General features: G+C 47.3%; 3 protein-coding genes across 4 annotated transcripts in view; all 3 read right to left on the bottom strand.

Moving 5' to 3' along the window:
* The window catches only part of LOC149995637 (uncharacterized), a 17,144-nt gene extending 11,154 nt beyond the window's left edge, over nt 1-5,990 (bottom strand). Inside the window, exons 1-2 of the mRNA XM_090260709.1 lie at nt 5,836-5,990; nt 3,642-3,710 (exon numbers count right to left, since the gene is read on the bottom strand). Coding sequence (XP_090116835.1) covers nt 3,642-3,710; nt 5,836-5,850 — 84 coding nt within the window. The 5' untranslated portion in view covers nt 5,851-5,990. The remainder of the gene's footprint in view (nt 1-3,641; nt 3,711-5,835) is intronic.
* Nucleotides 5,991-15,770: 9,780 nt separating this feature from the next.
* On the bottom strand, nt 15,771-23,869 carry LOC149995636 (uncharacterized). Its single transcript, XM_090260712.1, has 2 exons — nt 23,749-23,869; nt 15,771-18,271 (listed from the first exon to the last, which is right to left on the bottom strand). Exons 1-2 carry the CDS (start codon nt 23,849-23,851, stop codon nt 16,629-16,631), a joined length of 1,746 nt encoding a protein of 581 aa, XP_090116838.1. The 5' UTR covers nt 23,852-23,869; the 3' UTR covers nt 15,771-16,628.
* A 9,989-nt stretch (nt 23,870-33,858) lies between these two features.
* LOC149995635 (uncharacterized) lies at nt 33,859-54,997 on the bottom strand. 2 transcript variants are annotated; one of them, XM_090260707.1, is made up of 4 exons: nt 54,850-54,997; nt 51,022-51,094; nt 42,276-42,402; nt 33,859-37,255 (listed from the first exon to the last, which is right to left on the bottom strand). In XM_090260707.1, exons 2-4 carry the CDS (start codon nt 51,067-51,069, stop codon nt 35,037-35,039), a joined length of 2,394 nt encoding a protein of 797 aa, XP_090116833.1. In that variant the 5' UTR covers nt 51,070-51,094; nt 54,850-54,997; the 3' UTR covers nt 33,859-35,036. The 2 variants fall into 2 exon arrangements, with proteins under 2 accessions (XP_090116833.1, XP_090116834.1); XM_090260708.1 differs by having other exon boundaries at nt 51,022-51,074.
* Nucleotides 54,998-71,688: the final 16,691 nt, after the last annotated feature.

The following is a 71,688-nucleotide window of genomic DNA, read 5'->3' as shown; positions in this document are numbered from 1 at the left end:
GCCACATTAGCATGCATTTTATAAAAAACTTATCAAACTTGGTGAATTTTTGTGCCCCCATTTTAGTAATGAGGATGGAAGAAAATATGCAACATTTCCAGTGTATTATGCTTTATTACTTCAAGAGAGGTAAAAACACAAGAGAAACGCAAAAGGAGATTCTGCTGTGTATACAGAAGGTGCTGTGGCTGATCAAACGTGTCAAAATCGTTTGGGAAGTTTCTTGGTACTATTGACATTTTGGCCAAACAATTCTTTACTGTGGGGCTGTCTTATGCATTGAAAGATGTTTAGCAGCACCCCTGGCCCCTACCCGCTAGGAGCCAATAGCGGGAGAGAGCCGACATAATATGTCCAAATCAATAAAGATACTGGTGAAAATAAAAAATGGGTCTTTTCCTTTATCACCTCCCCAAGTTTCCTCCTGCCCCCTTTATTGTTGTGCTTATTTCATTTTAATTTTTTAAATATAACTGTTGCAGAAATCTTTTCCTAAGTCTGCCCACCTGAATGAACTCACTTAATGAAATTTTAATTAACAGGCTCCATGTATTGAGCCTGGGCTGGAACGGGCTGATTCCCCCAGACATGGGGCTTTTCACCAAGTGCGCTGAAACCCTCTGAGTGCTCAGCATGCACATGTCTGAGGCCACTCAATCCAGGGCTTGATCTGTTTGGGATTCTTGGAAAATGTCACAAACCACTTCACTCCAGGAAAAATCTCACCTAGTTCCAAGAGTGAAATCAGGCTCTATTTTCTTTTTATTCCTCACTGTAGGATATATGTATTGGTTTTAGAGGGAGAAAACACAGGGTCAGAGAGAGAGAGAGAGAGAGAGAGAGAGAGAGAGAGAGAGAGAGAGAGAGAGAGAGAGACGCTTTGATCTCTTTGCCTCATGCATGTCCCCAGACTGGGGATTGAACCCACAACCTTTTGGTTTACGGAACGATGCTATAATCGACTGAGCATTTAGCCAAATCATACTCTATGGTTAAAAAAATCAGAATGCAATTACGCTAAAAGATATTAAGAAAAAAAATTAAACCCCTAAACCCAACCATAGAAAAATGACAACCATTGGGAAATCCTAAACAATGCTGGTAAGAAGGAAACCAAGGCAGCCATCACAGAGAAGGTCAAAGTGGAGACATCATGGTGGAGTCACATAGGAAAACAGTCGGATTGTTCCTTAAATGGTTCAATATACTGTCATCAAAGGACCCATTAATTTCTGCTCCTACACCCATGGCAAATGAGAAGCTCAAACAAAAAACTGTACATGAATATTCACAGCAGTATTCCCAATAACCACCACAAAGTGGAAACAACCCAAATGTACACCACCTGAGAAAGGCATAAACACAGGGTCTACCTGTACAATAGAATAGTACACAGCCATGAGAAAAAGTAAGCAGCTAGATACAAAAGACCATATGTTGTGTGATTCCATTGGTAAGAAATATCACTGAAGCTTCTGGCCAAGATGGAGTCATAGGTGGATGAGTTGTGCTTCCTCACACAACCATAAGAAGGATTACATCTACCTAAAACCAAACCAAACATCGAAAACAGCCAGAAAACCGAACTGCATGGAAGTTCGACAACCAAGTATTAAGGAAGAAATATTTATCCAGACGACTAGGAGGGGCTGACCTGGGTAGCCTGGGCTGAGAGAATGTGGCGTGGTTGGGCAAGGTAGAGGTGGCAAGGCAACGGCTGCATCTGGCAGAACCAGTGGTTCCACATTCGCAGTCTGCATTCACATGTGGCAGACAAAAACTGGGAGGGACACTGGGGAGCTAACCCAGCACCTGGCTAGACCTCACACCTCAAGAGTGCCAGTGCCAGGAAAATAAAGCCTCATAGCTTCTGGCTGTGAGAATCAGGGGGGTTAGCATGACCGAAGAAACAGCCTGCCTCTCAGGACTCAGTTAGAGGGCTCCCACAGTTATAGAATATAATGAAAACCCACCCACTCTAGGAACCATCACCAGGGCAATGACTAGAGAGGCACCAATTGCATACCCAAAATAGGTGAAGTGACTAGAAAAGAGGCGTGTGTCCAGCAAGCAACATTGTTCCCTCTCTGACCCTTCCCCCACATACAGTGCCACAAGATGGTAAAATGGGTCACCCAGCACTGATGAATCCCTAAGACTGTGCCCCATACAATGTAACAGGTATGGCAGCTCTACTTAATACACAGAAACAAATTAGGGAGGCTGCCAAATTGAAGAGACAAAGAAATATGGCCCAAATGACAGAACATATCAAAACTCCAAAAAAAGAACCAAGTGAAAAGGAGATAGTCAATCTATCAGATGCAGAGTTCAAAATACTGGTGATACAGATGCTTAGAGAAATGGGTGATGTGGCCACAAAATAAAGGAAGAGTGAAGATTATATACAGTGAAATAAAGAAAAACATACAGGGAACGAGTCTTGATGGGAAGGAAGCCAAGATTCAGATCAATGATTCTGAACAAAAGGAAAAAACATTTGCCCAGAACAGAAAAAATAAACAAGAATTGAAAAAAATGAGCAGTGAATTAGGAAACTCTGGGACAACTTTAATCATATCAACACCTGAATCACAGGGGTATCGGAGAAGAGGAAGAGCAAGAAATTGAAAATTTATTTGAAAAAATAATGAAAGAAAACTTCTCTAATTTGGTGAAGGATATAGACATACAAGTCCAGGTAACACAGAGAGTCCTAAACAAGCTAGATCCAAAGAGGACCACACCAAGACACATCATAATTAAAACACCGAAGGTTCAAGATAAGCAGAGAATCTTAAAAGCAGCAAGAGAAAAGAGTTACCTACAAAGGGGTCCCTATAAGACTGTCAGCTGACTTCTCAAAATGAACTTTGCAGGCAAGAAGGGACTGGCAAGAAGTATTCAATGTGATGAAAAGCAAGGACCTACAACCAAGACTACTCTATCCTGCAAAACTAACATTTAGAATAGAAGGGTAGTTAAAGTGCTTCCCAGACAAGGTAAAGCTAAAGGAATTCATCACCACCAAGCTATTATTACATAAAATGTTAAACGGATTTATTTAAGAAAAGGAAGATGACCAAAACTATGAACAGTGCCCTGGCTGGTGTGGCTCAGTGGATTGAGTGCCAGCCTGCAAACTGAAGGGTCGCTGGTTGGGGGTGTGCAAGAGGCAACCACACAGTGATGTTTCTCTCCCCCTCTATCTCCCTCCCTTCCCCTCTCTCTATTTTTAAACTATTAACAGTAAAATGAAAACAAACTCACAACTATCAACAACTGAATCTAAAAGACAAAAACAAAAACAAACTAAGCAAACAACCAAAACAGGAACAGAATCAGAGGTATGGGGGTCATCTGGAGGGTTATCAGCTGGGAGTGGGAAGGAGGAGAATGGGGAGAAAGATACAGGGGTTAAGAAGCATAATTAGAGAACTGTAATTAAAAAAACAAAAAATTAAAAAAATTAAAAAAAGTAGCATAATTGGCTGGTACAAAATAGACAGGCGAATATCAAGAATAGTAAATGAAATGGAGAAGCCAAAGAACTTATATGCACAACTCATGGACATGAACTAAAGGGAGGGATTGCTGGCCTGACCCTAATGAAGGAGGTACGAGACGGTGACACAACTCACCAGGGTCTTCTGGGTCATCGGCTGGGTGTCCATCCTTCCAGTGCCCATGGTGACCAGGGCACAGGCAGGCTGTGCAAAGGGGGAGAAAAAGAAGGGCACAGTGAGAGACCATGTAAAACCCTGAGCCAAATGTAAACAGTACAGACAGACACCCCCACTAGGTGGGAGCTATTTCCACTCACCCCATTTCACAGATGAGGAAACTGAGGCCCCCAAAGAGAAACCATATGCCTGAGAACACCAGGCTGAGATTAGAATTGGGCTGAGTATGGCAGGGTCCATGTGCCTGGTGGACACACCACTCCCACACACTGACACTCCCCCACACACACATGTGCACACAGCCAGTCCCAAAGTTTGGAGGAACAGGACTCTGCCCCTGCCCTGGGACTGACTGCTGGCCTCAGCACCAAGAGACACCCCAGCACCACCCCACCCTCTAGTTCACCCCTAGATCTCCTGAGGTTACTGTGAAGCTCAATGATCAAATACATGTAGGGAGCCATGTGACCCCATTGGTTGGAGTTGGCAATGAACAAACTGTCAGGTTCAATCCCTGGTCATGGCCCAAGGCTAGAATGTGGGTTTCACCCATAATCCCAGGTCTGAATGCATGTGGAAGACAACTGATCAATGTTTCTCTCTCTCTTCCTCTCTAAAATCAATAAACATATATATATATATATGCATATAACAATGTTTCCTATAGTAAGGTTCCTAGAGAAAAACACCAACCAACCAAAGAGCCAACTGACCCTGGATTAATGGATAGGTGAATGGGCATCCAGTCTGAAATTCAAGGTCACTTCTCGGAGCAAGTTATTTTATGTTCCTGAGTACAGTGACTATATGAGTTTTTAAACAGAATTTAATTTTTACAAATGTCATCTTTCTCAACTTGTGTTGTCTGAGCCCTATCCCTGCATCAAGAGGTCAACAACACAGGCTCCTTTTGCTGGATGAGGAGCCACCAGAGCCGACATACCCAGGAGGCACAGTAGGTGCAGGGCCCCTAACACCTGTAGGCACCCTTGAAAATATCATTATTTCTTTTAATATTTTTTAAAATTTATTTTTATTGTTTTTCTATTACACTTGTCCCACTTTTTTCCCCCATTTCTTTTAATATTATAAGAGAAAATGTGAATCTAATCCAGCCTGGCCTACATTTGTCCTTACAGCAATGCAACCAGAAGTCTAATTTTTACTTATTTAAAAGGAAGCCATGAAGGCACAGTGGGCCTGGAACTGGTATGTGCACGGGGCTGGTGACGGCTGACCAGCGTGGCCTCAGAGCTGTGGCTGCAGTGCCTGGGGTGGTGGTGGCGGCTCATGCTCCTCCTCCTCTGACCAAAATTCCTGACATTTCTTTCCATCCTTTGTTTCTAAGGAGAAACAAGGATTTGCCATCCATCGGGTGGTTAATGCAAGAACTCAGGAACTCGAATGACTGGGTGTGGAGTTGACTGATTCACTTTAAGTCTCGGCGTCTCAGTTTCCCCATCTGCAAAATGGGAATAGTGACGGTCCATACCTGAGTTACTGAAAAGCCTATAAAATGCCCAGAACCAAAACCTGAGTACCCAACACACAATCCCTGAACAACCCACCCCGTCAGCATGGGGCGGGGTCTCTGACCTCTTCCTCAGCCCCGCCCCTTGCGACCACCCACGCCCCGCCCCCCCGCCCCCCCACGGCCAGGTGAGGCTCTGAGGGCAGGAAGCAGGTGGGCTCGGGCCGGCAGGCGGGCAGCTCCGCCAGGCCCCCTGTGCAGGAGGGCAGCCTTCCCCACGCTCTCGGGAGGGCCCCCCACACGCACCGCACACACGGCAGCCACCCCCGCAGACAGAGGCGCGGGGCACACGCGGGGGGAGCCTCGGACAGGACAGACGCACCCGCACGCGCAGACACACTCACCCCCAGACGCGCAGACAGGCGCCGAGGAGACCAGACACGGCGGACGCCTGGATGGGGCCTCAGGCTCAGTCCCCGCGGACGGACACGACGGCGGACGCGCTCAAAGACGCGGGCACAGAGGGACCGGGGACACCAGACAGGAGCGGACACACACACGAGCAAAGGGAGACCAAGGAGGCCCCGGGACACGCGCGGGGACAAACGCGGAGACACACAGCGACGGCCCGGGGTCTCAGCCCCGCGCGCGCGCACACACACACACATACACGGGCATCACCTTGACCCCCACCATCCAGCCTCAATCCGCACCCCTTCCCTACTCCACACGTCCCTTCTCCGGCCCGCTCCCCTTTTTCTCACGTCCAGCCCGACCACAGCCGGACTCATCACGCGGCTACCTCAGAAAAGTGAACGACGTCCAGTATGACCCTCGCTCGCACTGCGCCTGCGCATACCGGCCGACTACACTTCCCAGAATACCGCGCGCCGCCGTCACCTCCGCTCAACTTCCCTCAGATGGAGCGCTGCTAACCTGACATGATCCTGAGAGGCGGGAGTGCGGCTCCATGTCCCAGAAGCCCCAGCGGCACCAGGGTCAAGAAGGAGACGTTCGTTCAGGATCAAGAGGCCCAAGAGAGCGGGGAACTGGAGGAAGACGACGGAACAGGACTGGGGCCACAGAGAAGAGGCGTGGGTGATGGAAAGGGGGCGGCGGAGGGGAGAACAGGGAGAGCGGTGCAGAGAGAAGCGGCGGGGGCCGCCGAGCAGAGCGAGGGGGAGGGGAATCCCAGTGGAGGCGGGGCCTCGGTGGAGGCGGGAAAAGAGGCGGCAGCCCCTCAGCAGACGTCTTGCGTCGCAGTCGGGGCCCAGGTGGTCGTGCTGCCTTGCAGGGAGTTTGTAAAGCCTGAGAGACGCTAGAAAACCGATGATCATGACCTTAAAAGAATCAGTCCTTCCCGTTAGGTGCCAGCTCTTGCTCCGAGCGCGTTATCGTTACAGAACTAAAGTCGGGGATCCGCTGCCCACCGTCCCCAACAAGGAAGCTCTAGAGGAAGAGGCCGGTGGGAAAGAAAAGAGGGTTTTCATTCCGACGCTGAGGCTCGGGGACAACGGCAGGCTCTTGTCGGAAAGCCCACCCGCTCCGGAAAACCAGGGAAAAACCCAGCCGGACCGCAGCAGGAGGCAGTTTCCTGAGCTGCTGCTCCCCTTCAAAGCACCGTGATTTGGAGGCGCAGGTGCCGCTGAGAGTCCCCCAGGGCAGCTCAGCTCGCTCCCCGCGCTGTCCGGGTTCAGGCTCCCTCCCGGAACCCGCCTGGCGCGCCGACATCCGCGAGGCCGCTCACAGAGCCACAAGGTCCCACTTACTCACGGGGTAGTACGTTTGACAGGTGTGCCAGAGAATGGCCTTTCCTTAACCTGGGTTCATATTAGTCTCACGTGGGGGACGGTCTGAATGCCCTATTTCCGCGTGCTGAGGGAGGGGCGGTGTACCCACGACCAATCGCTTCTTTTCCAAGGATAGACTGACAGGCTCATCTTCGGTCCAGCACCTCCCCCCCGCCAGGATTTTGACCTCTGGTGCAAGTGAGATCCTTCCTCTGGTCTCAGAGGATACCCTACCAGGTATCAGAAAGGGGTAGGAGGGCTTTTCCCTTCTCCATTCACCTTGTTCGCACTACGTCCACTCAGTGCAGTGCTTCCTCTTGCAGCCCTCTTGTCTGGCGAAGACTATTTGCCGCCAGGAAGGATGCTCCATGTTCAAAGCAAGATCTCAGTCACCAAGGCAATTCTGCCCCACCCACCACTTCGCCATTGCTCAGGGCACATCGAGATCTGCTCAGGTGGTCTCTCCTGATCCTGCCCTTTCCTTCTCCCAGTGGCCCAGACTGGCTACCTGTACATTAAGGTGTACAGATTTAGTCCTGGCAACCGAGCTACTTTCCAGATGAGCACAGTGATACAGATAAGGGCTGTTGCAGGAGAAAAAAGTGGGGGATTTGAGGTGGGAAAGGTCTCTAATCTCGCGGGCCCTTTTACACCAAAAACTAGAAAGCATTCTCTGAATGTCTCAGTGACCACAAAAAATATCATTGCAGCTGCCTTAGGTGGTGATTAATGACTTCTTTTTCTTTCTTTTTTAATCCTCACCAGAATATATGCTCATTGATTTTAGAAAAAGAGGAAGGGAGAGAGAGAAATCAATATGAGAGAGAAATATCAATTTGTTTCAACATGCAACCTTTTGGTGCACAGGACATTGCTGCATCTAAGCCCAGCCAGGGCGGAACGCCCTTTCAGATAGACCTGTTCAAGCTGTTGAGTCAGGCCTGGTGAGCTGGCCCTCTTACTGAACCCTTTTCCCCACAGACCAGACCATCTTGCTGAATGTCATTAGGACACCTGTCCCCAGTGCTGAGTCAGACCAGTGGAGCTGTCCCTGACTAAACCTCTAGGCAGAATGCACAGCTCTCTCTACCTCCTCTACAAATAATGGATCAGGCTGAGAATGAGCCCTGCTGTTGTCTGGAAACAAAGCTCTCTGGACCATGGGGAGCATGGGATGAAAGCAGATGATGGCAAAAACGGCACAGTCTTTTTAAAAAAGATTTCATTTATTTATCTATTTTTAGAGAGTGGAAGGGAGGGAGAAAGAGAGAGAAACATCAATGTGTGGCTGCCTCTCACACACCCCCAACTGGGGACCTGTCCTGCAACCCAGACAGGTGTCCTGACCAGGAACCAAACCAGTGACCCTTTGGTTCGCAGGCTGGCACTCAATCCACTGAGCCACACCAGACAGGGAAAGAAATATTTTTACTATAATTTCAAATTTCTTTTAGAGTTTGGAATATCAAAACCCACTGGGCCAACAACTCCTTTAGAAAAGTAGGGAACATGCAGAGTTCAGTGGGTCTAACTGATCAAAAGCTCAAATTAGTGACTGTAAGCTTCCTGTTCCTTAGACAGGTGTTGAAATTACCCTCTTAGAGGAAGTGGACACACCTCAAGTGTATCTTATAAATTTCAGCACCTAGTGGATGTTTTATGATGTCTGCGTCTTGAGAGATGGGGGCAGCTGTGGCTTCTCTGGTGAACAAATCTTTGGGAAGAACAAACATATCCATCTGTTCAGTCATCAGTTCTAGAGTGGCTGGAATTTTATGCTATGGGCTCATTTTGAAGGCTCTCCACCATTCAAGGCTATGGGAAGCCGGGGTGCTGGGTGGTGGCAAATGTAGCTCAGCCCCAGAGTGGAAAACCACTGGGAGTGTGGCAGCACACAGGACCCACTCCACACACCAGTTTTCCCGTGGGGAACCAGGCCTGCATTTATATAACAGTTAAAAAGCTTGCTTTCTGCTAAAGGACTCCCGCACCCGTGGCTGAGAACAACAGATGTTCAGCATGTAACCTTGAACCAGTCTCTTAGGGCCTATTCTGGGCCAATTTCTAAGAACAGGATGTGGCTAGACAAGGTATCCTTATGACCCATGCATGTGTAACATTCTTTTCTCTAATATGTAAAAGTAGTAATCATGTAAGGCGATGATTGGCACTACAATTCACAATTTTCTTGGATGTAATCCACCTAAGAAACCAATAAAAGCCTGTTAAGGCAGGGGCAAACTGCACTCTCCTCTAGAAAGTGGCCAGTTCTGTCCCCTCTTCTCCACAGGATTCTTGCAGTCGCTGTGCATTTATTCCCTCATCCACAATGCCGTGAACTCCGCTAGTCAGAGGTCTGCGACACAAGGCCAACCCTAATGAGATGATAGGCATGTCTCTTCACCCACTAAAGTGATACCAAAATAACAAAAACGGTGTACAATGTACACAACTGATCATATTAGAAAGTAAGAGTTTTTGAGAAAATTTAAATTGCAAGGCTTTTCATCATTCCAAAAAAATGAGGGATTCTGGCCAAGATGGAGGCCTAGACTGATACGTTCCGTCTCCCTCCACAACTAAGGACTACAACTACCGCAAAACCAGAAATAACCAGAAGTTCTAGAAAATAAAGCTACGTGGAAGTCCAACGTATGAAGTTATAAACAAGTGGTGCTCTTCTGGACGGGTAGGAGGGGCAAAACCGGGGCGGAGAGATCGAGCTGTGCAGGGTAGCACCCCTGGCTGCAGTCCAGACTCGTAAGTTTGCGATTCCAATGCTGGGGAAGGCAGACCCCCATTGCTTCAGACTGTGAGGCCCAGAGAGCATGGGGACAGAGAAGGAGGCTCCCTGTCTCTCAGCGGAGAGTGACTGGCAGGAATCCACCTTGGACTACCGCCCCCATACAAAGTGCCACAGTGTGGTGAGAAGGGTCGCCTGTTAGTGACGAGTGCATGGGGCTCTGCCCCCTATAGCGTAGAAGATGTGACAGCCCCACCCAGGAAGCAAAGGTAAACAAACCTGTCAGGATGGCAGGGATAATGATAGAGATACCAATCACTCAGCTGACCAAAAAGCAAATACACGAATTAAGGACGAACAGATAGATAATCTTTCTGACGCTCAGTTCAGAGCTATAGTTATAAGACAGCTTACAGGACTTCCGGCCAAGATGGAGGCATAGACCAACACGCTCTGTCTCCCTCCACAACTAAAAAGAACTATAACTACCACAAAACCAAAAATAACCAGAAGTTCCAGAAAATAAAGCTACATGGAAGGCCAACGTATGAAGTCACAAACAAGTGCTCATCCAGATGGGTAGGAAGGGTGAAACCTCGGCTGAAAGATCGAACTGTGCTGGAGGCAGCAGCTGCAGCAGCGAACAGCGGGACCCAGTAAGCAGACACCCATATTTGGGGGGAGGAGAGAAGCGCCTGGGAGCCGGTCCTGGCTGCAGACCAGACCCGTAGGCTCGCGATTCCAATGCCAGGGAAGGCAGACCCCGTTGTCTCGGACTGTAAGGAAGGCCTGGAGGACATGGGGATGGAGGAGGCTCCCAGTTCCTCAGTGGAGAGTAACAGCAGGAACCCATCTTGGACCCCCACCCCCATGCAAAGCGCCACAGTGTGGTGAGAAAGGTCTCCAGGTTGTGACGAGCACACGGGGCTCCGCCCAATATAGCATAGGTGGTGTGCCAGCACCCTGCCCAAGAAGGAATGATAAACAAAACGGTCAGAATGGCAGAATTAATGATTGAAATACCAATCACACAGCTAACATAAAAACAAAGGCCTTGACCGATGAACAAATAGCGAATCTTTCTGAGGCTCAGTTCAGAGTTATAGTCATAAGGTAGCTTACAGACCTAACAGTGGGGCTGAATCAAGACAGGGAAGGAATGAAGGCTAGTCCTGCTGAAATGAACAAAAATATACACAAGACAAATGGTCAGGAAGGGAAAGCCAGGGATCAAATCAACAAATCGGAACACAGGGAGGCAGCAAACAGTCAACCAGTGCAGAAAGGGGAAGCAAAAAGTGAGGAATATGAGGAGAGGCTCAGAAACCTCTGGGACAGAGCGAACGAACATTCAAATTATAGGATTGCCAGAGGGTGAAGAAGAAGAACTAGAAATTGAAACATTATGTGAAAAAATAATGAAGCAGAACTTCCCTAACTTGGGGAAGGAAATGAACTTACAGGTCCAGGAAGCACAGAGAGTTCTGGATAGGCTGGACCCAGGGAGGACCACACCAAGACACATTATAATCAAAATGTCAAAAATTAAATATAAAGAGAGAATCTTAAAAGCAGCAAGAGAGAAGAAGAGAATTATGTACAAAGGGGTCCCAATAAGACTGTGAGCTTATTTCTCAAAGGAGACTGCAGGCAAGAAGGGACTGGCAAGAAATATTCAAAGTAATGAAAATCAAAAACCTACAGCCACGATTACTCTATCCAGTGAAACTGTCATTCAGAAGAGAAGGGCAGAGAAAGTGCTTCCAGGACAAAGTAAAACTGAAGGAGTTCATTAGATCCAAACCACTGTTACATGAAATGTTAAAGGGACTTGTTTAGAAGGAGGATCAAAACTAAGAACATTAAAATGAAAACTGTACTACAACAACCAACAACAGAAGCTAGGGAATTGAAACAAAGGTAAACTAAGTAGGCAACAAGAGTGGGAAAAGAATTATAGGTATGGGGAACATTTTGGGGGGCGGTCAGCGGGGAGGGGGAAAGGGGGAAGGGAGGGAGATGGTATAGGACTTAAGAAGCATAGTAGGAGGGAGTGGAGTAGACAGGAAAATGTTGAGAAGAACTATGTGCACAACCAATGGGCATGGACTAAGGGGGGATAGACAACAGGAGGGAGGGGCGTCACTGGGTGGAGGGGAACAAAGGGAAAAGAAATTGGGACAACGGTAACAGCATCATCAATAAAGAATTTTTTTTAAAAAAAAAAGACAAACAAGAAAAAAAATTGCAAATGACATTTGTCCCTTCAGTTTTCACTTAGTTGTGTAATTGTTTTAATTCACTTTGCCTTTGCCGAAATTTAGGTATCATCTCTGTAGTGCTGAGTCTCATCTGGAAAATTTATGTAAACTACATTCTCCTCACTTATTATATGGGTAGAATGGGGTAAAGGCAAGAAAAATTATAGTCTATGCATATTTCTGTTATGCTTTCTGTTTCCGTAGTTGGTTGTGAGGTGATTATGCCTTATTCTGTTCGGAAAATGGCCTTTTAGTTGTACAGCCAAAGACATTTAGTATCTTCTGGTTCCTTAAGGTGTTGTACCATTTTATAAGAAGAATTTTTTTTTTAATTGTTTGTTAAGAATTTTGACAGGTTGCCTTCTAAAGTAGCCACAACTCAGATAATGTCAAACCTAAGGTGATTACAAAAGTAAGATGTGAATTTGTCATGCTATTAAATTGAAATTGGTAACAAAATGTATCCCTTCCAATTTACCTCTTTGAGTTTTAGAGAATTGAAAAATTTATTTTATTTTAAAATAATTTCTACATGTGAGCAGCGAGACTAATTCCAGTTTTAAAATTTTTATGGACAGACTTGATAAACTGGAGACCCTGCAGCGGGATCCCTCAGGTTGTAGTGTCAGGATGTTAGCTGTACTGGAGGTCTTTATGTGCTACACATAATTTGTATAAAGTTTTATATGTGTAAATTGGGTACAGAAACAGTTCTCCGTTTTTCTAAGGGAATGAAGTAAATGTAGCATCGTGAATAAATATAATTTGTATTAAAAAAATGACATTCAAATATCGTGATCTCGAGTTTATAATTCAAGTGAACATAAAATATAGCCATGCTGTATTCTTGTAAATACACAACACTATCCTTTTTTGACTCCACCTTGCAACGCAAAAACTAGAACCTTGCCAATAACTCACATGTAACTATATAGCACTCCCCCAATTTCCCAAACCATGTTAACTGTCATTCTGAATACTTACACATCTGTCTTGTTTTTTATTTTTTGGGATACACAGTTTTTGCCACAGAAACATTTTAATTATGATGTGTCTTGGTGTGGCCCTCTTTGAGTCTAGCTTGGTTGAGATTCTTTGTGCTTCCTGGACTTATATATTTATTTTCTTCGCCAGATTTGGGAAGTTTTCCTTCATTATTTTTTCAGATACGTTTTCGATTTCTTGCTCTTCCTTTTCTTCCGGCACCCCTATAATCAGATGTTGGCATGTTTGAAGTTGTCCCAGAAGTTCCTAAGCCTCTCCTTGTTTTCTTCATGTTTCTTCATTCTGTACTGGTTTACTGATTATTTCTTCCTTATGTTCCAAATAATTGATTTGAACCCCGCTTCCTTCCCATCACCATTGGTTTTGTGTGGATTTTCTTTCATTTCCCTTAGCTTAGCCTCAATTTCTTCCCTTATGTGTTTGCCATACTCAACCATGTCTGACACGTATGTGAGCAACTCATTCCACCACGTTGAGGCCCTGTATGTGGGGGAGGGGCCTGAGAGAGAACAATGCCCCTTGGTCAGCACTAATCCAGTTTCCAGGCACTTATCCCTCTTCCCATATGGGACTCATGCGCCTCTAGCTGTTGCCCTGGTTGTGGTTCCAAGAATGGGTGGGTTTGCACTTTCTAGGAGCGTGGGGGCTCTAAACAAGGCTTGCTGAGACCAGCAGTTTCTTCTACTGCTCCAAACCCCACTGGTTTCCAGTCAGAAGTAATGAGGCTTTGTTTTCCCTGGCACTGGAACCCTGTGCTATACAGCTAGTCGGGGGCTGGGATCGCTCCCCAGGTGTCCCTCCCGAATTTTATGTGTGACTGCGCTGTCCGCCAGCTGGCCACATCCATGGCCTAGATGCTGCCACTACCACCAGCACCCACTACCACAGCAGCCAGACCACATCCTCTCCACCCCCCCCTACTTGTCAGGATGAGTATTGCTTCTTTATAACTTTGTTTGCTGGCCTTCCATGCAGTTCATTTTTCTCACAGATATGGCTGTTTTTAGTTTTGAGGTAGTTGTATTTCTTCTTATTGTGTTGGATGGTGAAGCGTGCCTACCTACACCTCCATCTTGGCCAGAAGTCCCTTGAACTTTATTTTTATAATAAACCACTGGATCTCCACCTCTTACAAGTATTCTTGGCACATAACAGATATTATGTTTTTAAACATTTTATTTATTTTAGTCAGAGGGTAAGAGAGAAAGAGGAGAGAAACAATGACATGTGAGAGACAGATTAATTGGCTGCCCTTTGCACACCTCCAACTGTGGAACCAGGCCCACAACCCAAGTATGCGTCCTGACCAGGAATCAAACCAGCAACCTTTCATTTTTGAGAATGTTGCTCAATCCAATGAGCCACACCACCCAGGGAATCCAGATACTGATTGTTTTCCTGAAGTTAAATGAATAAAATGTGATGTTTGTAAAATATTTCAATGACTTCAGTTGGACTTTTTTTTTTTAATATGCTTTATTGGTTATGCTGTTACAGTTGTCCCAATTTCTTTTCCCTTTGTTCCCCTCCACCCAGTGACACCCCCTCCTCCAGTTGGACAGCTTATTAAATTTAAAATAAAACGTGAACTGAATCAAGTCCATCTGCTCTCTGGGTGGCACCAAGTGAACACTCCTAAGCAAGGGTCACCTCCAAAGGAGACCTGCTTCACTTTTTAAGTTATTTATTTACTTGAGAGGGAGACTTCGATTATTTTATTCCACCCATTGAGGATTCATTGGTTTTCTCCTATGTGCCTTGTTCAGGGATTGAACCCAAAACCTTGGCATATCCTGGCAGTGCTTCACAACTGAGCCACCAGCAGGGTTCCAGGCTCAGGTCAGGTGGTAAGTACACTGTGATCCGCCTGTCCCACTGGAGCACATCAGGAAATCAGCAACTGTACAGAAGTGGGAGCCAGTAGAGTATTAATCACCATGAGTTTGCTAGCATTTCGGTGATATGCAAGGCGGGCCAAGGCAACAGGGCCCAAGACCGGGGCTTCAGGGGCCTCAGTCAGCAGCCATTTACTGACATTCTCAAAAGCATATCAAAAAACTAATAACTGCCATGGCTGGTGTGGCTCACTGGATTGACTACTGGCCAGTGAATTAAAGGGTCATCGGATCAATTCCCAGTCAGGGCACAAGACTGGGTTGCGAGCCAGGTCCCAGGATGGGGTCCTACTAGGGGCAACCACATATTCATCTTTCTCTCCCTCTTTCTCCTTCCCTTCCCCTTTCTAAAATAAATAAAATCTTGAGAAAAATAAACAACTTGTACGAAGTAGTAACTAATTACCCATTTATTAATAAATGCTTTATGCGTTATTTTATTAATAGAGCAACCTTCTTATATTGTCGGCCATTTATTATGGTAATAGATCGCTATCGTGAACAATAATAAAATATTAAGTAAAACATGACTAAAGCTGTGGGTGAGGCATAGAATGGATAATGCACCCACCTGACGGAGGCAATGTACTTTCACAAGAATTCCAGACCCCACAGGCTGGGGGTGGGGCCAGGCTGTGAAGTGAGAAGAGCATTTTTCTCCTATAACTGAAACAGCCCTGCTGGGAAGGGGTCCTTCCCTGATCTCTGCTGCTGAAGGTCTAGGCCCAGCCTTCTGGTCTGACCATTCCCAAGTCGGGAATGCTTGGATGGGAGGGGCGAGTGGCCTCATAGCTTGGGCAGACTTTTTGGGTGCCTGTGGGGTATTTGTACCCTCCACCTGCCAAGCATTGACACTCATTTTGACATGACAACATGTATATGTACCTTTGGCACCTGATCTGTCTTTAAAAGGACATCAGTCTTCCTTAATTACAACTTTTATTTAAAAACAATATTTAACAGGCCACTATGAGAAACTATGACATCAGATACAATTACTGTTACTACCTAATGCTGAAGATTTCTTCCCATCATGAACCACTCCACAAATTCTGCCGTTGCACAGAACATGAGGCCAGGGTGTGGGGAAAACATGGACATGCACAGATGGTGACCACCTGGTATCTGGACTATATCCAAGTAGTGTGACAATGTGACAATGTCCCCATGGGGCCAACCTGCCCCGCTTACGTTCACCTCCCCCTCATCCACTTTACTATCACAGAGATGGAGACCCATAGATACTAAATGTGGTGTCCAAGCTCATGAGACAGTTTACTGGTCTGCATCCACGGTCCCACTGGACACGCTCCCAGATACTAGACCTACAGGGGGTCTTGCTTTCCACAGGGCCCTGCAGATGCAGCAGAAGCAAATGCTGAACACTACATGGCCTGTCCCCTGCACCCACATTCCTAAGACCCATGTGGGCAGGACTTAAGTAGCGTCCTACTGGTGGGCTTCCACGTCAAGTCTGGCACTGGTGTGTGGGCTCACGAATCACTAGTCAGGTGTGGATTCTGAGAATCATACCCCTCTGCCAAGTGTGGATCCTCCCCTGGTGTCACATAAGGTTGAAGATCCTGCTGAAGGTTTCCAGGACTTGCCACACTCATAGGGCTCATCTCCCATGTGGATCCTCCGGTAGGACAGGGAGGAAGTTCCTGATGAACGCTTTACCACACTGGACACAGTTACAGGGCTTCTCCGTGGTATGGTCAGCCAGGTGCTCCTACAGTGATGAGCGTGCCATGAAGCTCCTCTGGAAGATGGAGTACTTCTAGGGCTGCTCCCCACTGTGCAAGCAACGGTGCTTCCTGAGTGAGGAGTTTTGCCTGAAGACCTTGCCACACTGGCCACATGTGTACAGCTTCTCCCCCATGTGAGTCCTCTCGTGACGTTTCAGCTTCCCTTTCTGACTGAAGGCCTTGCCACAGTCACCGCACACATAAGGCTTCTCCCCCGTGTGTGTCCTCTGATGCACAATGAGGCTCCCCTTGTGGCTGAAGGCCTTGCCACAGTCCCGGCATGAGTATGGCTTCTCCCCGGTGTGCGTCCTCTGGTGCTTGATGAGGTGCACTTTCTGGCTGAATGCCTTTCCGCAATCACTGCACACATATGGCTTCTCCCCAGTGTGTGTTCTCTGATGCACAATGAGGTTCATGTTCTCACTGAAGGCCTTGCCGCACTCCCTGCACACGTACGGCTTCTCCCCACTGTGTGTCCTCTGATGCACTATGAGGCACCTGTTCTCACGGAAGGCCCTGCCACAGTCCTGGCAGGCGTAGGGCTTCTCCCCAGAGTGTGTCCTTTGATGCACTATGAGGCACCTGTTCTTACTGAAGGCCTTGCCACAGTCCTGGCATGCATAGGGCTTCTCCCCAGTGTGCGTCCTCTGGTGCTGGATAAGGTGGGATTTCTGGGTGTAGTCCTTGCCACACTCCCGGCATGCAAACGGCCTGTCCCCAGTGTGCGTCCTCTGATGTGTAATGAGAATCCTGTTCTGGCTGAAGGCCTTGCTGCAGTCCCCGCACACATATGGCTTTTCCCCAGTGTGTGTTCTCTGGTGCAGGATGAGGTTCCTGTTTTGGGTGAAGGCCTTGCCGCAGTCCCCACACACATACGGCTTCTCCCCAGTGTGCGTTCTCTGGTGTACGTTCAGGTTCTTCTTCTGGCTGAAGGCTTTCCCGCAGTACCGGCACGCATACGGCTTTTCCCCGGTGTGAGTCCTCTGATGCACTATGAGGCTCGAGTTCTCGATGAAGGCCTTGCCGCACTCCCCGCATGCATATGGCTTATCCCCGGTGTGCGTCCTCTGGTGTGCACTCAGATATTTGTTCCGGCTGAAGGCCTTGCCGCACTCCTGGCACACGTACGGCTTCTCACCAGTGTGCACATACTGGTCGGTGGCGATGTAAGTCTGCCATCTGAACTGCTGCCCACATGTGACGCACAAGAATGGCTTCTCCCCGGTGTGAATTTGATATTCCTGCTTAGGGGATGAGTTATAGCTGAAAGGTGTGCCACAGTCCCTGCACTTGTAGGGCTTCTCTGCAACAGACTGGGAGGGGGTACCCAGGCCTGAAGCACCTGAGTTCTTCCCACACATGGTGAACGGGTGTATCCCTGCTCCTCTCTGCCCTTCCACTCTGGTTGGGTCTGACATGGGGCTTTGCTGGACAAATGCCTTAAATTCATGACATTCAGGGGCTAATGCTTGGGACATGTCCGAACGCCACAGACAGGTCCCTGGACTCCCCAGTCGCCATCTCACTGGGTCATTCTGTGTCCCCGCTCCTTCACAGGCACAACCCCAGGCACCATCTGTTGTAGCTCCTTCTGCCACCACTGCAATGGAAGGTATGTCTGCCCAAACGTCTTCCCATGGGTTCAATTCTTTCAGGTCAGGTCTAGTCTCCAAGTCTGAGAGGAGGGGAAAGAAAAGACAACACACATGTAGTTAACAATGCGGGGAGGGAGGACCTTCCCAGGACACAGGGCACAGCCTGAGAGCAGGGCACAGCCAGTCGTGGGGACATAGGTACAAGGGAAGCAGTGAGCTGAGACAGTGAGGTTGAGAGAGGTGAGCAGAGAGCGAGAAAGGTCCCCTAGGGAGTGGGTGCAAAGTGGCTGGGGGGAGTTCAGAGCTGGGGGAAGACCACTGGATAGAAAGAAGGGGAAGGCAGATCCATGGCTCCCACAAACTGAGTGACGGTTCAGGGCACCTGGCTACTCGCTTCCAGGCCTCGTAGTGCACACCCCCAGCCCACTGTGGTTCTCAAAGGATTGACTATAGTTAGAAATGATAAAGTGAAGCCGACTCATGTGTGGCTGTGCTGGTTGTTCCATCTCCCCACCGCCCAGCCAAGCTCCCGCCTTCCTACGCTGCTCAGGAGTGGCCTGGCCCTGGCTGCTGGGTCCTCACCCTCCTCTTGCACACTCGTCCCTCCCAGCCGCTCCAGCCCCTGCCTGTGTGTGTCCCGTGGGTTCCTCAACACCATCTGAGTTTGAGACCCCACCCGAGTCCTGAGAGCCCAAATTTCAGTCTCCTATCTACACTGACACCTTCTAAACAGATGCCCCCGCCCAGACTCACTCTCTGAGCTCTGCTGAGAAATAACCCAAGGTCTACTGGCTGCCCCTCTCCAGTATTGCAGTTGAACGCAGTGGATGTGAAATTTGTGTTCAGAACCTCTAGTCTCAAATGACATTAAAAAAAAAAAAAAGACCCATCAAACAGACTTAGGAAACTAAGTCACACACACAATAACCGATAGCATATAATTCCACTCAAATGAGGCAACTAGAATCATCAAATTGATAGAGACAGAAAGTAGGACCTGAGTGCCTGGGATCTGGGAGTAGATGGGGAGCTCTGCTTTAGGGGTGACATAGATTGTCAGTTGGGGACAATTAAGAATTCTGAAGGTGGAATGGGGTGATGGTTGAACAATAATGTGATTGTACTTCATGCCACGGAACTATACATGTGAAAATATTTAAACGATCAAAAAATAGTTAAACAGTTAATGTTATGTTATGTATGTTTTGCAACTATTAAAAATAAATTTTGCCCTGGCTGGTGTGGATCAGTGGACTGAGCACCAGCCTGTGGATCGAAAGGCTCCAGGTTTGATTTCCCGTCAGAGCACATGCCTGAGTTGGGGACCAAGTTCCCAGCTGTGGGCCTGCGAGGGGCAACTTATCGATGTTTCTCTTGCGTATCAATGTTTCTCTTCTCTTCCTCCCACCCCACTCTCTAAAAATACATAAATAAAATACTTAAAAAACAAGACAGCCAATTAATAATTTTTTTTTATTTATGTATTTTTAGAGAGAGGGAAAGGAAGGGAGTAAGAGAAGGAGAAAAACATTGAGTTGCAAAAGAAACACAGATCTTTTGCTTCTTGTGCACCTGCAACTGGGGACCTGGCCAGCCAGGGTGAAAAATAACACTTTTCATAATTTAAAAAAAAGAGATATTCAGTAGTCACCCTTGACTCGCTCCTCTCCTCCCACCGTCCATATGGTTAACAGTTGCCATCCCATATGAAAAGAGCTGGAAATGGACCAGACTGACCCATCACCACTGCCCTCAATGCAGCCAGCCACCCCCATTCTCTAAGCCCACTGTCCACTCGGAGGGAAGAGGCTCTCGAGGGTCGGAGCAAACTTTCCACCAACGTCCCAGTATATGGGCATCAGAGACAATTCCTTCCCACTCCCCGACGAGTAGGGCACCATCCAGTCACACTCACCTTTGATTCCCTTTGATTTCCTTTTCCAGGCCCAGTACTTTCTCCCTCAGGGCCTCTACACCTGGTGTTCCCAGAGCCTCCCCATGGGCGCTCATCCTTGAGCCTCAGGGAGCCTTTGTTCCCCACAGGGAGGCCCTCTCTGTCCACCCTCCGGTGGAAAGGAGGCTCCCACCTGCCTTTATCTCACCTGCATCATTGTGAGCGCTCCTTACAAGGCCCTTCCCAGATCTGCTCCGTCAGCTCCCGCAGCGGGAGGTGAGCTCCCTGAAGGCCAGGACTGTGCTGGTCCCAGCTCCCACACAGTGCACACAGAAGGCACCTGATAAACCTTCACCGAATGTCGGCCATGTGCTGGCATGGTATGAAGTGCTGGTAAGATTAAACCCCTTTTACAGATGGGGAAACTGAAGCTTGAGAATGGAGCCCCACCCAAAAGGTCACCCAGCACATTCCATCACGTGATCTAATCCCCAAGTCACTATCTGGCCTCCTGTGACTGTCCTATCTGGCAGGAAAGTATGACAACTATAAAAGGTAGGAAATGATACTGGTATCGTGACCCTGACGTCTGAGGGTGATGCCGGATGTCACAGCAGGTGGTGGCCTGGGGCATGGAGGCTGAGGGTAACTTTCCAGAGGGAAGAAAGCAGGAGGGTGACGGTGGGTGTGTTGGGGGCCCATGGGTGTGAAACACGCTGGGGACATACTGGCCTGTGGCTGCAGAGACTGTGCAGAGAAGGATCTCAGTGGTGAAAAGAGAAGAAGCCAAATCCCCACAGAAAGTAATCGTAACACTGGACTTGCTCAAATTACTAACCTCTGCTCATCACGAAATGGTGCTGGGCACCTGGGTACGCACACTCAAAGGAGCAATGATACGTGGTGATGCAAGGAGATGTGACTTTGGGTGGTGGGCACACAATGTGATACACAGATGACCTATCACACAAATGTACACTTAACCCCACAGGTTCCGCTTAACCAATGTCACCACAATAATGTTCATTAAAAACAAACTGATGTCAGCCCCTTTGAAATCATTCACAACAATTAACTCAAAACGGAGAAAACACCTAAACAAAGAGCTAAAATTCTTAAACTTGTCGACAAAATAGGAGTAAAAATCGTCATGGCCTTTGAATTGGCAATTATCCCTCCAATATGTCACTGAAAGCACAGACAACAACAAAATAAATAAGTTGGACCCATTGAGATAAAAAATGTGTGTGTCCCAAAGGATGCCACCAAGGAAGAGAAAAGATGACCTACAGAATGGGAGAAATAGTTACACAACCCATCTCTCATAAAGGACTTACAGCAAAAATTAACAACGAAAGAAACTGTAAAGAACATTCAAAAGTGAATGAGGGGGGAGCAACGGGGGAAAAAGTGGGACAACTGTAAAAGAAAAACAATAAAAATAGATTTTAAAAAAGAGAGAATGATAAAAAAGCAAACAACACACACACACACACACACAAACAGGCAAAAGACTTGAACCAGACACTTCACCAGAGAGAACAGACCGCCAACAAATGAGCACCTGGAAAGCCCTCAGCACCAGCTGTCAGCTGGGCCGTGGTAAGACCGCTCACCAACCAGAGTGGCTGCAGTGAGAAAGGCTGAGCGTATTCAGTTCTGACAAGCACACGGAGCAGTGCAATGCCCAGCGCCTGCTGGTGGAAGCAAAAATGAGACAAGTGCTTTGTGGAAAGGTTGGCAATTCTGAAAAGTTAAATACACACTGTTGTATGACCAACCAATGCTCAACGGAAAGGACATCTTGTGTCTACAGAAAAATATCCAGAACGGGACACAACCCATTTGCTCATCATCAAGTGAACAGATAAACACACGGTGGTCTATTCATGAAGCAGAAGAAAACTCTGCAATAAGAAGTGAGTTATGGCCACGGCCAGTAAGCACTGTTGACGGGATCATCATAGCGAGACCAGAACTTGTGGATCAAATCCCAGTCAGGGCCTTTACAGGAGGCAAAGGATGGATGTTTCTCATTCTCTCCCTCTTTTAAATCAATAAACATACCCTTGGGGGAGGACTTAAAAGTAAAAAAAAGAAAAATGAAAGGAAAAAGAGAATGGAACTATTGAATCCTATATAATCGTGGGTGAACCTCAAAATTATGAGGCCAAATGTAAAAAGTGAGATAAACAAGAACAAAGGAGTACATGTCATATGAGCCCAAACATATAAAATTTAGAAAAGTCACTGTAACCCACAGTGGTCACTGGAGGATGGTGGGAAAGGAAAGAAGAACGGTTTGCGCTAATGGACGTGTGTGGTCTACGTCACACAACTGACGTACCAGGTAATATGGTGCCAAAGTGCATCAAATACTTGGTTTTAACTAATCACAGTTAATCACGGGGCAGTTAAAGGTCCACAAAAGCTGTTAATGAAATGGGACCGTACACTAATTCTGGAAGTTAGTTTTTCTGGAACAGTATTGTCCAGAATAACTTTCTGTGTCTGTGACTACGAAGAGTGCTCATCTCTGAGGAGCATCGTTATTTCCTTCATGTTGACACACTTTGATAGGTTAGGACAGTCTGGTAGGTGAGCATCTAGGGCATTTCTCCTGGTTTTTCTTTTCATGAAAAGCTCTGCACACTTATAGGAAAATTTTTAAATTTGAAGTTTGGTTGATAACACCAACTGTCTTCCGAAAGACCTGTCACAACTACATGCTCCTATAATGAAGAGTCCCATTCTTCACAACTTCATACTACATATGGCTGTTACTCTTTTTTTGTGTGTGTTATACCACATCCCAAGATATGCTTAGACAGGGAGGAAGTGGGTGGGGCGGAGAGGTGGAAAGAGAAAAAGAGAGAAATATTCATGAGAGAGAAACATCAATCACTTGCCTCCCTTATGTGCCCTGACTTGGAATCAAACTTGCTACCTAGATATGTGCCCTGACAAGAAATTGGACACGCAACCTTTTGGTGTAAGGGAGGACGCTCCAATTGAGGTAGGCCGGGCCTAATATTCCTTTTTAACTCTGTGTACCTCATGGGCAAGAATTGTGTTTCTGCGACTCAATTGCTACTCTGTTGACTATCAGTATGGTTTATAAATCCTTTGAATAGTTTAACTTGATGTATTTCTACATCAGTGAACTGCATGCTGATAAGCTGGGTCCATCTCTCTATTATTCACTTGGTCTTTTTCTCGTTTTTTTCCCTAACAGCTCTTCATATATTTATAATCCTCTGACTGTCATACATGTGGTATATACCCTTCTCCACTTCATCAACCATCAACTATATTTTTATATTTGTTTCCTTTTTTAAAAGATTTTATTTATATTTAAAGATGGGAAAAGAGTAAGAAAGAGAGGGAGAGAAACATTGATGTGCTATTGGTTGTCTCTCACATGCCCCGAACTGGAGAACCTATCTGCAACCAGTCATGGGACTTGACGAGTAATCAAACTGGTGACCTGTAAATTGGCAGCTTGGTGCTCAAACCACTGAACACACTAGCCAGGGCTCAAGTTTATTTTTGTTTTCGAGTAAACTGAACACTCTACCTAGTCATATCTGTCCTTGTTTTCTATTTCTGTGTCATCCTGAGTGACAGTCAAGTTTTAAGTAATGTGGTGAAGCTGCCCCTTACCTAGTGAGACCAGATTCCAATAGGTCTCCATCATCACGTCTCTGTACAGGTCCTTCTGTGCAGGCTTCAGCTGCTGCCACTCCTCCTCGGTGAAGTCCACCATCACATCCCGGAACACCACTGAGACCTGCGAGAGGAAGCACACACACTCACTGCAGAGCCTCCTCACAGGGGTCGGGAGACGTGGCCAGAAGGACTGAGAGGATCAGGAAGGCACACAGGATGCATGTGATGTGGTGTCTGCAGGGTGCAGAGCTCTCAAGGGTCTGACCAATCCGTGTCCTCATTGCCTAAGTGCACTGGATGGTCCTTGGATGGACAAATAAAACTATGGGGCTCTTTGCCAGGAAGACAAACAACCCAAATAAACAATGGGCAGTGGGGCTGAATAGATTCTTCTCCAAAAAGCACATATACATGGCCAACAGACATATCAAAAAATGTATGTCATAACCATGAGAGAGCTACAAATTAAATCATAATGAGATATCATCTTACATTAGAGCCGGGGATGAACCCACAAACTTCTGGTGCAGAGGGCGATACTCCAGCCTCCTGTGATGTACCACAGGGTAATAATTTTTTCTTTAAAAAAACAAGACTGTCATCATGCCAAGAAGCTTGATCCTAAGGAAGGAGGTAAGGGAGGGTGACATGACTCATATGCGAACATCCGAATAATAGGGGTGCCGAAAGGAGAAGAAGAACAAGAAATTGAAAAGTTATGTGAAAAAATAATGAGGGATAATTCCCAAATTTGGCGAAGGAAATAGACATAAAAGTCCAGAAAGCACAGAGTCCCAAAGGAGCTAGACCCGAAGAGGGCCACTCCAAAACACATCACAATTAAAACTTTGAAGGTTAAGGATAAAGAGAGAACCTTTTTTAACAAAAAATATTTTATTTATTTATTTTTAGAGAGAAGGGAAGGGTTAGAGAGACAAACATCAATATGTGGTTGCCTCTCGCATGCCCCCAACTAGGTACCTGGCCTGCAACCCAGGCATGTGCTGTGAATGGGAATCAAACTGGCGACCCTTTGATTCCCGGGCCAGTGCTCAATCCACTGAGCCATGCCAGCCAGGGTGGTAATAAAAGAGAATCTTAAAAGCAGGAGGACAAAAGCAGAGAGATACCTACAGAGGAGTTCCTGTAAGACTATGAGCAGATTTCTCAAAAGAAACTTTGGAGGCAAGGAGGGACTGGCAAGAAGTATTCAAGGTGATGAAAAGCAAGGACCTACAACCAAGATTACTCTATCCAGCAAAGCTATCATTTAGAACAGAAGGACAGATAAAGAGCTTCCCAGACAAGGCAAAGCTAAAGGAGTTTATCATCACCAAACCACCATTACATGAAATGATAAAGGGAGTTATTTAAGAAAAAGATAAAACCCAGGCACCAGGCACCGACCAGGAGTCAAACCAGCGACCTTCTGCTTCATAGGTTGGCACTCGTAACTATGAAGACTTTGGAAATGCCTTAAGGTACTCACCCCAACCTTCCTCTACAAGGAATCGCCCATGAAGACAACACAAAGCCCTACCTGGTTTCGCTCAGTGTTCTGAGCATTGGCCTGTGAACCAAAAGGTCTCCTGTTTGATTCCCAGTCAGGGCACATGCCTGGGTTGCGGGTCAGGTCCCCAGTAGGGGGCGTGCAAGAGGCCACTCACTGTTTGTCTCTCAAAATGATGTTTCTATCCCTCAGTTTGCCTCTTTCTAAAAAAATGAATAAAATCTTTACACAATAGCTCCCCATTTCATAATTAAAAACAAAACAAAACAAAAAGAAAAAAAAGATACAAAAAGCACAGCAAAGATTTATTCCCAGCCATGACTGGGTGTTTCAATTGGTTGGAGCGATGTCCCATACACCAAAAGTCTGCGGGTTTAATCCCAGTTTGGGGCAGGAGTGTGACACAACAAATCGATGTTTCTCTCACATTTGTATTTCTCTTTCTCTTCTTCTTTTCCTAAAACTCAATAAACATATCCTCTAGTAATGATAAAAAATATATATACCCCCAGATATTTATATATATATATATATATATATATATATATATAAATATATAACTTATTGATTTGAGGGACAAAGAGAGGCTGTTTTACTCACTGAAAAATTCATTGACTGTTTCCCGTATGTTCCCTAACCAGGGATGGAACCCACAACTTTGGCATATCAAGATGATCCTCTCACCAACTGAGCTACACCTGTATATTTTTTGTTGTAAAATATTTCATCCATAGAAGGAAACTTGGAGAAAAATACCACAAAGAGGCACCTAATAACACATCATAAAACATCAAGGCCACAGCCAAGGACATTCACATGGCCATCTGGACAAGCAGCCTCCTTCCATCCCCCATCATTCCCCTGGACATTTAGTGCTGTCTGCCTATATCTGAAGGCCCTCGTCCAGCACATCCTGCCCAGGGCCTCTGTCACACTTCATTGAACATGTTTAAGCCACCACTTCCCAGGTGCACAGCGGTGTTTCCTGAAAGCCCCAGGGTATGGCAGCTCACTGCTGACCTATCCTGTCCCCTGTGGTAGAAAAATGCCAGGGTCAAGACGGTACTCTCCCAATGTGGGGGGGATACAACCCAAGGAGACTAGACCCCAGACATGGGCCCTGAAGGAGTTTGGGGTGGAGGACAGAGGGACATCCCTGCCCAGAAGCCTGATCTTAAGGAAGGAGGTGAGAGGGTGACATGACTCACCAGGACCTTCTTGGTCAGCGGCTGGGTGGCCATCCTTCCCGTGCCCATGGTGACTGGGGGACAGACAGGCAGGCTGGGTACAGGGGGAGAAAGAGAAAAGCATCATGATAGACCATGTCAAATACAGACCCAAATGCAGACGGACACGCTCACATATTAATAGTGAACACGTGTGGGGGTCCCATAGCATCCAAGGCACTCAACAAACATCCCTGATTTAATCCTCCTGACACCCTACGAGGTAGGGACTATTTCCACTCACCCCATGTCACAGATGAAGTAATTGAGAACCAAAGATAAGCCATGCACCCAAGAACACAAAGCTGGGATTAGAACTGGGCTGATTACATCCAGGTCTATGTGATTGGTGCACAAGTCACAGCCACACACTGATACTCCCGCAACATGCAACACATGCATGCACACACTGCCAGTCCCACAGCCTGCAGGGAGAAACAGGACTCTCTGACCCTGACCAGAGGCTGACTGCTGGCTACGGGTACCAGAAGACACCCCAGCAACGCTCCCACCTACTGGGTCTCCTCCAGATCTCCCGGGGCTACTGTTGAGGCTCAATGATCAGATATATGTAGGGAGGCTGGAGCCGTGTGACTCCATTGGTTGGATCATCATCCCTAAACAAAAGGTCTGGTTCAATCCCTGGTCGTGGCCCAAATCTAGAATGTGGGTTTCACCAAATCCACGAATACATATGAAGGAAGGCTTGAATGGAATTTAATTTTTACAGATGTACTCTTTCTGCAGTTGTACTTCCTGACTCCTATCCCTGCACTACGAGGTCAAAAACATGGCTGCTCATAGCAGGATAAAAAAGCCACAGAGAGCTGACTTACCCAGGAAGCACACTGGGCAAAGGATCCTGATACCTGCAGGCGCCCTTTAACATGTTAAGTGCTAAGCCTCTTTTGTCTTGCTTTCCAGAAAGTATAGTGTCAGTCACCAGTGACTGACATGGCGCTTAATGTGTTAAAATATCATTTCTTTTAATATTATAAGAGAAAAAATTAACCGAATCCAGTAAGGACTACACTTGTCCTTATAGCAGTCAATAACAACACTAATTTTTACTTTATTAATACAAAGGAGGCCATGAAGGCACAGTGGCCCTGGAACTGACATGTGCATGGGGCCTGTGACCGCTGACCCCAGTGTGGCCTCAGATCTGTGGCTACAGAGCCTTCGGTGGCTGAACTCCTTCTCCTCCTCCTCTGCCCAAGCTTTCTGACATTTCCTTCCCTCCTTTGTTTCTAAGGGGAAACAAAGACTTGCCACCTGCCAGGTGGTGGGTGTCGAAGTGCAGGAACACGGATGCCTGGTGTGGAGTTGGGGGATTCACTTAGTCTCTTCCTCAGTTTCCCCATCTGCATATTGAGGTCGGTGAGGGTCCCTACCTCACAGTTACTGGGAGGCCTATTAAGTGCCCAGAACCATGCCCTGAGCACCCCACACACGCCCTCAACAACCCACCCCGGTCAGCATGCGGCGGGGTCTCTGACCTCTTACTCAGCCCCGCCCCTTGCGACCACCCACGCCCCGCCCCCACGGCCAGGTGAGGCTCTGAGGACAGGAAGCAGGTGGGCTCGGGCCGGCAGGAGGCAGCTCCGCCAGGCCCCCTGTGCAGGAGGGCAGCCTTCCCCACGCTCTCGGGGGGCCCCCACACGCACCGCACACACGGCAGCCACCCCCGCAGACAGAGCGCAGGGGCACACGCGGGGGGAGCCTCGGACAGGACAGACGCACCCGCACGCGCACACTCACCCCCAGACGCGCAGACAGGCGCCGAGGAGGAGACCAGACACGGCGGACGCCTGGATGGGGCCTCAGGCTCAGTCCCCGCGGACGGACACGACGGCGGACGCGCTCACAGACGCGGGCACAGAGGGACCGGGGAGACCAGACAGGAGCGGACACACACACGAGCAAAGGGAGACCCAGGAGGCTCCCTGGACACGCGTGGGGACAAACACGGAGACACACAGCGACGGCCGGGGTCTCAACCGCACGCGGGCACACACGCAGCACCCCCTCCCGCATCCACACGCCCCCTCCCAGGGCCCCACCAGGTCTCCTCAGGCCCTCGGTAGAAGCAGCCAGAATCCCCAGAGGCTCCCTCACGAAACTGCCTGGCGTCCTCTAGGAACCCAATCACACTGCGCCTGCGCGATCCGGACTACACTTCCCAGAAGCCTCCGCGCAGAGCGTCGATACCCTGACGTGAGCCTGCAAGGCGGGCGCGGCCCTCAAGTCCAGAGGCGCGGTTGTGGGGAGCTCAGCGGCATCGGGGGAAGGTCGCGCAGTGGAGCGGAGCGGGAGGAGGACGACAGAGCAGCGGGGAGGGCGGAGGGGGTGGCGGCCACGGAAGGCGAGAGGGAGACGGCGGTGCAGGGAGAAGCGAAGGCGGCCGGGGAGCAGAGCGAGGCGGGGCCTCGGTGGGGGCTGGAAGAGACGCTGCGGCCCCTCAGCACATGTCCGGCGTCCAGCACCGACCCTCATCGCCATGCTGACAGGCAAAAACTTGTAAAGCCTGAGAGACCCAAGAAAAGTGTCAGCCCGTCCCGTCAGGTGCCAGCCCCTGTTCAGTGCACGTTATTGTTACAGAACCAAAGTGGGGGTGTGCTGGAGCTTGACCTAAAGTGGAAAAATTTTACAAAACCCCCATGGGGACAGTTGCTCGCAAACAAGTCACGTATCAGGCAAGCGCAGGTAGCAACTACCCCACCCCTGCTTCACAACGGATGTCATAGTCTATAGTTTTGTTCTTTGCGTTGCCCACGGTAACGGTTATCTTGTGCCTCTACCCCAGCAAGCAACCCAGGACATGGGTTTATACTATACAAGCAGCTTTGTAGTGAGGCTCGGGGCTACTCACTCAAATCCCTGCGTGGAGCCAGCTAATAAAGGCTCTTAAAATTCCAATTTAGTTGTCTCCGACCGTTTGGATCTCGCGCTTGCTCCACAACACGGGTTCTGCTTCCCGCCGCCCCCATTAGGAAGCTCTAGAGGCAGAGGCCGGAGGAAAACAAAAAGAATTTTCATTCCTGCGTTGAGGGTCCGCGACAATTGTCTGAAAGCCCATCCCCTCCGGAAAATCGAGGGAGAAGCCCAGCCGTCCGCAGCCGGACCGCAGCAGGAGGCAGTTTCCGGAGCTGCTGCTCCCCTTCAAAGCACCGTAATGTGGAGGCGCAGGTGCCGCTGAGCACTCACCGGGCAGCTCAGCTCGCACCGGCCGCTGTCCGGTTTCTGGCTTCCACCCGGGACCCACAGGCGCCTATGTCCCCGAGGCCGCTTCCTGAGCCACAAGGTCCCGCCAACTCACTGGACAGTATGTTCGCCAGGTGGATAAGAGAATGACCCTTATTTCCCCTGGGTTTATATTAGTTCCAGGTGTGGGATGGGCTGAACGTCCAATTACCTTCTAAATTTCCGCCTGCTGAATAGGGGGACGGTTAACCCACGACCAATCGCTTCTTTTCCTCAGGATAGACCAACAGGCTCGTCCTCCTTCCAGCACCTCCCCCTGTCCCTGTTCTGACCTCTTTCGTACAAGTCCCTTCCTTCCTCTGATCCCAGCCCCAATCACGATCAGAAAGGTGTAGGAGGGCTCTTCCCATCTCCATTCCTCTGGCTTGCACTGCGCCCACTCAGTGAAGTGCTTCCTCCTCCTTCACTCCTGTCTGGATCACACTATCTGCTTCCAGGAAAGGATGGTCCACGTTCCAGGCACAAACTTGGTTACCAGGGAAACGCCCCCGTCCGCCCCCCCGCCACTTGGCCATTGCTCAGGGCAGATGGAGATCCGCTCAGGTGGCCTCTCCTGATCCTGCCCTTTCTTTCTCCCAGTGGTCCAGCCTCGCTCTCTGTATTCTTAAGATGTACAAACGGATTTAGTCCTGGCAACCAAGCTACTTTCCAGATGAGCACAGTGATACAGACGAGGGCGGTCACGAGAGAAAAGTGGGGGAGTTGGGGTGGAAAGAGGCCTCCAGGCTGGGGCCCTCTTACACCATGACCCACAAAGCCAAGTGTAAAAGCATTCTCTGAATGTCTCAGTGACCACTGAAATGCTACTGCAACCGCCTTAAGTGGTGAGAATGCCTTCTTTATCTTTCTTTTTCATCCTCACTAGAAGATAGCTCACTTATTTCCCCTAGGAGGATAATTTCCACCCCTCTCTAAGGGTAACAAAGGTTTCTGTCTGATCTGATCTTTTGAACCTCTACACCCCATCAACTCTGGGTCTTCCCTAATTTTCTAAAGGAGTTGTTGGAGCAGTGGTTTTGCTATTCCAAGCTCTAGAGATAACATTAAAATTCTCTTTTCTTTATTAGTGTCTCCCTTGCTTTCTGTAATTGGTTCTTCATGATATTGGTGATTATATATTTATAATTTTAAGTTTTTACTTTCTAAGTATATTTTATTGGGTATGTTGTTAGTTGTCCCAATTTTTCCCTTTGCCTCCACCACCCAGTAGACTCCTGGCCTCCAGCAATCCCACCCCCCTTAGTTCAGGTCCATGGGTGAAGCATGTAAGTTCTCTGGCTTCACCCTTTCCTATATTATTCTTAACTCCCCCGTTTTGTACCAACCAATTATGCTTCTTAATACCTGCATCATTTCCGCATTTCACCCTCTTCCCCCTCCCAGCCCACAGCCCTCCAAATGATTCCCATACGTATGTTTCTGTTCCTGTTCTGGTTTGCTTACTTGGATTTTGTTTTTATTTGTTAGATTCAGTTGTTCATAGGTATGAGTTGTTGTCATTTTAATGTTCATAATTTTGACCATTCTGTTAGGTAAGTCCCTTTGACATTTCATATAATAATGGCTTGGTGATGATGAACTCCTTTAGCTTTACCTTGTCTGGGAAGCACTTTCTCTGCCCTACGATTCTAAATGATAGTTTTGCTGGATAGAATAATCTTGGTCCTTGCTTTTTATCACCTTGAATACTTCTTGCCAGTCCCTTCTTGCCTGCAAAGTTTCCTTTGAGAAATGAGCCGAGTCTTATAGGGACCCCTTTGTAGGTTAATCTCCGGTTTTCTCTTGCTACTTTTAAGAGTCTCTCTTTAACCTTTGGCATTTTAATTATAGTGTGTCTTTTCTGGACCTTTCTGGGTCTAGCTTGTTTGGGATACTCTGTGCTTCCTGGACTTGTATGTCTATTTCCTTCACCAAATTTGGGAAGTTTCCCTTCATTATTTTCTCACATAAGCTTTCAATTTCTTGCTCTTCCTCTTCTTCTGGCGTCCCTGTTTTGGATGTTGCCACATTCAAAGTTGTCCCAGAGGTTCCTAAGCCTCTCCTCCGTTTTTGCCAATTCTTGTTTCCTCATTCCATATTGGATGACTGTTTTTATATTCATTATGTTCCAAATCATTGATTTGAACCCTGGTTTCCTTCATCATTTGTTTTATGTGGCTTTTCCTTTGTTTCATTTAGCACAGCCTTCACTTCTTCCCTTATGTGTCTGCCATGTTCCAGCATATCTGTCAACCCTGTGAGCATCTTTATCACCAGTGTTTTGAACTCTACGTCTGTTAGACTGGCTATCTCCTCTTCGCTTAGTTCTCCCACTGGAATTGTGATCTGTTCCCCCTTTCGGGCCCTACTTCTCTACCTCCTCATCTTGACAGGCTCCTGTTTAATTTCCTGTGTGTCTTAGGTAGAGCTGTCGAATCTGTTATTTTATGCTATCACAGTTGTCCCAAATTATCCCCATATCCAACAGCCAACTCCACACTGTTGTTAATGTCCATGGGATAAGGGGACTGTATTTTTATAATACACCACTGGATCTCAACCTCTTACAAGTTTTCTTGGAACATAAAACATGTATTTTTTAAATTTTATTTATTTTACAGAGAGGGTTACAGAGAAAGAGAAGAGAAACAATCACATGTGAGAGAAACATCAATTGGTTGCCTTTTGCACACCTGTAATAGTGGACCTGGCCCACAACCCAAGCATTCTCTCTGACTGGGAATCAAAACAGCAACCTTTTAGAGTGCAGTCTAATACTCAATCCACTGAGCCACACCAGCCAGGGCATCAGATATTCTATTACAGTTTTCCTGAAGGGTTACATGAATTAAGTGTGATGCTTATAAATGTAAAATATTCCAATGACTTACATTGGATGACTCATTAAATTTAAAATAAAATTTGTGAGGTGAATCAAGTTCACCTTCTCTGGGTGGCACAAGGTTAAGACGCCTAAGTAAGGATCACCTCGAAAAGGAAAGATTTAGTTCACTTTTTTAAATTTTTATTTTATTTATTTGAGAGGGAGACATCGATTTTTATTGTTCTACTCATTGAATGATTCATTGTTTTTTTTCTCTATGTGCTGTGACCAGGGATCAAATCCGAAACCTGGGCATATCCAGCAGTACTTTACGAACTGAGCCACCGGGAGGGTCCCAGTTGCATGTAGGGTGGTAAGTACACTGCACTCCGTCTGTCCCACTGGAGCACATCAGTAAATTACCAAGTGGACAGAAGTGGGAGCCAGTCTAGTATGAATCAGCACCAGCTCACTACCATTTTGGTGATGCAAGGAGCAGCCAAGGCTGCTGGGGCCAAGACAAGGGCTTCAGGAGGCTGTCAGCAGCCATTAACCAATGTTCCCAGAAGCATCTCACATAATTAACAACTGCTGTGGCCTATGTGGCTCACTGTATTGAACACAGACTTACAAACCAAAGGGTTGCCTGTTTGATTCCCAGTCAAGGCACAAGCCTGAGTGGTGAGCCAGGTCACGCCCAGTTCGATGTGCACAATAGGTAACAACACATTAATGTTTCTTGCTGTCTCTTTCACTACTAAAAATAAAATCTTTAAAAAAAAAATTAATAATTTGTATAACAGTAGTAACTAATTACAAGTTAATTAATAACTGCTTTATGTATTCTTTTATTATTAATAAAGGGACTTATATGATTTTGTTAATTATTAGTAATATATCGCTATCATCACCCATAATGAAATATTAAGTAAAACATGAACTAAGGCTTAGGGCAAGGCATAGACTGGATAATGCGCCCGCCTTATCGAAGGCACCTAATTTTCACAAGAATTCCAGGCCACAGGGAGAGGATTTTTCCCCTGTAACTGAAACAGCCCGGCCGGTAGGGTGTCTTTCCTTTATCTCTACTGCTGAAGGTCTAGGCCCTGCCTTCTGGCATGACCGTTCCCAAGTCCGGAATGCAGGGCTGGGAAGGGCAGGTGGCCTCATAGCTTGGGCAGGCTTGCTGGGTTCCTGTGGGGTACTTGTACCCCCATCCACCAAGTGTTGACACTCATTTTGACATGACAACATGTTTATGTACCTATTAGACATGAGTGTTTGAAGGACATTGGACTCCCTTAATTACAACTTTTATTTTAAAAACACTAACAGACCACTATGAGAAACTATGATATCAGCTCCAATTACTATTACTATTTAATGCTGAAAAAATAACTTCCTCCCATCATGAACCACTCAACAAACTCTACTATTGCAAAATACATGGGGGTTGGGTATGAGGAAAACAAGGACACCCACAGATGGTGACAACCTGACATCTGGACTAGATCCAGGTAGTATGACAAAGTGACAAGGTGCCCATGGAGCCCACCTCCCCTGCTTCCTTTCACCTTCGCCTCTTCCACTTTATTATCACAGAGATGGAGACTCAGAGATACTAAATGCGATGCCCAAGCTCATGAGACACTTTACTGGTTTGCATCCATGGTCCCACTGGACACGGTCCCAGATACTACACCTGTAGGAGGTCTTCCTTTCCACAGGACCCTGCAAATGGAGCAGCACCAAATGGTAAGCACTGTGTGGTCTGATTGCTGCACCCACATTCCTAAGACCTGCGTGGGCAGGACTTTGGTAGTGTCCTACTGGTCAGGTCCCATATTAAGTCTGGCACTGGTGTGTGAGTCAGGAATAACCTCTTGGGTGTGGATTGAAAATCATGCCGCTCTGCCAAGTGTACCTCCTCCCCTCTTGTCACGTAACGTTGAAGGTTCTGTGCACTTCTCATACTCATAGGGCTTGTCTCCTATGAGGATCCTCTGGAGGACAAGGAGGAAGAAGTTCCTGATGAACGCTTTGTCACACTGGCCACACTTAAATGGCTTCTCCACGGTGTGGTCAGCCAGGTGCTCCTACAGTGACGAGTGTGCCATGAAGCTCCTCTGGCAGATGGAGTGCTACTAGGGCTACTCCCCACTGTGCACATGCCTGTACTTCCTGAGCGTATAGTTTTTCCTGAAGGCTGTCCTACACTGGCCACACATGCACACTTCTCCCCAGTGTATGTTCTCTGGTGTGTGATAAGGTACTCATTCCAGGTGAAGGCCTTGCCACCGTCCTGGCACACATACGGCTTATCCCCAGAGTGCATCCTGTGGATAAGCCATACGTGAGGTGCGACTTCTCACTGAAGAAGGCCTTTCCACAATCGCCACAAGCAAACATCTCCCATGTGGGTCCTTCGGTGTATGATCATACACTCGTTTTGGGTAAGACCTTCTGCCAGTCCCTGGGCTCATAGGCTTCTCCCTGGTGTCGTCCTTTGGTACATTTTGAGGGTCTCTTTCTGGCTCAAGGCCTTGCCACAATCACTGCACACACACAGCTTCTCCCCAGTGTGTGACCTCCGATGCACAATGAGGCGAAGCCTTTTTGTGAAGACATTTCCACAGTCATAGCACAAATATGACTTTTCCCGAGTGTGTTTCCTCTGATGTGCATTGAGGCTTGTTTTGCGGCTGAAGGCCTTGCCACACTCCCCACACACGTACGGCTTTTCCCCAGTGTGTGTCCTTTGATGCAATATGAGATCCCTGTTCTCAAAGAAGGCCTTGCCACATTTCTGGCAGGTGTACGATCTCTCCCCAGTGTGCCTCCTCTGGTGTACTTTGAGGTTCGATTGCTGGGTGAAGGTTTTCCCACAGTCACTGCAAACATACGGCTTCTCCCCGATATGTGACCTATGATGCACAATGAGGCCTGTGCTTTGGCTGTAGGTCTTCCCACACTCCCCACACACATATGGCTTCTCCCCGGTGTGTGACCTCTGATGCACAACGAGGCTCGACTCGTAGCTGAAGGCCTTGCCACATTCCCCACACACATACGGCTTCTCCCTGGTGTGTGACCTCTGATGCACAACGAGGCTCGTCTTGTAGCTGAAGGACTTTCCACAATCCCCACACACATACGGCTTCTCTCCGGTGTGTGACCTCTGATGCACTGTGAGGCTCATCTTGTGGCTGAAGGCCTTACCACACTCCCCACACACATAAGGATTCTCCCCGGTATGTGTCCACTGGTGTGCGTTGAGCTTCCCTTTCTGGGTGAAAGACTTGCTGCAGTCCCTGCACGTGTATGGTTTCTCCCCCGTGTGTATCCTGTAGTGCACTTCAAGGGTCGCTTTCTGGGTAAAGGCTTTGCCACACTCATCACACACATAAGGCCTCTCTCGGGTGTGTGACCTCTGATGCACAATGAGGCCTGTTTTCTGGCTGAAGGCCTTGCCACAATCCCCACACGCATACGGCTTCTCCCCGGTGTGTGACCTCTGATGTACAATGAGGCCTGTTTTCTGGCTGAAGGCCTTGCCACAATCCCCACACACATACGGCTTCTCCCCGGTGTGTGACCTCTGATGCACAATGAGGCCTGTTTTCTGGCTGAAGGCCTTGCCACAATCCCCACACACATACGGCTTCTCCCCGGTGTGTGACCTCTGATGCACAATGAGGCTCATCTTGTGTCTGAAGGCCTTGCCACACACCCCGCACACATAAGGATTCTCACCGGAGTGCGTCATCTGGTGTGTGTTGAGCTTCCCTTTCTGGGTGAAAGACTTGCCGCAGTCCCTGCACGTGTATGGTTTCTCCTTGGTATGTATCCAGTGGTGCACTTTGAGGTTCCCTTTCTGGGTAAAGGCTTTCCCACACTCATCACACACATAAGGCTTCTCTCGGGTGTGTGACCTCTGATGCATAATGAGGCTTGTCTTGTAGCTAAAGGACTTTCCACAATCCACACACACATACGGCTTCTCCCCGGTGTGTGACCTGTGATGCACAATGAGGCTCGTCTTGTGTCTGAAAGCCTTACCACACTCCCCATACACATAAGGATTCTCATCGGAGTGTGTCCTCTGGTGTGCGTTGAGCTTCCCTTTCCGGGTGAAAGACTTGCTACAGTCCCTGCACGTGTATGGTTTCTCCCCGGTGTGTATCCACTGGTGCACTTTGAGGTTCCCTTTCTGGGTAGAGGCCTTCCCACACTCATCACACACATAAGGCTTCTCCCCAGTGTGTGACCTCTGAAGCACAATGAGGCTTGGCTTGCCACAATACCCGCCTTTGTAGGGCTTCTCCTCTACAATGGGTTTGGTGGGCGTGCCGAGGCCTGAAGCACCTAAGTACTTCCCACACATGGTGAACGGATGTATCCCTGCTCCTCTCTGTCCTTCCACTCTGGTTGGGTCTGACATGGGGCTTTGCTGGGAAAATGCCTTAAATTCATGACATTCAGGGGCTAATGCTTTGGACGTATCCAAACACCACAGATAGGTCCCTCGGCTCCCTTGTGGCCATCCAGACCGGTCAGCCTGTGTCCCCGAACCTCCATAGGCAGAGCCCCAGGAACCATCCTTCGTAGATCCATCCGCCACCACCGCAACAGAGGGTCTCTCTTCGCAAAACTCTTCCTGTGGGTCCGATTCCTTCAGGACACGTCTAGTCTCCAAGTCTGAGGGGAACGGGAAATATGATGACACACATGTAGTTAACAATGCGGGGAGGGAGGACCTTCTCAGGACACACGGCACAGCCTGAGAGCAGGGGACAGCCTGTCGTGGGGACACAGGGAGAAGGGAAGCAGTGAGCTGAGACGGTGAGGCTAAGGGAGGTGAGCAGAGAGTGAGAAATGTCCCCTTGGTAGTAGATGTAAAGGCGGCCAGGGAAGCTCAGAGCTGGAGGACGATCCCTGGAGAGAAAGAGGACGGTAGATCCGAGGCTCCTGCAAACCCAGTGAGTGTTCACAGAACCCGGCTCCTCGCTTCCAGGCATCGTCGTGCATGGCCCCCGTCCACTGTGCTTCTCAAAGGATTGACTCTAGTGAGAAATGATGAAGTGGAGCCGACTCACGTGTGGCTGTGCTGGTTGTTCCCCGTCTCCCCACCGCCTAGCCAAGCTCCCGCCTTCCTACGCTGCTCAGGAGTGGCCGAGCCCTGGGTGCTGGGTCCTCACCCTCCTCTTGCACACTCGTCCCTACCCTCTGACCACAGCAACTCGAGTCCCTGCCTGTGTGTGTCCCATGGGTTCCTCAATCTCTGCTTCCAGCCCAGGGGGCTATCCTGAATTCTGGACTCTGTACATGGACTTCAGGGTTCTTTCCAACATTTAAACACAGAAATATCACACCAAAATCTCATTAAAAAAGTAAACATCCAGCCACACACAGCGTTTCTTCCTACAAGGCGACAAGGAAAGTATGAGTGGTAAGCAGCTGTCCCCATCTTGCCTTTAATCCCCCAGTGGCCCCACAACACCTGACTTTGAGACCCCTCCCCTGAGTCCTGAGAGCCCAGATATCAGTATCCTCTCCATGCTCACACCTCCTAAACAGATGCCCCTCCCAAGACACCCTATATGAGCTCTGCTGAGAAATAATCCAAGGCCTTTTGGGCGCCTTAACCGATAGTGCACCTACCATGTTGGATGTCAGAAACTCCCATCCCAAAGGATATGAAGAAAAAAAGACCCACCAAACAGACTTAGGAAACTAAGTCACACGTACAATGACTGACGGCATATAATTCTACTCCTATGAGGTAACTACAATCTTCAAATGATAGAGACAGAAATTAGGACCTGACTGCCAGGGCAGGAAAGGGAGATGAGAGCTCTTCTCTAGGGGTGACAGATTGTCAGATGGGGGCGACTGAGAAATCTGATGTAGATGGTGATCATGATTGAATAATAATGTGATTGTCCTGCATGCCACAGACTGTGGACATAAAAACAGTTATACGGTCAAAACAGAGTTTAAGCATTAACGTTATGTTATGTATGCTTTGCAACCATGAAGAAGAAACTTTGACCTGGCTGGTGTGACTCAGCAGACTGAGGGCCAGACTGTACATGGAGAGATGGCAGGTTGGATTTACAGTCAGAGCACTTGCCTGGGTTGCAGGGCAAGTCCCCAGTGCTGAGCTGTGCGAGAGGCAACTTATTGATGTTTCTCTTGCACCTCAATGGTTCTCTCCTCTTTCTCCCACCACCCTATCTAGAAATAAATAAATATCAGAAAAAGAAATATAAATTTATAAAAAAAACTGTACTTTATTATTTTTAGAGACAGAGAAAGGGAGAAAGAGAGGGAGAGAAACATCAAGTTGCGAGAGAAACACACATCGATCACTCAGCACCTTTCAGCACGTGATCCAATCCCTGAGTCAGTATCTGGCCTCCTGTGACTATTCTATGCAGGAGGAAAAGTATGACAAGTACATAAAGTAGAGGAATGTTCCGTGACCCTGAGGTCTGGGGGTGATGCCAGATGTCAGAGCAGGGGGTGGCCTGGCACATGGAGGCTGAGGCATACTTTCCAGAGGACAGAAAGGAGAAGAGTGACGTGGGTGTGTTTCGGGCCCACGGGTGTGAGACACACTGGGGACATAACTGGCCTATGGATGCAAAGATGGGAGAGAGAACAGTGTGGGTGTGAATATGGTCTCATGTATAATCCCCAAAGAAAGTAAATGAAAAACTGGACTTCCTCAAATTATAAAACTCTGCTCATCAAAAAATGGGGCTGGGAACCTAGATATGCAAATTCAAAGGAGGGATGATACATTGTGATGCAAAGAGATGTGACATTGGGTGGCAGGTAGACAATGTGATACACAGATGATTTATCATACAAATGTACACTTAAAGCTATAGGTTCCTATTACCAAATGTACCTGCAATAATTTTCACTTTAAAAAAAGTAATGTGCACCCCTTTTAAATCATTCACAACAATTGACTCAATATGGAACAAACACCTAAATAAAAACCTAAAATTCTAAAACTTGTAGACAAAAAACGAGTAAAAATCCTCACGGCCTTTAAATAGACAATTGTCCAATATGTAACCAATAGCACAGGCAACAACAAATAATCTTGACTGATCAGCATTAAAAACATGTTTGATCGAAATGATGCCATCTAGGAAAAGATGACCCACAAAATGAAAAATTTACTTACAGAGCACATCTCTCATAAAGGACTTAAATAAAAAATTAACAATAAAAAATGTTAAGAACATTCAAAAGTAAATGATAGAAAAGCAAACAACACAACGAAAAAGTCAGGCAACAGACTTGAACTAGACACTTCACTGAAGAGAACAGACTGCTGACAAATGAGCACCTGGAAAGCCCTCAGTACTAGCTCCCAGCTGGGCCGTGGTAAGACCGCTCACCAACCACAGTGGCTGCAGTGAGAAAGGCTGAGCGTACTCAGTTCTGACAAGCACACAGAGCAATGCAATGCCCAGCGCCTGCTGATGAAAGCAAAAATGAGATAACTGCTTTGGGAAAATGTGGGCTTTATGAAAAAGTTAAATAAGTATCTAGGTATGTCCCAAGGATGCTCAACAGAAAGGATATCACGTGTCTTCAGAAAAATAACCAGAGCTGGACATAACCCATTTGCTCATCATCAAGTGAGGTGATAAACACATGGTGGTCTATCCATGAAGCTGAAGATCACTCTACAATGAGAAAAAATAAGTTACAGCCCAGCCACGAAGCACCACTGATGGGAACATCACAGGCATCAAATGTCTGAAGGTCAGACCGGTAAGGGGCCTGTATGGGAGGCAACAGATTGCTGTTTCTCATTTTGACTGTTTCAAATGAATAAACATATCCTTGGGAGCACATCTTTTTTTAAAGTTAAAAAGAAAAAAAAGGAGGAAGAAAAAAGGGAAGGCAACCACTGAATCATTTAGACATCATGGGTGAACCTCAAAGTTATAATGGGAACTGTAAAAAGTCAGATAAACAAAAAAAAAGGAGTACATGTCATATGAGTCCAAACATGTAAAATTCTAGGAAAGACACAGTAACCCACAGTGGTCACTGGAGCGTGGAGGGTGGTAGAAAAGGAAAGAAGAACGGTTTGTGCAAATGGACGTGTATAGTCTACGTCACAACAACTGACGTACCGGGTAATATGGTGTCAAAGTGCATCAAATAATTCGCTTTAAGCCCTGGCTGCTGTGGCTCAGTGGATTGAGCGTCTGCCTGCGAACCAAGTGTCGCTGGTTCGATTCCCAGTCAGGGCACATGACTAGGTTGCACGTCAGGTCCCCAGTTGGGGTGCAAGTGAGAGGCAACCACACAGTGATGTTTCTCTCCCTCTCTTTCTCCTTTCCCCTCTCTCTAAAAATAAATAAATAAATAAATAAAATTAAAAAAAAAAATCATTCGCTTTAACTATTTGCAGTTAATCGTAGGAGCAGTTAAAGATACACAAAAGCTGTTAATATAATGGGACCATACACTAATTCTGAAAGTTAGTTTTTCTGGAACAATATTGTTCAGAACAACTTTCTCTGTCAGTGAGTACGAAGAGTGCTCATCTCTGAGGAGCGTCGTGATTTCCTTCAAGCTGACACACTTTCACAGGTTAGGACAGTCTGGTAGGTGAGCACAGGGCATTTCTCCTGGTTTTTCTTCCTATAAAAACTCCCCTCACTTATAGGAAAAATATTAGGTGACCTATTCTAAAATGGAATCGTTTAAAATTTGGTTGATAACACCAAACTGTCTTGGGAAAGAGCTGTCACAACTTCATGTTCCTAAAATGAAGAGGCCCTTTCTCTACAACTTCATACTACATGCTGCTGTTACAGTATTCTTTTATACCTCACGCCAAGAAATGCTTAAGAGAGGGAGGAAGTGGGTGGGGAGTGAGAAAGGGAGAGAGAAAAGAGAGAAACATTCATGAGAAAGAAACATCAGTCAGTTGCCTTCGTAATGTGCCCTGACTGAGGACCAAGGTCACTACCTAGATATGTGGCCTGACAGGAAATCAAACTTGCAGCCCTTTGGTGTAAGAGAGGACGCTCCAAACAACTGAGCCACACCTGGCTGGGCCTGGTATTCCTTTTCATCTCTGTGTATGTCATGGCAAGAGTGGTTATTTCTGTGACTCAGTTACTACTATGTTGACTATGAGTATGGTTTATAAACCCTTGGTAAAGTTTAACCTCGATGTATTTCTACATCTGTGAATTGCATGCTGATGAGCTGGGTCCATCTCTCTATCATTTGCTTGGTCTTTTTCTCGTTTATCGCTAACAGCTCTTTATGTATTTACAATCCTCCATTCTACATGCAATAAATACTCTTCCCCACCTTATCACCCATCAACATTTTTATATTTATTTTCTTTTCTTTAAAAGATTTTATTTATTTACATGTAGAGACAGGGAAAAGCAGTAACAAAGTGTAGGACACAAACATCGATGTGCTATTGGTAGCCTCTTGCAGACCCCAAATGGGGAACTTACCTGCAACAGAGGCATGGGACTTGACTGGGAATTGAACGGGTGACGTGTGCCTTGGCAGCCTGGTGGTCAAACCACTGAGTACACTAGCCAGGGCTCACGTTTATCTTTAGTTTAAAATAACTTTAACACTTTACCTAGTCAGATCTGTCTATATTTTGCATTTCTATGTCATCGTAAAATAGGTGGTGAATAATGCCCCTTACCCAGCGAGACCAGGTTCCAGTAGGTCTCCATCATCACATCCCTGTACAAGTCCTTCTGCGTAGGCTTCAGCTGCTGCCACTCCTCCTGGGTGAAGTCCACCATCACGTCCCTGAACACCACCGAGACCTGCAAGAGGAAGCGCACACCACTCACTGCAGGGCCTTCTCACAGGAGTCGGGAGACGCGGCTAGAAGGGCGTAGAAGATCAGGAAAGCACACAGGATGCATGTGACATGGTGTCAACAAGGTGCAGAGCTCTGAAGCGCCTGACTATGCTGTGTGCTCAGTGCCTAAGTATAGTGGACAGTCCTCGGACTGACAAAAAAACTATGGGGTTGTTCACCAGGAAAACAAACAATCCAATTAAACAATGGGCAAAGGGCCTGAATAGATGCCTCTCCAAAAAGCATGTACACATGGCCAACAGACATATGAAAAATTTTAATCATCAATTATGAGAGATCTGCAAATTAAACCATAACGAGATGTCATCTTACATCGTGAGCCCAGGATGAACTCGCAAACTTTTGGTGCACAAGACAATAAATACTCTAGCCTTCGGTAACATACCCCAAGTCAATAATTTCTTTTTGAAAAAAACCAGACGGGTATAACTGCCCAGAAGTTGTATCCTAAGAAAGGAGGTACGGGATTGTGACCTGACTCACATACAAACATCCAAATAATAAGAGTGCTGGAAGGAGAACAGGAAGAACAAGATACTGAAAACATACATGAATAAATAATAAAGGAAAACTTCCCAAATTTGGTGAAAGAAATAGACATACAAGTCCAGGAAGCACAGAGTACCAAACAAGTTAGACACAAAGAGGACAACACAAAGACACATCATAATGAAAATGTCAAAGGTTAAAGATAAAGAGAGAATCTTAAAACCAGCAGGATAAAAGCAGTTACCTACAAAGGAGTTCCCATAAGACTATCATCTGATTCCTCAATGGAAACTTTACAGGCAAGGAGGGACTGGAAAGAAGTATGCAAAGTGATAAAAACCAAAGACCTATAAACAAGATTACTCTATCCAGCAAAGCTATCATTTAGAATGGAAGGACAGATAAAGTGCTTTCCAGACAAGGCAATGGCAATGGAGTTCATCATTACCAAAGCACTATCACATGAAATGATATAGGGACTTATTTAAGAAAAAGAAGATCAAAACTACAAACATTAAAAGGACATCAAACTCACAACTATCAACAACTGAATAAATGGACAAAAACACACAAAACAAACAACCAGACCACTTGGAGGGCGAACAGCTGGGAGGGGGAAGGGGGAGAAATGGGGAAATGGTGCAGGGATTAAGAAGGACAATTGGTTGGTACAAAATAGACAAGGGAAAGTAAAATATAGGAAAGGGTGAAGCCAAATAACTTACAAACATGATCCATGGACCTGAACTAAGGGGTGTGGGATTGCTAGAGAGAAGTGGGGTACAGGATGGAAGGGAGCAAAAGGAAAAAAACTGGGACAACTGTAACACCTTAATCAATAAATTATACTTAAAAATAACAAACAAAACCTTATAATGAAAGAAAAACCACTTTATTGAGGTATGATTGGTATACTAAAGGCTGCATGTATTATAGGTATACAATTTGATAAATTGGGAAGTATTGAATTGGCCAAAATGTCCCTTACATTTTTTCCTTAGGGTGGCTCTAATAGTGCTTAGTTGTCTTTACCTTCATTTGAAACATGTATTGTGACAGCTGTTATATCAGCATGAATTTTATAAAAAGTTATCAAACTTGGTGAATTTTTGTGCAATTTTAATAATGAAGATGGAAGAAAATATGCAACATTTTCAGTGTATTATGCTTTATTATTTTAAGAGATGTAAAAACGCAACTGAAATGCAAAAGAAAAACCATGCAGTGTATGAGGAAGGTGTCCTGACCGAATGAGCACATCAAAAGTGGTTTATGAAGTTTCTACGTACTATTGACATTTTGGCCAATAATAACTATTTGACATTCTTTGCTGTCGGGTGTAATACACATTGGAGGATGTTAGAGAGTACCCCTGACCTCTACCTCCTAGAAGCCAATAGCTGGAAACAGCCGACATACTCAAAATGTCCAAATCAATAAATATACTGGTGAAAGTGAAAAATGGGTCTTTTCCTTTATCACCTCCCCAAGTTTCCTCTTGCACCCCTTATACTACTTTTTTAATTTTAATTTTTTAAATATAACTCTTGCCAAAAATTTTTCCTAAGTGTGCCCACCTGATTGAACTCACTTAATGAAATTTTTACAGAGCAGACTCCATTCACAAAGCCTGGGCTGGGACAGGCTGAACACCAGAGAAGGTCCTGGGCATCTGGGAGTCGACACTGTACAGGAATGGTGGGGAAGTGAGACTCCAGGCCCCCCCCGCCTCAGAAGGTCTGGAGATTCCCCTACAGATGGGGCTTCCCACCAAATATGCTGAAACCCTCTGAGTGCTCTGTGCCATTGTGTCTGAGGCCACTCATTCCAGGGTATCTTCTCTTTGGATTCATGGCTAATGGCAGAAACAACTTCACCCCAGGAAAAACCTCACCGAGTTCCAAGAGTGAAATCAGGCTTTATTTTTAAAAATCTTCAGTCAATGATATATTTATTGATTTTAGAGGGAGAGGAATACAGGGACAGAGAGAGAGAAACATCAATCTGCCTCATGCACATACCCAGACCATGGATGAAAACCACACCATTTGGTGTACAAGATGATGCTATAACCAACTAAGCACCTATCCAGGTCACGCTCTGTTATTTAAAAAAAAAGGATGGCCCTGCCTGGAGTTGCTCAGTAAATTGAGCGCCGGATTATGAACTAAGGGGTTGCTGGTTCAATTCCTGGTCAGGGCTCATGCCTGTGTTTCAGGCCAGGGCCCCATTTGGGGGAGCACGTGAGACAACCACACACTGATGTTTTGCTCCCTCTCTTTCTCCCTCCCTTCCCCCTCTCTTAAAATAAATAAATAAAACCCTAAAAAAAAAGTAATTATACTAAAAATATTAAGAAAAATTAATTGAACCCTTAATCTCAACCACACAAAAATGACAACCAAGGCAGCCATCACACAGAAGATAAAGGTGGAGATATCATGGTGGAGCTGTGATGAACAACAGTCGGATTGTTCCTTAACTGGTTCAATATACTGTCATCAAAGGACCCATTAATTGCCGCTTCTACACCCAAGAGAAAAGAGAAGTTCAAAAAAAAACTGTACATGAATGTTCACAGCAGCGTTACTAATAACCACCAAAAAGTGGAAACAACCCAAATGTACACCACCTGATAATGTATACCACCTGATAAATGTAAAACACAGGGTCTACTGTATAATGAAATAGTATACAACCGTGAAGAAGAACACCTGCAACCACATAGATGAACATCAAAAACGTGATGCTTGAAATTCTGGCCAAGATGGAGGCGTAGACAGACATGCTGCGTCTCCCTCCACAACTAAGAAGGAATACAACTACCTCAAAATTAGAAACAACCAGTAGTTCCAGAAAATCAAACTGCATGGAAGTCTAGCAAACAAGGATATAAAGAAGAAATACTCATCCAGACAGGTAGGAGGGCCGGAGCCCGGGCAGAGAGGACACGGTATGGCGGTGGCAGCAGTGGCAACAGTTAGCAGGCCGGCAGAAAGCGCCGTTACACGTTTTAAAAAGTCAGGAGGGACACCTGGGGAGCATTCCCAGCTCCTCACGGGAGCAGCTGACTGTCCCAGCTCGGGGGAAAATCAAGCCTCATTGTTTTTGACTGCAGACCAGTGGTGGTTGAGACGGAGGCAGAAACTGCCGGTCTCTCAGCAGTCTGCTTGTTTAAAGGGCCACCACAGACCTAGAACATCCACAGATCCACCCACTCTGGGAACAATGGCCAGGGCAGCAGCTAGAGGGGTGCAAGTCCGGTGCGGAAGTGGGAGAAGTGTCTGGAAAAGGGGCGAGTGCTGGACAAGCAGCACTGTTCCTTCTTAGACCCCTCCTCTGCATACAGCACCACAACGTGGTAAAACAGGTCGCCCGGTACTGACAAATCATTAAGGCTCTGCCCTGTACAATGTAGTAGGAGCGACAGCTCTGCCTGGGACAGGGAAGCAAACAAGCACAGGAGACTTCCAGCCAAGATGGAAGCCTAGACTGACACATCCTGTCTCCCTCCACAACTAAGAAGGAATACAACTACTGCAAAACCAGCAATAACCAGAAAGTCCAAAAAATAAATGGAAGTCCAACATATGAAGTTATAAAGAAGTGGTGCTCATCCAGATGGGTAGGAGGGGCGAAGCCAGGGAGGAGAGGTCAAGCTGTGCTTTCCGCAGCAGTAGCAGCAGCGACAGCGTCGGGACAGTGGTAAAAACAGACACCCGTATTTAAGGGGAGATGAGAAGCGCCTGGGGAGCATCCCCTACTGCAGACCAGACCCATCAGCTTGCGATTCCAAAGCCAGGGAAGGCAGACCCACATTGCCTTGGACTGTGAGGTCCCATGGGGGTGGGGACAGAGGAGGAGGCTCCCAGTCTCTCAGCGAAGATTGAACAGCAGGAATCCATCTTGGACCACCATCCCCACAGAAAATGCCCGGTTGTGATGAGTGCACAGGGCTCTACCCCCTGTAGCGTATGAGGTGTGACAGCCCTGCCCAGGAAGCAAAGGTAAACACAAAACTTTTCAGGATGGCACAGATCATGATAGAGATCCCAGTGACACAGCTGAACAAACAGCAAATGTCTAATCTAATGGCTCAGCAGATAGGAAATCTTTCTGAGGCTCAGTTCAGAGCTTTGGTTATAAAAGCGCTTACAGACCTAACAGCAGATCTTAAACAAGACGGGGAAGAAATGAAGGCTAGTCCTGCTGAAATGAACAAAAAGACATATGAAACTAGTGGTGAGGGCAAGAAAACCAGGGATCAAATCAACAAATTGGAACACAGGGAAGGAACAAACAGTAAACTAGTACAGAAACAGGGAATGAGAAGTGAGGAAAATGAGGAGAGGCTGAGAAACTTATTCGTCGTCGTCGTCGTCGTCGTCGGCAGCCGTCCGTCTCGAGGGACGATGGTGTAGCTTCTTAAGAGTCTATCTGCACCGCCGAGAATGGTTGTGCAGTCCGACTCGGGAGTGACACAGTATCTGTCTCCTCCCGTGTTGAATCGACATCTTGCGATGATGCTGGAGTGTCCTCTCCAGTGAAGCTGAAGCTACAGAGCCTGGGCAGGGTGATATGGAGGGTCTGCTGTTGCCCATGCAGCAGACCCCCCCTCTCTTCGCAGCTGAAGGATCCAAGGGAAAGACGGAGTCAATACAGCTTGGCTTCAGGTGCGCCGCAGGAGTTGCCGGTGTTGACTACAACGTCAAACCGCCTTAGGGACTCCGGCTCCGGATTTTCTGTCGGGGTTTACTCCCTTAGCCTTTCCCCTGAAGAGGTATGCCGCAAGGCAGCGGAGGTTTTTTGGAGTCAGAGTTTTCCTTCTCTGATGTGCCCTGACTGGAAGATCGAACCAGTGACACTTAGCTCGCAGGCCGACGCTCAATCCTCTGAGCCAAACCAGCCAGGGCTCAGAAACTTATTAAACAGCTATAAACGGCCTACATCCGAATCACAGGTTTGCCAGAATGTGAACAAGAATAAGTAGAAATGGAAAAATTATGTAAAAAAATAATGAAGCATAACTTCCCTAACTTGGGGAAGGAAATAGACTTACAAGTCCAGGAAGCACAGAGAGTTCCAAAAAAACTGGACCCAAGGAGAACCACACCAAGACACATTATAATCAAAATGGCAAAAATTAAGGCTAAAGAGAGAATGTTAAAAGCAGCAAGAGAGAATAAGAGAATTATGTACAAAGGGGTCCCAATAAGACTGTGAGCTGATTTCTGAAAAGAAACTCTACAGGCAAGCAGAAACTGGAAAAAAATATTCAAAGTAATGAAAAGCAAAAATCTACAGCCACAATTACTCTATCCAGCAAAGCTGTCATTCAGAATAGAAGGGCAGAGAAAGTGCTTCCAGAACAAAGTAAAACTGAAGTTCATCAGATCCAAACCACTGTTATATAAAATGTTAAAGGGACTTGTTTAGGAGAAAGAGGATCAAAATTATAAACATCAAAATGAAAACTGTATCAAAACAACCAACAACAGAAGCTAGGGAACCAAAACAAAGGCAAACTAAGTAGGCTACGAGAGTGGGAAAAGAATTATAGATATCGGAACATTAGGGGAGGAGGTAAGCAGGGAGAGGGAAGGGGGAAAGGGAGGGATTATGGTACAGGAATTAAGAAGCATAGTAGGAGGGAGAGCAGTAGATAGCTGGAAGATGTTGAGAAGAACTATATGCACAACCAATGGGCATGGACTAAGACAGGGGGCAACTGGAGGGAGGGATGTCACTGGGTGGAGGGGAACAAAGGGAAAAGAAATTGGAACAACTGTAACAGCATAACCAATAAAGCATATTAAAATAAAAAATCGTGGAGGCTGACCGTGCGGATTTAACTGAGGCTGAGGCTGACTATGTGAATTTAACTGGGACTGACGATGCAGTTTTAAGGAAGGGACATACTTTGCTGCTTTGAAAAGGAACAGACTGACCATGTGGATTACAAAAGGACTAACTATACAGTTTACAAGGAGGCTGAGAATCCACGAGGTTCTGGATTAAAAGCTGTTGGACCCCATGACACAGACAAGGTCTCCCCAATCAGGATTGAATGATTGGCAGCTCCTGATAAAGCTCAACTGTGTTTGGAAAGTAGGGAAAGGGTTTCTCTAACTTTTCTAAAACTAGCCTGGTTTGGTAGGGGGGAAGCAAGGATATGTGTTTATAGGTGTTTTAAAGAACATAAGACTTAACAACAGAAATCCATAAATAACTAAATCTATATAACTGTTAAATAAACAATTCTTTTTCTTTTCACTAAAAAAAAAAAAAACAAAAAAAAAAAGTGATGCTCAAGGAAAACAGCCAGATTTAAAACACCTTAGCTCTTGTGATTCCATTGATAAGAAATGTCCAGCCCTGGTCGGGTGACTCAGTTTGCTGGGGCATCATCTGTCCAAACAAAGTCTAAGGGTGTGGTCCCTAAATGGGGCTGACGCAGGCAGCAGCTGATTGATGTTTTCCTTGCCTCTCTTTCTCCCTCCATTCCCTTCTCCTTAAAAATAAATAAATAAAATCTTATAAAAATATAATCCTTCAAAAATACTAACATTCCTGAGGACCAGCAGAGCATAGGATAAATAATTTGCTCTCCTACATAAGTGGTGAAAAAACATTTTCTAAATAACAACCCTCACTAACACCATAAATGATGCTACTGAGGACGATATCAGTTGTTGCTTCCCACAAGGATAGTTTATACCACCTATTATTTATATTCAGTGAGCAGAATAGACACCCAACAACTGCTAACGTGAATCAATGGCAGCCCACGCTGCACCGTGGTGAAAGAATAAACTGTCCCAACCTATAACTATGAAGACTTCGGAAAGGCCTTAAGATACCCACCTCAACCTTCCTCTACAAGGAATCGCCCATGAAGAAAACAAAAAGCCCTGCCTGGTGTGGCTCAGTGGTCTGAACGTTGGTCTGTGAACCAAAAGGTCTCCTATTCGATTCCCAGTCAGGGCACATGCCTGGGTTGCGGGCCAGATCCCCAGTAGGGGGTGTGCGAGAGACAACTCATTATTTGTCCCCACAAAGATGTTTCTCTTCTCCTCCCTCAGTTAGCCTCTTTCTAAAAAACTGAATAGAATCTTTACACAGTAGCTCCTCCTTTCAAAATTAAAAAGAAAAAGAAAAAAATGATACAAAACGCACAACAAAGATATTTTCCAGCCATGACTGGGCGTTTCAATTAGATGGAGCGCTGTCCGATAACGAAAAGGCTGCGGGTTTGATTCCAGTTTGGGGCACAAGTGCAAGGCAACAAATCAACATTTCTCTCACATTTGTATTTCTCTTTCTCTTCTTCTTTCCCTAAAACTCAATAAACCTCCCAAGTGACAATTAAAAAAAAAGGATTTACCACCAGACATTCATATTTATAGGTTTATATCTATATATATATATTATTTATTGCTTTGAGAGAGAAAGAGAGGCTGTTCCACTCACTGAGAAATCCATTGACTGTTTCCCGTATGTTCCCTAACCAGGGATGGAACCCACAACCTTGGCATATCAAGATGATCCTCTAAACAACTGAGCTACACCTGTATATTTTTTGTTGTAAAATATTTCATCCATAGAAGGAAACTTGGAGAAAAATACCACAAACAACCACCTAATAACACATCATAAAACATCAAGGCCACAGCCAGGGACATCCACATGGCCGTCAGGACAAGCGGCCTCCTTCCATCCCCCATCATTCCCCTGGGCATTTAGTGCTGTCTGCCTATATCTGAAGGCCCTCCTCCAGCACATCCTGCCCAGGGCCTCTGTCACACTTCATTGAACATGTTTAAGCCGCCACTTCCCAGCGGTGTTTCCTGAAAGCCTGAGGGCATGGCAGCTCACTGCTGACCTACCCTGTCCCCTGTGGTAGAAAAATGCCAGTGTCAAGATGGTACTCTCCCAATGTTGGGGGGATACAACCCAAGGAGACTAGACCCCAGACATGGGCCCTGAAGGAGTTTGGGGAGGGGGCAGAGGGTCATCCCTGCCCCGAAGCCTGATCTTAAGGAAGGAGGTGCAAGAGGGTGACATGACTCACCAGGAACTTCTTGGTCAGCGGCTGGATGTCCATCCTTCCAGTGCCCATGGTGACTGGGGGACAGGCAGGCAGACTGGGCACAGGGGGAGAAAGAGAAAAAGCATTGTGAGAGACGATGTCAAACCCAGAAACAAATGCAGACAGGGACACACACACACACATTAACAGTGAACACGTGCGGAGGTCTGATTGCAACCAAGGCACTAAACAAACGTCCCTGATTTAATCTTCCTGACACACTAAAACGTGGGATAAATTCCACTCACCCCATGTCACAGATTGAAGTAATTGAGGACAAAACATAAGCCATGCGCCCAAGAACACAAGGCTGGGATTAGAACTGGGCTGATTACATCCAGGTCTATGTGATTGGTGCACAAGTCACAGCCACACACTGACACTCCCGCAACATGCAACAAAATGCATGCACACACAGCCAGTCCCACAGCCTGCAGGGAGGAAACAGGACCCTCTGCCCCCAACCAGACACTGACTGCTGGCTACAAGCCCCAGAAGACACCCCAGCACCGCCCCCACCCACTGGGTCTCCTCCAGATCTCCTGGGGCTACTGTTGAGGCTCAATGATCAGATAAATGTAAGGAGACTGAAGCTGTGTGACTTCATTGGTTAAAGCGCTGTCCTGAAAGGTCTGGTTCAATCCCTGGTCACGGCCCGAGCATACAATGTGGGTTTCACCACTATGAGAAATGCTCACAATAAAACACCGGGACATAGGACTTAACAAGTAGACGAGGCAGTTGTTTATTCACAGATCTGCAGGTCCTGTCGCACCCAAATCAAACGTGTGCAGCGACAATCAGAGAAGGCTGCTTTTTATCCTAACTCCTGTAATCCACCCCCCCGACCCTTCCCCTTCCTTCTCCTCTTGTTTATGAATGTTGGATACTCCAGTGTTACAATCAAAAGTGATGAGCTAAATTAACGGAGGGTGATGATTAACTAAGAGTGATCTGGTTATAGGTCTGTCTCCAGATCTCCCTTGAAGACTCCCTAACTTATTTGCTGACTTTCCCATTTCCCTGTTTGGTGATGAATACTCTGCAACCATTGATCTCTGAGACATTTGCGATCAGCTGAGGAAAGTCATTTCCTGATTAGTCACTGTGGTAATACTGTTGACTTGGACTCGAAGACCCCCTGATTCAAGATTATATTTGTCCTTTGTTGCTAATTATTTTCTACTGGCTTGAGAGTCACCAGTTTCTCTGACCCTTACATCACCGACCACAGGTTGGGGTGCCAGTAGGAAGCAATTGATCCATGTTTCTCTCTCTCACTCTATCTCTGAAATCAATAAACATCTAACATCTGAACAATGTGTCTTATAGCACTGTTGCTAGAAACAAACACCAACCACCCAACCACCCAAAGAACTAACCAACCCTGGATATATGGGTTAAGTTCTGAGTGTCCAGGTTGCCGCGTAGAAACACGAGTTATGTCATGTCCCCGGGTGCAGTGACTTCATGTGTTTTTAAATAGATGATTAAAAAGACTTATTTATTTTTAGAGAGGGAAGGGAAGGAAAAAGAGAGGGACAGAAACATTGATGAGCAAGACACACACCAACAAGTTGCTTCTTGCATCATATTAACCAGGGATGCTGCCCACAGCCCAGGCACCAGGCACCAACCAGGAATCGAACCAGTGACCTTGTGATTCACAGGTTGGCAGCCAATCCACAAATTCACATGAGGGAAGGTTAGCACAGAATTTAATTTTTATAGATGTACTTTCTGCAGTTGTAGTTCCCGACTCCTATCCCTGCACCACCAGGTCAAAAACATGGCTGCTCATAGCAGGATAAAAAAGCCACAAAGAGGCGACTTACCCAGGAAGCACAGTGGGCAAAGGCTCCTGAAAACTGCAGGCATCTTTTAAAATATCATTTCTTTTAATAAGAGAAAGAATTAATCGAATCCAGCCTGGACTAGAGTTGTTTTTATAGCAGTCAATAAGAACACTACTTTTACTTTATTAATACAAAGGAGGCCATAAAGTCACAGTGACCCTGAAACTGACATGTGCATGGGGCCAGTGACCTCTGAGCCCAGTGTGGCCTCAGATGTGGCTGCAGAGCCTGAGGTGCCAGCTGCTCCTGCTTCTCCTCCTCTGCCCAAGCTCTCTGACATTTCCTTCCCTCCTTTGTTTCTAATAAGAAACAAGGATTTGCCACCTGTGAGGTGGTGGGTGTCGAAGTGCAGGACCACGGATGCCTGATGTGGAGTTGGGGGATTCACTTAGTCTCTTCCTCAGTTTCCCCAACTGCACATTGAGGCTGGTGAGGGTCTCTACCTCACAGTTACCGGGAGGCCTGTAACAAGCCCAGAGCCATGCCCTGAGCACCCCACACACGCCCTGAACAACCCACCCCGTCAGCATGGGGCGGGGTCTCTGACCTCTTAGCCCCCGCCCGCCCCCCCAGGGCCAGTTGAGTCTCCTCTGAGGGCAGGAAGCCCGTGGGCTCGGGCCGGCAGGCGGGCAGCCCCGCCAGGCCCCCTGTGCAGGAGGGCAGCCTTCCCCACGCTCTCGGGAGGGGCCCCCACACGCACCGCACACACGGCAGCCACCCCCGCAGACAGAGGCGCAGGGGCACACGCGGGGGGAGCCTCGGACAGGACAGACGCACCCGCACGCGCAGACACACTCACCCCCAGACGCGCAGACAGGCGCCGAGGAGGAGACCAGACACTGCGGACGCCTGGATGGGGCCTCAGGCTCAGTCCCCGCGGACGGACACGACAGCGGACGCGCTCACAGACGCGGGCACAGAGGGACCGGGGAGACCAGACAGGAGCGGACACACACACGAGCAAAGGGAGACCCAGGAGGCCACAGGGACACGCGCGGAGACAAACACGGAGACACAGCGACGGCCCGGGGTCTCAGCCCCGCGCGCACACACGCAGCACCGTCACCGCGCCACCCCGCTCCGACCCGCACCCCCTCCCGCATCCACACGCCCCCTCCCAGGGCCCCACCAGTTCTCTTCAGGCCCTCGGTTGGCGCAGCCGGACTCCCCACGAGGCTCCCTCAAGAAACTGCCCGGCGTCCTCTCGGACACGCCCCCACCCTGTCGCAGATGCGCCTGCGCAGACCGAGCGACTACACTTCCCAGAAGCCTCCGCGCCGCCATCACCCTCATCCCAGCCTCCCCTCAGAGCGACGGTAAACTGACGTGAGCCTGCGAGGCGGGCGCGGCCCTCCCGTCCAGAGGCGCGGTTGTGGGGAGCTCAGCGGCATCGGGGGAAGGTCGCGCAGTGGAGCGGAGCGGGAGGAGGACGACAGAGCAGCGGGGAGGGCGGAGGGGGTGGCGGCCACGGAAGGGGAGAGGGAGACGGCGGTGCAGGGAGAAGCGAAGGCGGCCCGGAGCACAGCGAGGGGGAGGGCAGGGAGGGCAGGGAGGGGGTGGGGAATCCCAGAGGAGGCGGGAAAAGACGCGTCAGCCCCTCAGCACACGTCCGGCGTCCAGCACCGACCCTAATCGCCATGCTGACTTGCAAAAAAGTTGATAAGCGTGAGACACGCAAGAAAACTAGTATCAACCCGTCCCGTTAGGTGCCACCTTCTGTTCAATGAATGTTATTCTTACGGAACCAAAGAGAGAGTTACGCTCCCACCCCCCCATCAGGAAGCTCTGGAGGCAAGGCTGGTGGGAAGGAAATCGGTTTTTCATTCTGATGCAGAAGGTCCGCGACAATGGCAGCCTCTTGTCTGAAAGCCCAACTCCTCCGGAAAACCACGGAAAAACCCAGCCGTCCGCAGCGGGAGGCAGTTTCCTGAGCTGCTGCTCCCCTTCAAATTACCGTCATTTGGAGCCGCAGGTTCCGCTCAGCACTGACCCGGGCAACTCAGCTAAACTGGGCGCTGTCCCATTTCAGGCTCCCTTCGGGAACCCACAAGCGCGCAAGTGCGCACGGCCGCTTACAGAGCCACAGGGTCCCGGCAAATCTGCAGGAAGACGTTTGCCAGGTGGGCCAGAAAATAGCCTTTCCTTTACATGGGTTTATATTAGTTGCAGGTGTGGGACGGCCTGAGCGTCCAATTACTTTCCACATTTCCGCCTGCTGAATAGGGGGACGGCTAACCCAGGACCAATCGATTCTTTTCTCAGGCTAGACTGACAGGCTCGTCTTCCTTCGAGCACCTCCCGTTGTCCCCGTTCTGACGTATTTGGTGCAAGTCCTTTCCTTCCTCTGATCCCAGCCCTAATCAGGATCAAAACCGGGTAGGAGGGCTTTTCCTTTTGCATTCCTCTTGCTTGCACTACGCCCACTCAGTGAAGTGCTTCCTCCTCCTACACTCCTGTCTGGATCAGTGTCTGCTTACCGAAAAGGATGGTTTCCTTCTCCCACTTGTCAGGCCTCGCTCTCTGTGTCCTTAAGATGTACTAACAGATTTAGTCCTGGCAACCAAGCCATTTTCCACATGAACACAATGATACAGACAAGGGCGGTCATGAGAGAGAAAAGTGGGGTGTTGCGTTGGTTGTGGTTTCGGACGCTGAAATAAATCCGGCAGGCAGGATGATTGGCCAGTAACGAACGGAGGGCTGTGGCTCGCTCAGACCATCAGCGGAGAGCGAGAAGCCTCATCCTCTTTTTATTAGGGAATAGAATAGGGTGTGACATTCCAGCCAACAACAGGAGAATTTTACAAGTGAAAGAATTCTTACAAGAGCATTAATATGTAAAATACGGCCAGGGTAACTCCTGTTTTATCTAGCACCTGTCAAGGAAGTAAGGAAGATCCACTAATCCTCAAGGCCAGCTCCATATCAAGACTTCATTAAAGGAAGCAGATGGAGTACACAACAGAACCTGTTTTACCCAGGATTACATGACTCAGTGGCCTCGACAGCCTAAAGCCGAAGGCGGAGACGAGAGATGCCACCTGGGTGGTGGGGCACGAGAATGCCCCTACCCAGAGATCTGTCTTCCTGCAACAGTGGGGGAGTTGCGGTGGAAAGAGGCCTCCAGGCTGTGGCCATCTTACACCATGACCCAAAAAGCCAAGTGGAAAAGCATTCTCTGAATGTCTCAGTGACCACAGAAATGCTACTGCAGCCACCTGAGGTGGTGAGAATGCCTTCTTTATCCTTCTCTTTCATCCTCACGGGAAGGTATGATCACTGATTTTACAGAGAAAGGCAGAGAGAGAAATCGATGTGGCAGAGAAACATCGATCTCTTGCGACATACAACCCTTTGGTGCCTGGGACATTGCTTCATCTAAGCTCTGCCACGGCTGAATCCACTTTCAGAACATCTATCTGTTCAAACTGTTGAGCCAGGCCTGGTGAGCTGTCCGTCTTACTGAACCCTTTACCCCTCGAGAAGACGATTTTACTGAATGTCATCAGGACACCTCTCCCTGGTGCTGAGTAAGACCAGTCAAGCTGTCCCTCTTGAAACCTCTAGGTAGAATGTACAGCTTTCTCTACCTCTTCTTCAAAGAACCCGTCCAGCTGGAAATGAGCCCTGCTGATATCTGCAAACAGAGTTGTCTGTGCTATGGGGAGTGTGGGATGAAAGAAGATGAGGGGGAAATCTGCACAGTAGTCTTTAAAAGGCATTGTTGTCTTTTAGGGTGGCAGGAACTGGCTACGACCTCAGCGAGATTGTTGACTCAGTTTCGAAACGATTTCTGTGGCAAAAAACGTATCCCCCCAAATGAAAAAGAAGACAGATGTGCAAGGATTCTGGAGATGGTTTCTTTGGGAAAATTGGGGAAATGCTATATAGTTACATCTGAGCTATTGCCTAGGTTCTAGCTTTTACATTGAGAAGTGTAGTCAAAGAAGGATATTATGTATTTATAAGAACAGACCATGGATATATTTTATGGTAACATAAATGATAAACACTGGAAATCATGATATGTGAGTGGAATTTTTTTTGAATGATGAAAAAACTTGCAGCTTAAGATTTCTTAAAAATGCTTACTTTCTAAGATGATCAATTGTGTACATTGTACACCGTGTGTGCTATTTTGGTATCACTTTAGTGGTTTAAGGACACATCCAATCATATCAGATTTGGCCATGAATTGTGCAGGTTTTGAATGAGCCCCTGGTATAAAAATCCAGCCACTCTAGAACTAATGCCTGAAGAGATGGATATGTTTGTTCTTCCCAAAGATTTGGTCACCAGGGAAGCCACAGCTGCCCCATTACTCAAGACACACACATCATAAACACCCACTATGTGCTGAATATTGCAAGATACACTTGTGGTGTGTCCGTTTCCCCTAAGATAATTTCCACACCCGTCTAAGGGGCAGGACGCTCTCAGTGGATGATTTGAGATTTTGATGACCTAGACCCATAGAACTCTGGCTCTTCCTACTTTTCTAAAGTGGTGTTGGCCCAGTGGGTTTTGATATTCCAAATTCTTGGAAGAAACTTGAGATTATAATAAAAATCTTTCTTTTCCTGGCTGGTGTGGCTCAGTGGATTGAGTGTCAGCCTTCGGGCCACAGGATCACTGCTTTGATTACCAGTCAGAGCTCAGGCCTAGGTTGCGGGCCAGGTCCCAGTGGGGGGCGTGTGAGAGCCAACCACACATTAATGTTTCTCTCCTTTCTTTGTCCCTCCTACCCCCTCTAAAAATAAATAAAATCTTTCTCCCTCCTTTCCCCTCTACAAATATAGAAAACCTTAAAAAATATATTTTTTTACTAGTGTTTCTCTTGTTTTCTGTAATATGGTCTCCATGATGGTAGCGACATGTATGTTTTTTCTTTGTTTTCTAACGTATATTTAACAAAAAAATTTATGCTATTACAGTATTCCTATGTTTCCCCATCGCCCTTCCCCACAGTCACACCACATTGTTGTTCATGTCCATGGGAATTGGAGACTGTACTTATTTGTTTTTAAATTATATTATATTGATTATGCTTTTACAGTTGTCCCACTTTTTTTCCCTTTGTTCCCTCCAACCAGTGACCCTTTTCTCTCCAAAAGACCCACAGGCCTTAGTTCATATCCAAGGATCGTGCTTTTATGTTCTTTGGCTTCACCCTTTCCTATATTATTCTTAACAGCCCCCCGTCTATTTTGTACCAACTGATTATGCTTCTTAATCTCTGCACCATGTCCCTATTTCTCCCCATTCTCCCTCGCAGCTGATAACCGTCCAAATGATTCTGTCTGGTTATTTGCTTCATTTCTTTTTGTTTTTGAGCTTCTGTTTTTGATAGTTGCCAGTTATTTTAATGTTCATAGTTTTGATCTTCCTCTTCTTCAATTAATCCCTTTAACATTTCATATAATAAGGGGTTGGTGATGATGAGCTGCTTTCGCTTTACATTGTCTAAATAATAGCTTTGCAGGATACAGTAGTCTTGGTGACAGGTCCTTGCTTTTCGTCCCCTTAAATACTTCTTGCCAGTCCCATCTTGCCTGCAAAGGTTCTTTGGAGAAATCAGCTGATATTCTTACAGGAACCCTTCTCTTGGTACTTTTAAGATTCTCTACTTATTTTTAACCTTCAACATTTTAATTATGATGTGCTTTCTGGTGGTCCTCTTTGGTTCTAGCTTGTTTGGAACTCCCTGTGCTTCCTAGACTTGTATGTCTATTTCTTTTGCCAAATTAAGTAAGTTTTCCTTCATTCTTTTTTCACATAAGTTTCAATTTCTTGTTCTTCCTGTTCTCTTTCCAGAACCCCTATTATACGGATATTGGCATGTTTAAAGTTGTCCCAGAGGTTGTTAAGCTCCTGCTTTTATTCTTCAATTCTTGTTTCTTCATTCTCTACTGGTTGACTGTTTAATTTTCTTGATGTTCCAAATCCTAGTCATGAACACCAGCTTCATTCCCTTCACCATTGATTTCATGTGCATTTTCTTTCATTTAACTTAGCTTAGCCTTCATTTCTTCCCTTATGCATTTGCCGTACTCAACCATGTGTGTCAAGTTTGGAAGCATCGCTATGCCAAATGTTTTGAACTCTGCGTCTGTTAGGTTGGCTATCTCCTTGTTGCCTTATTCTCCCACTGGAATCTTGATCTGCTCCCTCTTTTGAGCTATATATCTTTATTTCCTCAACTTGTTGACTCCTGTGATTGCCTCTGAGTCTTAAGGAGAGCTGTTACACCTGTAATGTCATAAGGGGCGGAGCCTTACATATTTGTCATTGCGCGGCGACCCGTTTCATGACGTTGAGGCACTGTATGTGGGGTGAATGGTCTGAGAAGTAACAAAACCAATTGCTCAGCACTCGCTCCTTTTCATGGCATTTCTCCCTCTTCCCGTATGAGACTGGCAAGCCTCTAGCTGTTGCCCTGGTTGTGCTTCTCAGAGTGGGTGGGTTTTAGGACTGTGGGAACCTCTAAACAAAGACTCTGCTGAGAGACTGTTAAGTTTCTTCTGCTGCTCCAAACCCCACTGGTTTTCACAGTCAGAAACAATAAGGCTATGTTTTCCTCAATGATGGAACAGTGAGCGGAGGCATCAGGTCTGGGCCTCGTATTGTTGCTCAGGTGGTCTTCACGACTTTTATAATGTGTGACTATTGCTTTCTGCTGGCTGATCACAGCCACGGTCTTCCAACTGACGATGCCATTGCCAACACCATCACCACCAGCAGCAGCACAGCCACATGGCATCCTCTCTGCCCCTTAACTGCCCTTCCTACCAGTCTGGATGAGAATTGCTTCTTTATATCTTTGTTTCCTGGTCTTCCATTCAGTTCAATCCTCTGGCAGGTCTGGTTGTTTTTACTTTTGAGATAGTTATATTTCCTCTTACTGTTGTGGTGGAAGGAGAGGCAGGTTTACCTATGCCTCCATCCAGGCTGGAAGTCTGTATAATACACCCTTGAACCTACACTTCTTAAAACTATTCTTGGCACATAACAGATATTCTTTTTTTGATTTAAACATTTTATTTATTTTAATCAGAGCGTATGAGAGAAAGAGAGAAACAATGACTTGTGAGAGAAACGTCAATTGGTTGCCTTTTACACACCTGCAATAGTGGACCTGGCCCACAAGCCAAGTATGTGTCCTGACCAGTAATCGAATCCTCCACCTTTCAGTTTGCAGGCCGATGCTCAATCCACTGAACAGAGACCACCCAGGATATACAAATATTCTAAAATTATTTTCCTGAAGGGTTAAATGAGTAAAGTGTGATGCTTATAAATGTAAAGTGTTTCATTTACTTAAATTGGACAAATCAAGTATAAATAAAATTTGTGATATTGTTACAGAAACAGGGGTGTTCCAAAAACCCCAGAGTTTGCAGCTGGGGGATGGGGAAAAGGAAGCAGCTTTTAGAATGCCTCCACATGCCTGAGGCTGGTGGCTAGTGTCTTTTTTTATGCAAAATGGCTTTAATGCATCCAAAGCCTCAGGTAGATGGGAGGGGACTTGGACTAGGGGATGGTATGGAGAAAGCACAGAGCCTGCGTGAGGTTCTGTGAATGGTCAGAACTGGTTACCGCACCCACTGCATCAGAGGACATAGCCATGTAACAGAACCCTGGGCTGTTCCGATTGAAACAGAACCCACGGGCTGTTTAGTCAGGGGCCCATTGCCCGCCACCAGAATCATAACTCTGAATACCAGAGTTTGGTGAAAAGGAAAAGAATTGTTTATTTACACAAAGTCCTGCCTCCCCCTCCCAGACCTGGCCAGTCTTACGGAAGTCAGAGACACCGTTTCCCTACTTCCCAGGCACAGTTCAGCTTTACCAGCAGCTGCCAATCACTCAGTTCTGATTGAGGAGGTCCTTTCTGTGCTGTGGTGCCCTCCAGCTCTCAATGCAGGACCGCCTGGATTCTCAGCCTCCTTGCAAACTGCCTTCTTCCTGCAAACCGCATGGATCTCCTTTCCTTCTCAAAGCAGCCTGGCAAGAGCCTCTTCTTAAAGCCGCCTGGAGACCCCTGATCCAAGCCAGATGGAGGGAGCCCACAAGAGCCAGAGAGTGAGGGCGTGAGGGCCAGAGAGAGCCTGAGAGAGAGAGCCTCCTAGAGCCAGAGCCAGCCCATGATGTCCGCAGCTCCTTCTCTCCTCTTCCCTGCCTCCTCCTCTCCCCCTGCGTCCTCTCACGCAGTGGGTGTTGCAAACAGTTCTGACCATTCACAGAACCCTACGTAGGCTCTGTCTGCTTCTTCCCTACCAGCCCAAAGTCCAAGATCCCTCCCATCTTCCTGAGTCTTGGAAGTAAAGCGGATCTTTGCAACAATGTATCCAGCCACTAGCTCCAGTAATGCAAGGGCATCCTGAAAGCTGCTTCCTGCTGCCTATCTCCCAGCCGAAAACTCTGGGGTTTGTTTTTGGACTCCCCTGTTTCTGTAACAGCCAGGAATTTAAAAATAAGCGACAGACATTTTAGGCAGGCTGACTGTGCAGATTTACCTAAGGTTAAGGCTGACTGTGTGGATTTAACTAAGGTTAAGGCTGACTGTGCAGATTTGACTAAGGCTGAGGCTGACTGTGAATTTAACTGGGACTGATGATGCAGTTTTAAGGAAGGGACATACCTTGCTGCTTTGAAAAGGAACAGACTGACTGTGTGGATTACAAAAGGACTAACTATGCAGTTTACAAGGAGGCTGAGAATCCATAAGGTTCTGGATTAAAGCTGGTGGACCCCATAACACAGACGAGGTCTCCCCCTTCAGGATTGAATGACTGGCAGCTACTGGTAAAGCTGAACTGTGTTTGGAAAGTAGGGAAATGGTTTCTCTAACTTTTCTAAAACTAGCCAGGTTTGGTGGGGGGTAGGCAAGGATATGTGTTTATAGGTGTTTTAAAGAACATAAGACTTAACAACAGAAATCCGCAAATAACTAAATCTATATAACTGATAAATAAACAATTCTTTTTCTTTTCACTAAACTCTGGTATTGAGAGTTATAATGATGGCGGCAGGCAATCGGGCCCCTAACTAAAGAGCCCGTGGGTTTGTTTTCAATTGGAGCAGCCCAGGGGTTCTGTAAAATATGAATCAAGTTCATCTGATCTCTAGGTGACACCAAGTGAAGACTCCTAGCAAGGATGACGTCAAAATGAGATCTATTTCACTTTTTAAAATATTTATTTATTTGAGAGGGAGACATTCATTATTTTACAACACTCTTGAGGACTCGTTCCTTTACTTGTATGTGCCCTGATCAGAGATCACCCTGAAACGTTGGCATATGCAGGAAGTGTTTCCCAACTGAGGCACCAGCTGTACACTATGCTTTATCTGTCCCATTGGAGCACATTAGGAAAGTAACAGCTATACAGACACGGGAGCCAGTGTAGTATTAATGGCCACCAGCTCGCTCCCATTTCATGGTCCAAAGAGGGGGCAAGACAGCATGGCCGAAGGCAGAGGATTCAGGGGCCTCCGTCAGCAGACATTTACCAATGTTCACAGAAGCATCGCAAAGAATTAACAACCGCTGTGACTGGTATGGTTCCCTGGATTGAGTACTGGCCTGCGAACAAAAGACATGCCCACTTGATTCCCAGTCAGGGCACATGCCTGCGGCGTGAACCAGGTCCCAGGATAGGGGAGTACTAGAGGCAACCACATATTCATGTTTCTCTCCCTCTGTTTCTCTTTCCCTTCCTCTCTTCAAAAATAAATATTTAAAAGAACTTGTACAAAGCGGTAACTACCCACTTATTAATAAATGTTTCATGAATTATTTTATTGTTAATAGAGCAATATTCTGATGTTGTTTGCTGTTTATTATTGGTACTAGATCGCTATCATCATAAACAATGCAATATTAAGTAAAACATGACTAAGTCTTTGGGTGACGCACAGATGGGTAATGCGTCCACCTGACCAAAGACACTTTATTTTCACAGGAATTCCAGGCCTTACAGGGTGCATGGGGACACGGGACAGTTTGTGAAGTGAGAGATTATTTTCCTCCTGTAACTGAAACAGCCCTGTTGGGAGGTGGTCGTTCCCTGATCTCTGCTGCTGAAAGTCTAGGCCCAGCCTTCTGGCCTGACCATTCCCAAGTCCAGAATGCAGGGCTGGGAGAGGCAAGCAGTCTCAAATCTTGGACAGGCTTGTTAGGTTTGTGTGGGTGATTCGTACTCCCTCCAGCCAAGGGTTGACACTTGTTCTGAGAGGACAACATGTATATGTATCTTTTGTACCTGAGGAGTGTTTAAAAGGACATTGGTCTCCCTTAATAACAACTTATATTCATAAAAAATTAACAGATCACTATGAGAAACTCTGACATTAGATGCAATTACTGTTACTGTTTCATGCTTGAAAAAAGGAATTTTTGTCCATCATGAATGATTCAAAAATTCTATTGTTCCAGGGAACCTAAGGAATGGGTTTGGGGAAAACAAGGACACTCACAGATAGTGACATGACAACTGGACTAGATCCAGTTGGTGTCACAAAGTAACAATGTCCCCACTTCCTTTCATTTCCTCTCCTCCACTTTATTGTCAAATAGATGGAAGACCCACAGACACTCAAAGCATGTACAACCTCATGAGACAATTTACTGGTCTGCATCCATGGTCCCTGTGCACACGCTCACAGATACTAGATCTGTTGGGTGTCTTGCTTTCCACAGAGCCCTGCGAATTCAGCTGAAGCTAGTTTTGAACATTGCATGGCCTGTCCCCAGCACCAACGTTCCTAAGACATGTGTGGGCAGGACTTCGGTAGGATGCTACAACTGAGCTCTCACGTCAAGTCTGGCACTGGTGCATGGCTGAGGACTCACTTGTCCGGTGTGGATTTGGAGAATCATGCCCTTCTGCCAAGTGTGCCTCCTCCCCTGGTGTCACAAACGGTTGAAGATGCTGCTGAAGGTTTCCAGGACTTGACACAATCATAGGGCTCATCTCACATGTGGATCCTCTGGACGACAGGGAGGAAGAAGTTCCTGATGAATGCTATGCCCAACGGGCCACAGTTACAGGGCTTCTCCATGGGGTTGTCGGTCAGCTGATCCCACAAGGCCAAGCGTGGACTGAAGCTCCTCTGAGAGATGGAGCGGTACTGGGGCTACACCCTGGTGTGCAAGGAACTGTGCTTCCTGAGTAGTTTTGCCTGAATGCCTTGCCACACTGGTCACACGTGTATGGCTGCTCCTCAGTGCGCATCCGCTGGTATACAATGAGACTATTACTTGGGGTAAGGCCTTGCCACAGTCCCAGCACACACAGGGCTTCTCTCGTGTGCATCCTCTGATGAATTAAGAGGCTCCAGTTCTGGCTGAGAGCTTGCCACAGCAACTACACACATATGGCTCCTCCCTGGTGTGCATTCTCCTCTTGTGCTGGATGATGATCCTATTCTTGCTGAATGCCCTGTCACAGTCCTGACACACATACTCCAATGGTCAGTGGGCGTCCTCTGGTGTATGGTGAGGATCCCTTTCTGGCTGACGGCCATTCAGCATTCCCCACACCCGTACAGCTTCTGCCCTGTGTGTTTCCTTTGTTGTTTCTTGAGAGGCTTCTTCCCGCTGAAGGCTTTGCCACACTCTGAGTACACATAAGGCTTTCACTGGTGTGTGTCCTCTGATGATAAATGTGGCTCCCTTTCTGATTGAAGGCCTTGCCACTTTCCACATACACGTATGGCTTTTCCCCGGTGTGCATCCTGTGGTGCAGTATGAGTTTCCTGTTCTCACGAAAAGCCTTGCCACAGTCCTGGCACATGTATGGCATCTCCCCAGTATGCAGCCTCTGATGACTGATGAGGTGGTGTCTATGGTTAAAGGCTTTGCCACAGTCACCGCACACATACAGCTTCTCCACCATGTATGTCCTTCGATGCATAAGGAGGCTCATCTTCGAACTGAAGGCCTTGCCACACTCCCCACACATGTACAAGCATATGGACTCTCCCCAGTGTGCATCCTCTGGTGATTAATGAGGTTGGGTTTGTGGCTGAAGGCCTTGCTACACTCCCCGCATGCATATGGCTTATCTACGGTGTGTGTCCTCTGGTGAAATATGAGGTACCTGTTATGGATGAAGTCCTTGCCACAGTCCATGCACAGGTACGGCTTATCCCTGTTGTGCGTCCTCTGCTGTACGTTCCAGTACTTGTTCTGGCTGAAGGCCTTGCCGCAGTCCCCACACCTACGGCTTCTCCCTGGTGTGTATGTGCTCATAAGTGGTGACATATGACTGACAGTTCAGCTGCTGCCCAACACATCATGAAGGAGAAGGATTTATCCCCAGTGTGGATTCAATCCTGCTTCTTCCGGGACAAGTTATAGCTGAAAGGCTTCCCACAATCCCTGTAGTTGTAGGCTTTCTTCTCTGCAACGAGTTTGGAGGGTGTGCCCAGGCCTGAAGCACCCAAGTTCTTCCCACACATGGTGAATGGGTGTATCCCTGCTCCTCTCCGTCCTTGCAGTCTGGGTGCATCTGACATGGGGCTTTGCTGGACAAGTGCCTTAAATTCACGACATTCAGAGGCTAATGCTTGGGACGTGGCCAAACGCCACTGACAGGCCCCTGGGTCCTGTGTCACCATCCTGCTCAGTCACTCTCTGACCCCACCCCTTCATAGGAACATCTCCAGTAACCATCCCTTCTGTATCCTTCCGCCACCAATGCAACAGAGGGTCTGTCTTCCCAAATGTCTTCCTGTGTGTTCGATTCCTTCAGGTCAGGTCTAGTCCCAAAGTCTGAGGGGAGGAGGAAAAAAAGGATGACACACATGTAATTAACAATGTGGGGAGTGAGGACCTTCCCAGGACACAAGGCACAGCCTGAGAGCAGGGGACAACCTGTCATGGGGACACAGGGAGAAGGGAAGCAGTGAGCGGAGACGGCGAGGTAGAGGGAGGTGAGCAGAGAATGAGAAAGGTCCCCTTGGGAGTGGGTGTGAAGTGGCTAGGGGAGCTCAGAGCTGGGGGAGGATTCCTGGACAGAAAGAGGAGGAAGGTAGATCCACGGTTCTCACAAACCCAGTGAGCGTTCACGACATCCAGCTCCTCACTTCCAGGCCTCGTCGTGCACACCCCTCGCCACATGTGTTTTAAAAGGATCGACTGCAGCTAGAAATGATGAAGTATAGTAGACTCATGTGTGGCTGTGCTGGTGGTCCCCTGTCTCCCCACCGCCCAGCCAAGCTCCCGCCTTCCTACGCTGCTCAGGAGCGACCTGGCCCTGGCTACTGGGTCCTCATCCTCCTCTTGCACACTTGTCCCTCCCTGCTGACCACAGCTGCTCCATTTCGCCCATTTGTGTGTGTCCTGAGGGATTACTCAATCTCTCTTTTCCAGCCGGGGGCTGTCAGGTTTCTGGACTATGTACGTGGACATCGGGATTCCTCCCAACATTTAAACGCTGAAACCTTACACCTAAATCTCATTTAAAAAGTGAACCTGCCCAATTAAAAAATGGGCAAAGGACCTGAACAAACACTCCTCGAGGAAGATATACAGAGGGTTCACAGGCATATGAAAGGATGCTCAACATCACTAGCCATCAGAGAGATGCAAATAAAAACCACAATGGAATACCACCTCACACCAGTCAGAACAGCATCATCAACAAATCAACAAACAAGTGTTGGTGGGGATGTGGAGAAATGGGAACCCTAGTGCACTGCTGGTGGGAATGCAGACTGGTGCAGCCGCTGTGGAAAAAAATATGGAATTCCCTCAAAAAACTGAAAATGGAACTGCCTTTTGACCCAGCAGTTCCACTGCTAGGATTATACCCAAAGAATCCTGAAACACCAATTCAAAACAACCTATGCACCCCTATGTTTATAGCAGCGCTGTTTAGAACAGCCAAGTGCTGCAATCAGCCTAAGTGCCCATCTGGAGTTGAGTGGATTAAAAAACTGTGGTACATTTTACACAATGAAATACTATGCAGCAGAAAGAAAGAAGGAACTCCTGCCATTTCAGACAACAAGGATGGAACTAGAGAGAACCATGCTTAGTGAAATAAGCCAGGCAAGGAAAGAAAAATACCGTATGATATCACCTGATACAGGAGACTAATGAACAACACAAACAAATGAATAAAATTGAACAAGGAACAGAGTAACAGTTATGAGGGCAGAGGAAGGAGAGAGAGAGAAGAGGGTTAAGTAGGGGAAGGGTTGAGTAAAGGAACTAATATAAATGACCCATGGACATGGACAACGGCGTGGGGATTGACTGTGGGAGAAGGGGTGGGCTGGGTAGGGGGGAGCAATGAGAGAAGAAGTAGGACAACTGTAATAGAAAAACAATAAAAATAAGTTTAAAGAAAAAAAAAGTGAAGATCTGGGCACAGGGAGCCCTCCTTCCTAGGAGACAACAAAGAAAGGGGGAGTGGTAAGCAGCTGTCCTCATCCTGCATTTAAGCCCCCACTGGCCACACAACATCTGAGTTTGAGACCCCTCCCCTGAGTCCTGAGAACCCACATTTCAGTCTCTCTATGCTCACACCTCCTAAATGGATGCCCTGCCCAGACCCCCCCTCTCAGCTCTGCTGAGAAATAATCCAAGGACTACTGAGCGCCCCTCTCTGGAACTGCAGCCTAACGCATTGGATGGAAAAATTGTGATTTTGGAACCTCCGGTCCCAAAGGATATGATGAAAAAAAGACCCACAAACAGACTTAGGAAACTAAGTCACACATACAATGACTGACAGCATATAATTCCACTCATATGAGGCAACTGGAATCTTCAAATTGATAGAGACAGAAAGTCAGATCTGAGTGCCAGAGCTCAGGAAAGGGGGATGGGAGCTCTTCTCTAGGGGTGACAGATTGTCAGTCATAGGCGATTAAGAAACCTGGAGGAAGATGGTAGTGATGGTTGAATAATAATGTGATTGTACTTGATGCCATGGAACAGTGCATGAAAAATACTTAAAACGGCCAAAAAATAGTTAAACAATTAATGTTATGTTATGTATGTTTTGCAACCATGAAAAAGAAACTTTGACCTGGCTGGTGAGACTCAGTGGAATGAGCGCCGACCTGTGACGAAGGGTCGCCTGTTTAAATCTGAATCAGAGCACATGCCTGGGATCGGGGCTTGGGTCCCCAGTTGGCAGCATGTGAGAGGCAACCAACAGTAACGTTTCTCTCCATCTTCCTTCCTCATTTGCCCTCTCTCTAAATATATGCAAAATCTTTAAAAAAACATAAAAGAAAAAATTTAATTTAAAAGAAGAGATTTAGCTCATTACACTGATCCGCCATCTGCACACCGCCAACTTAAGCAGCAGGTGAGCTCTGTCAAGGGAAGGTACTGGCCAGTCAATCTTGGACAGCATCCGAGTCACAGAAGAGACCTAATAACCTTCACCGAGTGTCGGCAACACGCTGCCATGGTACGAAGTTCTAGTAAGATTACACCACTTTCACAGATGGGGAAAACGAAGCTTGAGAACAAAGTCCCACAAAAGGTGACCCAGCACATTCCATCACTACTCCGTGTCCTCGCTGCCTAAGTGCACTGGCTGGACTCGGACTGACAAACTATGGGGCTGTTCACCAGGAAGACAAAAACCCAATTAAGCAATGGGCAAAGAGTGTGAATAGACACTTCTCCAAAGAGGGCAAACAGATGGCCAACAGACATTTGAAATTATGTACATCGCTAATCATGACACAGCTGATAATTAAACCATAATGAGATTTTATCTTACATCGTAAGCCAGGGATGAACCCACAGGATGATATTCCAGCCAGCTGTGACACACCTGCCAGACAATATTTTCTGTTTTAAAAACCCCAGATGAAAATAAAAAATAAAAAATAAAAAATAAAAATCTCAGACAATCATCCCTGTCCAGAAATTGATCCTACGGAAGGCGGTGCGAGAGGCTGTATGACTCACCAGGGTCTTCTGGGTCAGTGGCTGGGTGGCCATCCTGACACTGCCCATGGTGACTGGGGGATTGGCAAGCGTGTGCAGGAGGGGGAAGAGAAAGGCACTGTGAGAGACCATGTCAAGCCCTGATCCAAATGCAGACAGGGACACGCAACACATTAACAGTGAACATGTGCAGGGAGCCCATAGCATGCAAGGAAATCAAGAAACGTCCCTGATTTAATCCTCCTGACACCCTACAAGGTGGGGGCTATTTCTATTCACCCCATGACACAGATGAAGTAATTGAGGACAAAAAAGATAAGCCATGCATCCAAGAAGACAGCTGAGATCAGAATTTGGCTGAACATTCAGATCCATATACTTGGTGTTCACCTCACAAAAACATACGTGAACCCAATACCCGCCTGCGCACACAGCTTGGAGGGAGGAAAAAGACCCTCTACATGCGCCCTGGGAGTGACTTCTGGCCCCAGGAACCAGAATACACACCCCAGGAACCAGAATACACACCCAGCACCACCCCCACTCTCTGGGTCATCCCTAGATCTCCTGGGGTTACTGTGAGGTTCACCGATCAGGTACATGTAGGAAGCCTGGAGCTGTGTGACTGCATTGGTTGGAGCATCGTTCCGGACACAAAGGATCAGGTTCAGTCCCTGGTGGTGGTTCAGGCCTAGGTTGTGCATTTCACCGTTGATCAGAGGTCGGGGTGCCAGTGGGAAGCAAAAGATAAATGTTTCACCGTTTCTTACTCTCTCTCTAAAATCAATATACATATAAACATCGAAACATATAAATGATCTTTATTTTAGCACTACTGCTAGGAAAAACACCAAACAGTCCTGAACATACAGATACAAGGTGGGCATTCAGTCTGAAATTCCATGTCGCCTCACAGAAGCAGTAGTTCTGTTATGTCTCCGGGTGGAGTAACTTCATGAGTTTTTAAATAGAAAATTAAAAATACATATTTATTTACTTTTAGAGATCAGGGAAGGAAGGGAGAAAAAGAGGGAAACATTGATGAGCTAGAGACACATCAACCGGTTGTCTCTTGTACAACCCCAACCTGGACCCTGCCCAAGACCCAGGCACAAGTTCCAACAGGGAACTGAACCAGTGACCTTCTGGTTCACAGGTTGGTGCGCAATCCATGAAGCCACACCAGCCAGGGTTTAAAACAGAATTTGATTTTTACAAATGTCGTCTTTCTGAACTTGTGGTCTCTGACTCCTGTCCCTGCACCAGGAGGTCAACAACATGGCACTTGGGGGAGGACAAGGAAGCCACCAGAGCCGACTTACCCAGGAGGCACAGTCGGCCCAGGACCATGACATTTGTAGACATCCTTGAAAATGTCATCGTTTGTTTCCATATTATAAGATAAAAAGTGAAATCTAGTCCAGCCAGGACTACACTTGTCCTTACAGCAGGGCAACCACAAACTAAGTTTTACTTTATAAATAAAAAGGAGGACATGAAGGCACAGTGGCCCTGGGAGTCACATGTGCACGGGGCTGATGATGGCTGAACCCAGTGTGGCCTCAGGTATGTGGTTTCAGAGCCTGGGGTGGCAGCTGCTCCTGCTCCTCCTCCTCTGTCCAAGCTCTCTGACATTTCCTTCCCTCTTTTGTTTCTACAGGGAAACTGGAATTTGCCAGTTGTGGGGTGGATAATGCAGGGGGCCCAGGAAACCAGATAGCTGGGTGTAGAGTTGCAGGATTCACTTAGTCTGTTCCTCAGTTTCCCCGTCTGCATATTGAGGCTGGTGAGGGTCCCTACCTCAGTTACTGGGAGGCCTATAACATGGCCAGAGCCATGCCCTGAGCACCTCACACACACCCTGAACAACCCACCCCGTCAGCATGGGGCGGGGTCTCTGATCTCTTACTCAGCCCCGCCCCCCCCAGGGCCAGGTGAGGCTCCGAGGGCAGGAAGCAGGTGGGCTCGGGCCGGCAGGCGGGCAGCCCCGCCAGGCCCCCTGTGCAGGAGGGCAGCCTTCCCCACGCTCTCGGGAGGGCCCCCCACACGCACCGCACACACGGCAGCCACCCCTGCAGACAGAGGCGCAGGTGCACACGCGGGGGGCGCCTCGGACAGGACAGACGCACCCGCACGCGCAGACACACTCACCCCCAGACGCGCGGACAGGCCCCGAGGAGGAGACCAGACACTGCGGACGCCTGGATGGGGCCTCAGGCTCAGTCACCGCGGACGGACACGACGGCGGACGCGCTCACAGACGCGGGCACAGAGGGACCCGGGGAGGCCAGACAGGAGCAGACACACACACGAGCAAAGGGAGACCAAGGAGGCCCCGGGACACACGCGGGGACAAACACGGAGACACACAGCGACGGCCCGGAGCCTCAACCCAGCGCACACACGGGCGCGAACACACACACACACACACACACAGAGGCGCAGGCAGCACCCTCACCCTAACGACCCCGCTCAGACCTGCACGCCCTCCCGACTCCTCACGCCCATTGGCCGGACCGCACCACTGTCCTCAGGCCGGTGTCCGGCTGCAGCCACTCACCAGGCGGCAACCTCCGGAGAGTGCCAGGTGTGTCCGCTAAGGCCCCCTCTCGCACTGCTCCACAGACGTCATAAAACACCCGCTTCGTGCTGAATATTGCAAGACACTTGAGGCAGGTCCACTTCTCCTAGGAGGATAATTTCCACCCCTCTCTAAGGGTAACAAAGGTTTCTGTCTGATCTGATCCTTTGAACCTCTACACCCCATCAACTCTGGCTCCTCCCTACTTCTGTAAAGGAGTTGTTGGCCCAGTGGTTTTGCTATTCCAAGCTCTATAGAGATAACTTATTTTATTAAAATTCTTTTTTCTT

This window comes from Furipterus horrens, unplaced genomic scaffold, assembly GCF_987537825.1.
Source record: "Furipterus horrens unplaced genomic scaffold, mFurHor1.1.pri manual_scaffold_13, whole genome shotgun sequence".
Lineage (NCBI taxonomy): Eukaryota > Metazoa > Chordata > Mammalia > Chiroptera > Furipteridae > Furipterus > Furipterus horrens.
The sequence above is the reverse complement of the archived record's forward strand: the minus strand, read 5'-3'. Positions and strand labels throughout refer to the sequence as shown.

Bases quoted from the DNA above. Each gene is read 5' to 3' on its own strand.
- LOC149995636 (XM_090260712.1), bottom strand. From the start codon at position 23,851: ATGGTGGACTTCACCGAGGAGGAGTGGCAGCAGCTGAAGCCTGCACAG. The intron at 18,272-23,748 runs GTAAGGGGCAGC...CCCTCCTCTCAG, and splicing joins TTGGAATCTGGTCTCACTAG to ACTTGGAGACTAGACCTGAC.
- LOC149995635 (XM_090260707.1), bottom strand. From the start codon at position 51,069: ATGGGCACTGGAAGGATGGACATCCAGCCGCTGACCAAGAAGTTCCTG. The intron at 42,403-51,021 runs GTGAGTCATGTC...TTCCTCTTGCAG, and splicing joins CGCTGACCAAGAAGTTCCTG to GTCTCGGTGGTGTTCAGGGA. The intron at 37,256-42,275 runs GTAAGGGGCATT...CGTTCCCCTCAG, and splicing joins CTGGAACCTGGTCTCGCTGG to ACTTGGAGACTAGACGTGTC.